Below are 72,089 nucleotides of genomic sequence, written 5' to 3' on the forward strand. Positions count from 1 at the left end.
TTCAGGAGCTAGACTGGAATTGAATGTAAAGCATAGGAAAAGAGGCAGAACGTCCACAATGATGCACTTGGCCAAAAAGGGCGTATGCGTTTTTTCCTGAATATATTCAGGAAAAAACGCATACGCCCTTTTTGGCCAACCAAGCAAGCCTGCAAAGGAAATCTGCAGTACAATGAAGTCTCACTGCCCCCCGGTCAAAAGGGCCATCTGAAAAAAGTGTAAAATACAGAAAGGCAGGACAGGCCATGGAGAACTGGGAGCCTTCCTATGCTGATGGGCGGGATGTAAATTGCCAACAGCCACTCTGGAGAAGTGTATGGTGTTTCCTGAAACATCCAAAAAACAAAGCAACAGAGCCTAGGGCATTTCCACTTATGGTCCTATAGCTTAGGGAAATTAAAATCAAAAAGACACAGCCACCCCAAAGTTTGGGACGGCTCTGTTTACAAGAACCTCATTTACGGTACAATTTCAATATCGCAGAAAGCGAAAAATGGATAAAGAAGTTGTGGTACTTACGTACAATGTAATATCACTCAACAATATAATCTATGTCATCAGGCCCGAAGCAGTATAATGAGTGGATTCAGGTACGATGATTTTAAGTGAAATAAGTCACACAGAAAAAGAAACATCATAAGTTATCACTAATACATGGAATGTAAACTTGGCTACACAGGAATTGAATTACAAAACAGAACAGGTTCTCAAATGTAGAAAACCACCTTATGCTTGCTTAAGGGGAAAGGTGAGTTGGGGTGCTGCATAAAACCAGAGATTAAAATTAGCACAGATACTTTCCATAAGCCAAATATGTAAAAGACAAGAGCTACTCCTTGCTCAACGAAGTGGACTCAACACCCCATATTAAACGCCTAAGAATATACCTGACTAGTAAGAATCTTAAACCTATGGATTTATATGTCTCCGAAAGAGAATCAAGCGTGTGTACAGCGGCATAAACGCAGCAGTGATAGGATTGGTGAGGTTCGGTGAGCAAATGCAGACCCTTTGAAGTCATATTGCATGGTACCCATTCCATGGGTCTCAACTCTCCAGGTTTAAGGGATTCTTCCTTCAGCTAAAACATGCATGGTGAACCCAGGGTATGATCCACCGTGTGATCGGGAAACGTGTTCAAATGTGTCTCAGTTTTCGTCCCCTGGTACTCGGGTGCAACATTCCAGACACTTTACTAACACTCTCCCCACTTGGAGAGTCAGTGCCTTTAACCTCCTGTTTGGCCCAGTTTGCAATTTCTGTGGAAAATGAACAGGAATAGGGAGAAACAATGATAGACTAGCTGGAGGTGTCTGGATGGGCAAATTTAACGCTCATTTCCCACCAGGAAGAGGAATTAACCAAAGGCTCAGTGTGCCATGCCGGAACTACACTAGGGCCTAAAGCAATCCTGCGGTGTTGTGGCTAGCTCACAAGAAAACGAGTTGAAGAAAGGAGCTCAGGGGCCCTGTAATTCACAAACCTGCAGAGTTATAAATGACAGATAACGTCCAAAAATATATTGAAGTAAGGCTGCCAAGAGGACTTGAAAGCGGGGCAGAATTGCAGGAAACCGATTTCAGGAGGTAGACTGGAATTGCACGAAAAGCAAAGGAAAAGAGGCAGAACGTCCACAATGATGCACTTGGACAAAAGGGGCATATGCGTTTTTTCTTGAATATATTCAGGAAAAAACGCATACGCCCTTTTTGGCCAACTAAGCAAGCTTGCAAAGGAAATCTGCACTACAATGAAGTCTCACTTCCCCCCGGGCAAAAGGGCCATCTGAAAAAAGTGTAAAATCCAGAAAGGCAGGACAGGCCATGGAGAACTGGGAGCCTTGTTATGCTGATGGGCGGGATGTAAATTGCCAACAGCCACTCTGGAGAAGTGTATGGTGTTTCCTGAAACATGCAAAAAACAAAGCAACAGAGCCTAGGGCACTTCCACTTATGGTCCTATAGCTTAGGGAAATTAAAATCAAAAAGACACAGCCACCCCAAAGTTTGGGATGGCTCTGTTTACAAGAACCTCGTTTACGGTACAAGTTCAATATCACAGAAAGCGAAAAATGGATAAAGAAGTTGTGGTATTTATGTACACGGCAATATCACTCAGCAATGAAATCTATGTTTTCAGTCCCGTAGCAGCATAATGAGTGGATTCAGGTACGATGATTCTAAGTGAAATAAGTCACACAGAAAAAGAAACATCATAAGATATCACTATTACACGGAATGTAAACTTGGCTACACAGGAACTGAATTACAAAACAGAACAGGGTCTCAAATGTAGAAAACCAACTTATGCTTGCTTAAGGGGAAAGGTGAGTTGGGGTGCTGCATAAAACCAGAGATTGAAATTAGCACAGATACAGTTCCATAAGCCAAATATGTAATAGACAAGAGCTACTCCTTGCTCAACGAAGTGGACTCAACACCCCATATTAAACGCCTAAGAATATACCAGACTAGTAAGAATCTTAAAACCTATGGATTGATATGTCACCGAAAGAGAATCAAGTGTATGTACAGCGGCATAAACGCAGCAGTGATAGGATTGGTGAGGTTCGGTGAGCAAATGCAGACCCTTTGAAGTCATATTGCATGGCACCCATTCCATGGGTCTCAATTCTCCAGGTTTAAGGGATTCTTCCTTCAGCTAAAACATGCATGTGGAACCCAGAGTATGATCCACCGTGTGATCGGGAAATGTGTTCAAATGTGTCTCAGTTTTCGTCCCCTGGTACTCGGGTGCAACATTCCAGATGCTTTACTAAAACTCTCCCCACTTGGAGAGTCAGTGCCTTTAACCTCCTGTTTGGCCCAGTTTGCAAATTCTTCAGAAAATGAACAGGAATAGGGATAACCAATGAGAGACTAGCTGGAGGTGTCTGGACGGGCAAATTTAACTCTCATTTCCCACCAGGAAAAGGAATTAACCAAAGGCTCAGCGTGCCATGCTGGAACCACACTGGGGCCTGAAGCAATCCTGCCTTGTTGCGGCTTGTTCACAAGAAAGCGTGTTGAAGAAAGGAGCTCAGGGGCACTGTCATTCATAAACCTGCAGAGTTATAAATGACAGATATCTTCCAAAAATATATTGAAGTAAGGCTGCCAAGAGGACTTGAAAGCGGGGCAGAATTGCAGGAAACCGGTTTCAGGAGGTAGACTGGAATTGCATGTAAAGCATTGGAAAAGAGGCAGAACGTCCACAATGATGCACTTGGCCAAAAAGGGCGTATGCGTTTTTTCCTCAATAGGAAAAAACGCATACGACCTTTTTGGCCAACCAAGCAAGCTTGCAAAGGAAATGTGCACTACAATGAAGTCTCACTGCCCCCCGGTCAAAAGGGCCATCTGAAAATAGTGTAAAATCCAGAAAGGCAGGACAGGCCATGGAGAACTGGGAGCCTTGTTATGCTGATGGGCGGGATGTAAATTGTCAAAAGCCACTCTGTAGAAGTGTATGGTGTTTCCTGAAACATCTAAAAAACAAAGCAACAGAGCCTAGGGCACTTCCACTTATGGTCCTATAGCTTAGGGAAATTAAAATCAAAAAGACACAGCCACCCCAAAGTTTGGGACGGCTGTGTTTACAAGAACCTCGTTTACGGTACAAGTTCAATATCACAGAACGCGACAAATGGATAAAGAAGTTGTGGTACTTACGTACAATGCAATATCACTCAGCAATGAAATCTCTGTCATCAAGCCCATAGCACCATAAAGAGTGGATTCAGGTATGATGATTCTAAGTGAAATAAGTCACACAGAAAAAGATACATCATAAGATATCACTAATACACGGAATGTAAACTTGGCTACACAGAAACTGAATTACAAAACAGAACAGGGTCTCAAATGTAGAAAACCAACTTATGCTTGCTTAAGGGGAAAGATGAGTTGGGGTGCTGCATAAAACCTGAGATTGAAATGAGCACAGATACCGTTCCATAAGCCAAATATGTAATAGACAAGAGCTACTCCTTGCTCAACGAAGTGGACACAACACCCCATATTAAACGCCTAAGAATATACCTGACTAGTAAGAATCTTAAAACCTATGGATTTATATGTCTCTGAAAGGGAATCAAGCATGTGTACAGCGGCATAAACGCAGCAGTGATAGGATTGGTGAGGTTCGGTGAGCAAATGCAGACCCTTTGAAGTCATATTGCATGGCACCCATTCCATGGGTCTCAACTGTCCAGGTTTAAGGGATTCTTCCTTCAGCTAAAACATGCATGTGGAACCCAGAGTATGATCCACCGTGTGATCGGGAAACGTGTTCAAATGTATCTCAGTTTTCGCCCCCTGGTACTCGGGTGCAACATTCCAGATGATTTACTAACACTCTCCCCACTTGGAGAGTCAGTGTCTTTAAACTCCTGTTTGGCCCAGTTTGCAATTTCTGCAGAAAATGAACAGGAATAGGGATAACCAATGAGAGACTAGCTGGAGGTGTCTGGACGGGTAAATTTAACTCTCATTTCCCACCAGGAAGAGGAATTAACCAAAGGCTCAGCGTGCCATGCTGGAACCACACTGGGGCCTGAAGCAATCCTGCGGTGTTGCGGCCAGCTCACAAGAAAGCGAGTTGAAGAAAGGAGCTCAGGGGCACTGTCATTCACAAACCTGCAGAGTTATAAATGACAGCTATCGTCCAAAAATATATTGAAGTAAGGCTGCCAAGAGGACTTGAAAGCGGGGAAGAATTGCAGGAAACTGGTTTCAGGAGGTAGACGGGAATTGCATGTAAAGCATAGGAAAAGAGGCAGAACGTCCACAATGATGCACTTGGCCAAAAATTGCGTACGTGCTTTATCCTGAATATATTCAGGAAAAAATGCATACGCACTCTTTAGCCAACCAAGCAAGCTTGAAAAGGAAATCTGCATTACAATGAAGTGTCACTGCCCCGCGGTCAAAAGGGCCATCTGAAAAAAGTGTAAAATCCAGAAAGGCAGGACAGGCCATGGAGAACTGGGAGCCTTGTTATGCTGATGGGCGGGATGTAAATTGCCAACAGCCACTCTGGAGAAGTGTATGGTGTTTCCTGAATCATCTAAAAAACAAAGCAAGAGAGCCTAGGGCAATTCCACTTATGGTCCTATAGCTTAGGGAAATTAAAATCAAAAAGACACAGCCACCCCAAAGTTTGGGACGGCTCTGTTTACAAGAACCTCGTTTATGGTACAAGTTCAATATCACAGAAAGTGAAAAATGGATAAAGAAGTTGTGGTACTTACGTACAATGCAATATGACTCAGCAATGAAATCTATGTCATCAGGCCCGTAGTAGCATAATGAGTGGATTCAGGTACGATGATTCTAAGTGAAATAAGTCACACAGAAAAAGAAACATCATAAGATATCACTAATACACGGAATGTAAACTTGGCTACACAGGAACTGAATTACAAAACAGAACAGGGACTCAAATGTAGAAAACCAACTTATGCTTGCTTAAGGGGAAAGGTGAGTTGGGGTGCTGCATAAAACCAGAGATTGAAATTAGAACAGATACCGTTCCATAAGCCAAATATGTAATAGACAAGAGCTACTCCTTGCTCAACGAAGTGGACTCAACACCCCATATTAAACGCCTAAGAATATACCTGACTAGTAAGAATCTTAAAACCTATGGATTGATATGTCTCCGAAAGAGAAACAAGCGTGTGTACAGCGGCATAAATGCAGCAGTGATAGGATTGGTGAGGTTCGGTGAGCAAATGCAGACCCTTTGAATTCATATTAACTGGCATCCATTCCATGGGTCTCAACTCTCCAGGTTTAAGGGATTCTTCCTTCAGCTTAAACATACATGTGGAACCCAGAGTATGATCCACCATGTGATCGGGAAACGTGTTCAAATGTGTCTCAGTTTTCGTCCCCTGGTACTCGGGTGCAACATTCCAGATGCTTTACTAACACTCTCCCCACTTGGAGAGTCAGTGCCTTTAACCTCCTGTTTGACCCAGTTTGCAAATTCTGCGGAAAATGAACAGGAATAGGGAGAACCAATGAAAGACTAGCTGGAGGTGTCTGGACGGGGAAATTTAACTCTCATTTCCCACCAGGAAGAGGAATTAACCAAAGGCTCAGCGTGCCATGCCGGAACCACACTGGGGCCTGAAGCAATCCTGCGGTGTTGCGGCCAGCTCACAAGAAAGCGAGTTGAAGAAAGGAGCTCAGCGGCACTGTCATTCACAAACCTGCAGAGTTATAAATGACAGCTATCGTCCAAAAATATATTGAAGTAAGGCTGCCAAGAGGACTTGAAAGCAGGGAACAATTGCAGGAAACCGGTTTCAGGAGGTAGACTGGAATTGCATGTAAAGCATAGGAAAAGAGGCAGAACGTCCACAATGATGCACTTGGCCAAAAAGTGCGTACGTGCTTTATCCTGAATATATTCAGGAAAAAACGCATAGGCACTTTTTGGCCAACCAAGCAAGCTTGCAAAGGAAATCTGCATTACAATGAAGTGTCACTGCCCCCCTGTCAAAAGGGCCATCTGAAAAAAGTGTGAAATCCAGAAAGGCAGGACAGGCCATGGAGAACTGGGAGCCTTGTTATGCTGATGGGCGGGATGTAAATTGCCAAACAGGCACTCTGGAGAAGTGTATGGTGTTTCCTGAAACATCTAAAAAACAAAGCAAGAGAGCCTAGGGCAATTCCACTTATGCTCCTATAGCTTAGGAAAATTAAAATCAAAAAGACACATCCACCCCAAAGTTTGGGACGGCTCTGTTTACAGGAACCTCGTTTACGGTACAAGTTCAATATCACAGAAAGCGAAAAATGGATAAAGAAGTTGTGGTACTTACGTACAATGCAATATCACTCAGCAATGAAATCTATGTCATCAGGCCCGTAGCAGCATAATGAGTGGATTCAGGTACGATGATTCTAAGTGAAAAAAGTCACACAGAAAAAGAAACATCATAAGATATCACTAATACACGAAATGTAAACTTGGCTACACAGGAACTGAATTACAAAACACAACAGGGTCTCAAATGTAGAAAACCAACTTATGCTTGCTTAAGGGGAAAGATGAGTTGGGGTGCTCTATAAAACTAGAGATTGAAAGTAGCACAGATACCGTTCCATAAGCCAAATATGTAATAGACAAGAGCTACTCCTTGCTCAACGAAGTGGACTCAACACCCCATATTAAACGCCTAAGAATATACCTGAGTAGTAAGAATCTTAAAACCTATGGATTTATATGTCTCCAAAAGAGAATCAAACGTGTGTACAGCGGAATAACGCAGCAGTGATAGGATTGGTGAGGTTCGGTGAGCAAATGCAGACTCTTTGAAGTCATATTGCATGGTACCCATTCCATGGGTCTCAACTCTCCAGGTTTAAGGGATTTTTCCTTCGGCTAAAACATGCATGTGGAACCCAGAGTATGATCGACCGTGTGATCGGGAAATGTGTTCAAATGTGTCTCAGTTTTCGTCCTCTGGAACTCGGGTGCAATATTCCAAACGCTTTACTAACACTCTCCCCACTTGGAGAGTCAGTGCCTTTAACCGCCTGTTTGGCCCAGTTTGCAATTCCTGCGGAAAATGAACAGGAATATGGAGAACCAATGAGAGACTAGCTGTAGGTGTCTGGACGGGGAAATTTAACTCTCATTTCCCACCAGGAAGAGGAATTAAGCAAAGGCTCAGAGTGCCGTGCCGGCACCACACTAGGGCCTGAAGCAATCCTGCGGTGTTGCGGCCAGCTCACAAGAAAGCAAGTTGAAGAAAGGAGCTCAGGGGCACTGTCATTCACCAACCTGCAGAGTTATAAATGACAGCTATCGTCCAAAAATATATTGAAGTAAGGCTGCCAAGAGGACTTGAATGCGGGGCAGAATTGCAGGAAACCGATTTCAGGAGGTAGACTGGAATTGCATGAAAAGCGTAGGAAAAGAGGCAGAACGTCCACAATGATGCACTTCGCGAAAAAGGGTGTATGCGTTTTTTCCAGAATATATTCAGGAAAAAACGCATACGCGCTTTTTGGCCAACCAAGCAAGCTTGCAAAAGAAATCTGCACTACAAGGAAGTCTCACTTCCCCCCGGTCAAAAGGGCCATCTGAAAAAAGTGTAAAATCCAGAAAGGCAGGACAGGCCATGGAGAACTGGGAGCCTTGTTATGCTGATGGGCGGGATGTAAATTGCGAACAGCCACTCTGGAGAAGTGTATGGTGTTTCCTGAAACATCTAAAATCAAAGCAACAGAGCCTAGGGAACTTCTACTTATGGTCCTATAGCTTAGGGAAATTAAAATCAAAAAGACGCAGGCACCCCATAGTTTGGGACGGCTCTGTTTACAAGAACCTCGTTTACCCTACTGGTTCAATATCACAGAAAGCGAAAAATGGATAAAGAAGTTGTGGTACTTACGTACAATGCAATATCACTCAGCAATGAAATCTATGTCATCAGGCCCGTAGCAGCATAATGAGTGGATTCAGGTACGATGATTCTAAGTGAAATAAGTCACACAGAAAAAGAAACATCATAAGATATCACTATTACACGGAATGTAAACTTGGCTACACAGGAACTGAATTACAAAACAGAACAGGGTCTCAAATGTAGAAAACCAACTTATGCTTGCTTAAGGGGAAAGGTGAGTTGGGGTGCTGCATAAAACCAGAGATTGAAATTAGCACAGATACCGTTCCATAAGCCAAATATGTAATAGACAAGAGCTACTCCTTGCTCAACGAAGTGGACTCAACACCCCATATTAAACGCCTAAGAATATACCTGACTAGTAAGAATCTTAAAACCTATGGATTTATATGTCTCCGAAAGAGAATCAAGCGTGTGTACAGCGGCATAAGCGCAGCACTGATAGGATTGGTGAGGTTCGGTGAGCAAATGCAGACCCTTCGAAGTCATATTGCATGGTACCCATTCCATGGGTTTCAACTCCCCATGTTTCAGGGATTCTTCCTTCTGCTAAAACATGCATGTGAAACCCAGAGTATGATCCACCATGTGATCGGGAAACGTGTTCAAATGTGTGTCAGTTTTCGTCCCCTGGTACTCGGGTGCAACATTCCAGACGCTTTACTAACACTCTCCCCATTTGGAGAGTCAGTGCCTTTAAAATCCTGTTTGGCCCAGTTTGCAATTTCTGCGGAAAATGAACAGGAATAGGGAGAACAAATGAGAGACTAACAGGAGGTGTCTGCACGGGCAAATTTAACTCTCATTTCCCACCAGGAAGAGGAATTAACCAAAGGCTCAGCATGCCATGCCGTAACCACACTAGGGCCTGAAGCAATCCTGCGGTGTTGCAGCCAGTTCACAAGAAAGCGAGTTGAAGAAAGGAGCTCAGGGGCACTGTAATTCACAACCCTGCAGAGTTATAAATGACAGCTAACGTCCAAGAATATATTGAAATAAGGCTGCCAAGAGGACTTGAAAGCGGGGCAGAATTTCAAGAAACTGATTTCAGGAGGTGGACTGGAATTGCATGTAAAGCATAGGAAAACAGGCAGAACGTCCACAATGATGCACTGGGCCAAAAGGCGCATATGTGTTTTTTCCTGAATATATTCAGGAAAAAACGCATACGGACTTTTTGGCCAACCAAGCAACCTTGCAACGGAAATCTGCACTACAATGAAGTCTCACTACCCCCCAGTCAAAAGGGCCATCTGAAAAAAGTGTAAAATCCAGAAAGGCAAGACAGGCCATGGAGAACTGGGAGACTTGTTATGCTGATGGGCAGGATGTAAATTGCCAACAGCCACTCTGGAGAAGTGTATGGTGTTTCCTGAAACATCTAAAAAACAAAGCAAGAAAGCCTAGGGCAATTCCACTTATGGTCCTATAGCTTAGGGAAATTAAAATCAAAAAGACACAGCCACCCCAAAGTTTGGGACGGCTCGGTTTACAAGAACCTCGTTTACGGTACAAGTTCAATATCACAGAAAGCAAAAAATGGATAAAGAAGTTGTGGTACTTAGGTACAATGCAATATCACTCAGCAATGAAATCTATGTCATCAGGCCCGTAGCAGCATAATGAGTGCATTCAGGTTCGATGATTCTAAGTGAAATAAGTCACACAGAAAAAGAAACATCATAAGATATCACTAATACACGGAATGTAAACTTGGTTACACAGGAACTGAATTACAAAACAGAACAGGGTCTCAAATGTAGAAAACCAACTTATGCTTGCTTAATGGGAAAGGTGAGTTGGGGTGCTGCATAAAACCAGAGATTGAAATTAGCACAGATACCATTCCATAAGCCAAATATGTAATAGACAAGAGCTGCTCCTTGCTCAATGAAGTGGACTAAACACGCCATATTAAATGCCTAAGACTATACCTGACTAGTAAGAATCTTAAAACCTATGGAATGATATGTCTCCGAAAGAGAATCAAGCGTGTGTACAGCGGCATAAACAAAGCAGTGATAGGATTGGTGAGGTTCGGTGAGCAAATGCAGACCCTTTGAAGTCATATTGCATGGTACCCATTCCATGGGTCTCAACTCTCCAGGTTTAAGGGATTCTTCCTTCAGCTAAAACATGCATGTGGAACCCAGAGTATGATCCACCGTGTGATCGTGAAATGTGTTCAAATGTGTCTCAGTTTTCGTCCCCTCGTACTCGGATTCAACATTCCAGAGGCTTTACTAACACTCTCCCCACTTGGAGAGTCAGTGCCTTTAACCTCCTGTTTGGCCCAGTTTGCAATTTCTGTGGAAGATGAACAGGAATAGGGAGAACCAATGAGAGACTAGCTGGAGGTGTCTGGACGGGCAAATTTAACTCTCATTTCCCACCAGGAAGAGGAATTAACCAAAGGCTCAGTGTGCCATGCCAGAACCACACTAGGGCCTGAAGCAATCCTGCGGTGTTGCGGCCAGCTCAGAAGAAAGGGAGTTGAAGAAAGGAGCTGAGGGGCACTGTCATTCACAAACCTGCAGAGTTATAAATGACAGCTATCGTCCAAAAATATATTGAAGTAAGGCTGCCAAGAGGACTTGAAAGCGGGGCAGAATTGCAGGAAACTGATTTCAGGAGGTAGACTGGAATTGCATGTAAAGCATAGGAAAAGAGGCAGAACGTCCACAATGATGCACTTGGCCAAAAAGGGCGTATGCGTTTTTTCCTGAATATATTCAGGAAAAATCGCATACGCCCTTTTTGGGCAACCAAGCAAGCTTGCAAAGGAAATCTGCACTACAATGAAGTCTCACTGCCCCCCGGTCAAAAGGGCCATCTGAAAAATGTGTAAAATCCAGAAAGGCAGGACACGCCATGGAGAACAGGGAGCCTTGTTATGCTGATGGGCGGGATGTAAATTGCCAACAGCCACTCTGGACAAGTGTGTGCTGTTTCCTGAAACACCCAAAAAACAAAGCAACAGAGCCTAGGGCACTTCCACTTATGGCCTATAGATTAGGGAAATTAAAATCAAAAAGACACAGCCACCCAAAAGTTTGGGACGGCTCTGTTTACAAGAACCTCGTTTATGGAACAAGTTCAATATCGCAGAAAGCGAAAAATGGATAAAGAAGTTGTGGTACTTACGTGCAATGCAATATCACTCAGCAATGAAATCTATGTCATCAGGCCCGTAGCAGCAGAATGAGTGGATTCAGGTTCAATGATTCTAAGTGAAATAAGTCACACAGAAAAAGAAACATCATAAGATATCACTAATACACCGAATGTAAACTTGGCTACACAGGAACTGAATTACAAAACAGAACAGGGTCTCAAATGTAGAAAACCAACTTCTGCTTGCTTAAGGGGAAAGGTGAGTTGGGGTGCTGCATAAAACCAGAGATTGAAATTAGCACAGATACCGTTCCATAAGACAAATATGTAATAGACAAGAGCTACTCCTTGCTCAACGAAGTGGACTCAACACCCCATATTAAACGCCTAAGAATATACCTGACTGGTAAGAATCTTAAAACCTATGGATTTATATGTCTCCGAAAGAGAATAAAGCGTGTGTACAGTGGCATAAACGCAGCAGTGATAGGATTGGTGAGGTTCGGTGAGCAAATGCAGACCCTTTGAAGTCATATTGCGGGGTACCCATTCCATGGGTCTCCACTCTCCAAGTTTAAGGGACTCTTCCTTCAGCTAAAACATGCATGTGGAACCCAGAGTATGATCCACCGTGTGATCGGGAATGTGTTCAAATATGTCTCAGTTTTCGTACCCTGGTACTCGGGTGCAACATTCCAGATGCTTTACTAACACTCTTCCCACTTGGAGAGTCAGTGCCTTTAACATCCTGTTTGGCCCAGTTTGCAATTTCTGCATAAGATGAACAGGAATAGGGAGAACCAATGAGAGACTAGCAGGAGGTGTATGGACGGGCAAATTTAACTCTCATTTCCCACCAGGAAGAGGAATTAACCAAAGGCTCAGCGGGCCATGCCGGAACCACTCTAGGGCCTGAAGCAGTCCTGCGGTGTTGTGGCCAGCTCACAAGAAAGCGAGTTGAAAAAAGGAGCTCAGTGGCACTGTAATTCACAAACCTGCAGAGTTATAAATGACAGCTATCGTCCAAAAATATATTGAAGTAAGGCTGCCAAGAGGACTTGAAAGCCGGGCAGAATTGCAGGAAACCGATTTCAGGAGGTAGACAGGAATTGCATGTAAAGCATAGGAAAAGAGGCAGAACGTCCACAATGATGCACTTGGCCAAAAAGGGCGTTTGTGTTTTTTCCTGAATATATTCACGAAAAAACGTATAGGCACTTTTTGGCCAACAAAGCAAGCTTGCAAAGGAAATCTGCACTACAATGAAGTCTCACTGCCCCCCGGTCAAAAGGGCCATCTGAAAAAACTGTAAAATCCAGAAAGGCAGGACAGGCCATGGAGAAATAGGAACCTTTTTATGGTGATGGGCGGGATGTAAATTGCTAACAGCCACTCTGGAGAAGTGTATGGTGTTTCCTGAAACATCTAAAAAACAAAGGAACAGAGCCTAGGGCACTTCCACTTATGCTCCTATAGCTTAGGGAAATTAAAATCAAAATGACACAGCCACCCCAAAGTTTGGGATGGCTCTGTTTACAAGAACCTCGTTTAGGGTACAAGTTCAATATCACAGAAAGCGATAAACGGATAAAGACGATGTGGTACTTACGTACAATGCAATATCACTCAGCAATGAAATCTATGTCATCAGGCCTGTAGCAGCATAATGAGTGGATTCAGGTACGATGATTCTAAGTGAAATAAGTCACACAGAAAAAGAAACATCGTAAGATATCACTAATACACGGAATGTAAACTTGGCTACACAGGAACTGAATTACAAAACAGAACAGGGTCTCAAATGAAGAAAACCAACTTATGCTTGCTTAAGGGGAAAGGTGAGTTGGGGTGTTGCATAAAACCAGAGATTGAAATTAGCACAGATACCGTTCCATAAGCCATATATGTAATAGACAAGATCTACTCCTTGCTCAACGAAGTGGACTCAACACCCCATATTAAATGACTAAGAATATACCTGACTAGTAAGAATCTTAAAACCTATGGATTGATATGTGTCCGAAAGAGAATCAAGCGTGTGTACAGCAGCATAAACGCAGGAGTGATAGGATTGGTGAGGTTCGGTGAGCAAATGCAGACCCTTTGAAGTCATATTACATGGTACCCATTCCATGGGTCTCAACTCTCCAGGTTTAAGGGATTCTTCCTTCAGCTAAAACATGCATGTGGAACCCAGAGTATGATCCACCATGTGATCGGGAAACGTGTTCAAATGTGTCTCAGTTTTCGTCCTCTGGTACTCGGGTGCAACATTTCAGACGCTTTACTAACACTCTCCCCACTTGGAGAGTCAGTGCCTTTAACCTCCTGTTTGGCCCAGTTTGCAATTTCTGCGGAAAATGAACAGGAATAGGGAGAACCAATGAGAGACTAGCTGGAGGTGTCTGGACGGGCAAATTTAACTCTCATTTCCCACCAGGAAGAGGAATTAACTAAAGGTTCAGCATGCCGTGCGTGAACCACACTAAGGCGTGAAGCAATCCTGTGGTGTTGCGGCCAGCTCACAAGAAAGCCAGGTGAAGAAAGGAGCTCAGGGGCACTGTAATTCACAAACCTGCTGAGATATAAAGGACAGCTATCGTCCAAAAATATATTGAAGTAAGGCTGCCAAGAGGACTTGAAAGCGGGGCAGAATTGCAGGAAACCGATTTCAGGAGGTAGACAGGAATTGCATGTAAAGCATAGGAAAAGAGGCAGAACGTCCACAATGATGCACTTGGCCAAAAAGAGCGTATGCGTTTTTTCCTGAATATTCAGGAAAAAACGCATACGCACTTTTTGGCGAACCAAGCAAGCTTGCAAAGGAAATCTGCACTACAATGAAGTCTCACTGCCCCCCGGTCAAAAGGGCCATCTGAAAAATGTGTAAAATCCAGAAAGGCAGGACAGGCCATGGAGAACTGGGAGCCTTGTTATGCTGATGGGTGGGATGTAAATTGCCAACAGCCACTCTGGAGAAGTGTATGGTGTTTCCTGAAACATCTAAAAAACAAAGCAACAGAGCCTAGGGCACTTCCACTTATGGTCCTATAGCTTAGGGAAATTAAAATCAAAAAGACAAAGCCACCCCAAAGATTGGGACGGCTCTGATTACAAGAACCTCCTTTATGGTACAAGTTCAATATCACAGAAAGCGAAAAATGGATAAAGAAGTAGTGCTACTTACGTACAATGCAATATCACTCAGCAATGAAATCTATGTCATCAGGCCCGTAGCAGCATAACGAGTGTATTCCGGTACGATGATTCTAAGTGAAATAAGTCACACAGAAAAAGAAACATCATAAGATACCAATAATACACGGAATGTAAACTTGGCTACACAGGAACTGAATTACAAAACAGAACAGGGTCTCAAATGTAGAACACCAACTTATGCTTGCTTAAGGGAAAAGGTGAGTTGGGGTGCTGCATACAACCAGAGATTGATATTAGCACAGATACCGTTCCATAAGCCAAATATGTAATAGACAAGAGCTACTCCTTGCTCAACGAAGTGGACTCAACACCCCATATTAAACGCCTAAGAATATACCTGACTAGTAAGAATCTTAAAACCTATGGATTTATATGTCTCCGAAAGAGAATCAAGCGTGTGTACAGCAGCATAAACGCAGCAGTGATACGATTGGTGAGGTTCGGTGAGCAAATGCAGACCCTTTGAAGTCATATTGCATGGTACCCATTCCATGGGTCTCAACTCTCCAGGTTTAAGGGATTCTTCTTTCAGATAAAACATGCATGTGGAACCCAGAGTATGATCCACCGTGTGATCGGGAAACGTGTTCAAATGTGTCCCAGTTTTCGTCCCATGGTACTCGGGTGCAACATTCCAGACGCTTTACTAACACTCTCCCCACTTGGAGAGTCAGTGCCTTTAACCTCCTGTTTGGCCGAGTTTGCAATTTCTGCGGAAAATGAACAGGAATAGGGAGAACCCATGAGAGACTAGCTGGAGGTGTGTGGACGGGCAAATTTAACTCTACTTTCCCACTAGGAAGCGGAATTAACCAAAGGCTCAGCGTGCCGTGCCGGAACCACACTAGGGCCTGAAGCAATCCTGCAGTGTTGCGGCCAGCCCACAAGAAAGCGAGTTGAAGAAAGGAGTTCAGGGGTACTGTAATTCACAAACCTGCAGAGTTATAAATGACAGCTATCGTCCAAAAATACATTGAAGTAAGGCTGCCAAGAGGACTTGAAAGCGGGGCAGAATTGCAGGAAACCGATTTCAGGAGGTAGACTGGAATTGCATGTAAAGCATAGGAAAAGAGGCAGAACGTCCACAATGATGCACTTGGCCAAAAAGGGCGTATGCATTTTTTCCTGAATATATTCAGGAAAAAACGGAAACGACCTTTTTGGCCAACCAAGCAAGCTTGCAAAGGAAATCTGCACTACAATGAAGTCTCTCTGCCCACCATTCAAAAGGGCCATGTGAAAAAAGTGTAAAATCCAGAAAGGCAGGAGAGGCCATGAAGAACTGGGAGCCTTGTTATGCTGATGGGCGGGATGTAAAATGCCAACAGCCACTCTGGACAAGTGTGTGGTGTTTCCTGAAACATCCAAAAAACAAAGCAACAGAGCCTAGGGCACTTCCACTTATGGCCTATAGCTTAGGGAAATTAAAATCAAAAAGACACAGCCACCCAAAAGTTTGGGACGGCTCTGTTTACAAGAACCTCGTTTATGGAACAAGTTCAATATCGCAGAAAGCGAAAAATGGATAAAGAAGTTGTGGTACTTACGTGCAATGCAATATCACTCAGCAATGAAATCGATGTCATCAGGCCCGTAGCAGCATAATGAGTGGATTCAGGTTCGATGATTCTAAGTGAAATAAGTCACACAGAAAAAGAAACATCATAAGATATCACTAATACACGGAATGTAAACTTGGCTGCACAGGAACTGAATTACAAAACAGAACAGGGTCTCAAATGTAGAAAACCAACTTATGCTTGCTTAAGGGGAAAGGTGAGTTGGGGTGCTGCATAAAACCAGAGATTGAAATTAGCACAGATACCTTTCCATAAGCCAAATATGTAATAAACAAGAGCTACTCCTTGTTCAACGAAGTGGACTCAACACCCCATATTAAACGCCTAAGAATATACCTGACTAGTAAGAATCTTAAAACCTATGGATTTATATGTCTCCGAAAGAGAATCAAGCATGTGTACAGCGCCATAAACGCAGCAGTGATAGGATTGGTGAGGTTCGGTGAGCAAATGCAGACACTTTGAAGTCATATTGCATGGTACCCATTCCATTGGTCTCAACTCTCCAGGTTTAAGGGATTCTTCCTTCAGCTAATACATGCATGTGGAACCCAGAGTATGATCCACCGTGTGATCGGGAAACGTGTTCAAATGTGTCTCAGTTTTCGTCCCCTGGTACTCAGGTGTAACATTGCAGACGCTTTACTAACACTCTCCCCACTTGGAGAATCAGTGCCTTTAACCTCCTGTTTGGCCCAGTTTGCAATTTTTGCGGAAAATGAACAGGAATAGGGAGAACCAACGAGAGACTAGCTAGAGGTGTCTGGACGGGCAAATTTAACTCTCATTTCCCACCAGGAAGAGGAATTAACCAAAGGCTCAGCGTGCCGTGCCGGAACCACACTAGGGCCTCAAGCAATCCTGCAGTGTTGTGGCCAGCTCACAAGAAAACGAGTTGAAGAATGGAGCTCAGGGGCACTGTAATTCACAAACCTACAGAGTTATAAATGAGAGCTATCGTCCAAAAATATATTGAAGTAAGGCTGCCAAGAGGACTTGAATGTGGGGCAGAATTGCAGGAAACCGATTTCAGGAGGTAGACTGGAATTGCATGTAAAGCATAGGAAAAGAGGCAGAACGTCCACAATGATGCACTTGGCAAAAAACGGCGTATGCGTTTTTTCCTGAATATATTCTGGAAAATACGTATACGCCCTTTTTGGCCAGCCAAACAAGCTTGCAAAGGAAATCTGCAATACAATGAAGTCTCACTGCCATCTAGTCAAAAGGGACATATGAAAAAAGTGTAAAATCCAGAAAGGCAGGACAGGCAATGGAGAACTGGGAGCCTTGTTATGATGATGGGCGGGATGTAAATTGCCAAGAGCCACTCTGGAGAAGTGTATGGTGTTTCCTGAAACATCTAAAAAACAAAGCAATAGAGCCTAGGGCACTTCCACTTATGGTCCTACAGCTTAGGGAAATTAAAACCAAAAAGACACAGCCACGCCAAAGTTTGGGACGGCTCTGTTTACAAGAACCTCGTTTACGGTACAAGTTCAATATCACAGAAAGCGAAAAATGGATAAAGAAGTTGTGGTACTTACGTACAATGCAATATCACTCAGCAATGAAATCTATGTCATCAGGCCCGTAGCAGCATAATGAGTGGATTCAGGTACGATGATTCTAAGTGAAATAAATCACACAGAAAAAGAAACATCATAAGATATCACTAATACACGGAATGTAAACTTGGCTACACAGGAACTGAATTACAAAACAGAACAGGGTCTCAAATGTAGAAAACAAACTTATGCTTGCTTAAGGGGAAAGGCGAGTTGAGGTGCTGCATAAAACCAGAGATTGAAATTAGCACAGATACCGTTCCATAAGCCAACTATGTAATAGACAAGAGCTACTCCTTGCTCAACGAAATGGACACAACACCTCATATTAAACGCCTAAGAATGTACCTGACTAGTAAGAATCTTAAAACCTATGGATTTATATATCTCCGAAAGAGAATCAAGCGTGTGTACAGGAGCATAAAAGCAGCTGTGAAAGGATTGTTGAGGTTCGGAGAACAAATGCAGACCTTCTGAAGTCATACTGCATGGTACCCATTCCATGGGTCTCAACTCTCCAGGTTTAAGGGATTCTTCCTTCAGCTAAAACATGCATGTGGACCCCAGAGTATGATCCTACGTGTGATCGGGAAACGTGTTCAAATGTGTCTCAGTTTTCGTCCCCTGGTACTCGGGTGCAACATTCCAGACGTTTTACTAACACTCTCCCCACTTAGAGAGTCAGTGCGTTTAACCTCCTATTTGGCCCAGTTTGCAATTTCTGCAGAAGATGAACAGCAATAGGGAGAACCAATGAGAGACTAGCTGGAGGTGTCTGGACGGGCAAATTTAACTCTCATTTCCCACCAGGAAGAGGAATTAAACAAAGGCTCAGCGTGCCGTGCCGGAACCACACTAGGGCCTGAAGCAATCTTGCGGTGTTGCGGCCAGCTCACAAGAAAGCGAGTTGAAGAAAGGAGCTCAGGGGCACTGTCATTCACAAACCTGCAGAGTTATAAATGACAGCTATCCTCCAAAAATATATTGAAGTAGTCTGCCAAGAGGAATTGAAAGCGGGGCAGAATTGCAGGAAACCGATTTCAGGACGTAGACTGGAACTGAATGTAAAGCATAGGAAAAGAGGCAGAACGTCCACAATGATGCACTTGGCCAAAAAGGGCGTATGCGTTTTTTCCTGAATATATTCAGGAAAAAATGCATACGCGCTTTTTGTCCAACCAAGCAAGCTTGCAAAGGAAATCTGCACTACAATGAAGTCTCACTGCCACCCGCTCAAAAGGGCCATCTGAAAAAAGTGTAAAATCCAGAAAGGCAGGACAGGCCATGGAGAACTGGGAGCCTTGTTATGCTGATGGGCGGGATGTAAATTGCCAACAGCCACTCTGGAGAAGTGTATGCTGTTTCCTGAAACATCCAAAAAACAAAGCAACAGAGCCTAGGGCACTTCCACTTATGGTCCTATAGCTTAGGGAAATTAAAATCAAAAAGACACAGCCACCTAAAAGTTCGGGATGGCTCTGTTTACAAGAACCTCATTTACGGTACAAGATCAATATCACAGCAAGCGAAAAATGGATAAAGAAGCTGTGGTACTTACGTACAATGCAATATCACTCAGCAATGAAATCTATGTCATCAGGCCCGTAGAGGCATAATGAGTGGTTTCAGGTACGATGATTCTAAGTGAAATAAGTCACACAGAAAAAGAAACATCATAAGATATCACTAATACACGGAATGTAAACTTGGCTACACAGGAACTGAATTACAAAACAGAACAGGGTCTCAAAGGCAGAAAATCAACTTATGCTTGCTTAAGGGGAAAGGTGAGTTGGGGTGCTGCATAAAACCAGAGATTGAAATTAGCACAGATACCGTTGCATAAGCCAAATATGTAATAGACAAGAGCTACTCCTTGCTCAACGAAGTGGACTCAAAACCCCATATTAAACACCTAAGAATGTACCTGACTAGTAAGAATCTTGAAACCTTTGGATTTATATGTCTCCGAAAGAGAATCAAGCGTGTATACAGCGGCATAAAGGCAGCAGTGATAGGATTGGTGAGGTTTGGTGGGCAAATGCAGACCCTTTGAAGTCATATTCCTTGGTACCCATTCCATGGGTCTCAACTCTCCAAGTTTAAGGTATTCTTCCTTCAGCTAAAACATGCATGTGGAACCCAGAGTATGTTCCACCGTGTGATTGGGAAACGTGTTCAAATGTGTCTCAGTTTTCGTCCCCTGGTACTCGGGTGCAACATTTCAGACGCTTTACTAACACTCTCCCCACTTGGAGAGACAGTGCCTTTAACCTCCTGTTTGGCCCAATTTGCAGTTTCTGCAGAAAATGAACAGGAATAGGGAGAAGCAATGAGAGAGTAGCTGGAGGTGTCTGGACAGGCAAATTTAACTCTCATTTCCCACCAGCAAGAGGAATTAACCAAAGGCTCAGCGTGCCGTGCCGGAACCACACTAGGGCCTGAAGCAATCCTGCGGTGTTCTGGCCAGCTCACAAAAAGCGAGTTGAAGAAAGGAGCTCAAGGGCACTGTAATTCACAAACCTGCAGAGTTATAAATGACAGCTATCGTCCAAAAATATATCGAAGTAAGGCTGCCAAGAGGACTTGAAAGTCGGGCAGAATTTCAGGAAATCGATTTCAGGAGGTAGACTGGAAATGCATTTAAAGCATAGGAAAAGAGGCAGAACGTCCACAATGATGCACTTGGCCAAAAAGGGCTTATGCGTTTATTTCTCAATATATTCAGAAAAAAATGCATACGCACTTTTTGGCCAACCAAGCAAGCTTGCAAAGGAAATCTGCACTACAATGAAGTCTCACTGCCCCCCGGTCAAAAGGGCCATCTGAAAAAAGTGTAAAATCCAGAAAGGCAGGACAGGCTATGGAGAACTGGGAGCCTTGTTATGCTGATGGGCGGGATGTAAATTGCCAACAGCCACTCTGGAGAAGTGTATGGTGTTTCCTGAAACATCTAAAAAACAAAGCAACAGACCCTAGGGCACTTCCACTTATGGTCCTATAGGTTAGGGAAATTAAAATAAAAAAGACACAGCCACCCCAAAGTTTGGGACGTCTCTATTTACAAGAACCTCATTTACGGTACAAGTTCAATATCACAGAAAGCAAAAAATGGATAAAGAAGTTGTGGTACTTACGTACAATGCAATATCACTCAGCAATGAAATCTATGTCATCAGGCCCGTAGCAGCATAATGAGTGGATTCAGGTACGATTATTCTAAGTGAAATAAGTCCCACAGAAAAAGAAACATCATAAGATATCACTAGTACACGGAATGTAAACTTGGCTACACAGGAACTGAATTACAAAACAGAAGAGTGTCTCAAATGTAGAAAACCAACTTATGCTTGCTTAAGGGGAAACGTGAGTTGGGGTGCTGCATAAAACCAGAGATTGAAATTAGCACAGATACCTTTCCATAAGCCAAATATGTAATAAACAAGAGCTACTCCTTGTTCAACGAAGTGGACTCAACACCCCATATTAAACGCCTAAGAATATACCTGACTAGTAAGAATCTTAAAACCTATGGATTTATATGTCTCCGAAAGAGAATCAAGCATGTGTACAGCGCCATAAACGCAGCAGTGATAGGATTGGTGAGGTTCGGTGAGCAAATGCAGACACTTTGAAGTCATATTGCATGGTACCCATTCCATTGGTCTCAACTCTCCAGGTTTAAGGGATTCTTCCTTCAGCTAATACATGCATGTGGAACCCAGAGTATGATCCACCGTGTGATCGGGAAACGTGTTCAAATGTGTCTCAGTTTTCGTCCCCTGGTACTCAGGTGTAACATTGCAGACGCTTTACTAACACTCTCCCCACTTGGAGAATCAGTGCCTTTAACCTCCTGTTTGGCCCAGTTTGCAATTTTTGCGGAAAATGAACAGGAATAGGGAGAACCAACGAGAGACTAGCTAGAGGTGTCTGGACGGGCAAATTTAACTCTCATTTCCCACCAGGAAGAGGAATTAACCAAAGGCTCAGCGTGCCGTGCCGGAACCACACTAGGGCCTCAAGCAATCCTGCAGTGTTGTGGCCAGCTCACAAGAAAACGAGTTGAAGAATGGAGCTCAGGGGCACTGTAATTCACAAACCTGCAGAGTTATAAATGAGAGCTATCGTCCAAAAATATATTGAAGTAAGGCTGCCAAGAGGACTTGAATGTGGGGCAGAATTGCAGGAAACCGATTTCAGGAGGTAGACTGGAATTGCATGTAAAGCATAGGAAAAGAGGCAGAACGTCCACAATGATGCACTTGGCAAAAAACGGCGTATGCGTTTTTTCCTGAATATATTCTGGAAAATACGTATACGCCCTTTTTGGCCAGCCAAACAAGCTTGCAAAGGAAATCTGCAATACAATGAAGTCTCACTGCCATCTAGTCAAAAGGGACATATGAAAAAAGTGTAAAATCCAGAAAGGCAGGACAGGCAATGGAGAACTGGGAGCCTTGTTATGATGATGGGCGGGATGTAAATTGCCAAGAGCCACTCTGGAGAAGTGTATGGTGTTTCCTGAAACATCTAAAAAACAAAGCAATAGAGCCTAGGGCACTTCCACTTATGGTCCTACAGCTTAGGGAAATTAAAACCAAAAAGACACAGCCACGCCAAAGTTTGGGACGGCTCTGTTTACAAGAACCTCGTTTACGGTACAAGTTCAATATCACAGAAAGCGAAAAATGGATAAAGAAGTTGTGGTACTTACGTACAATGCAATATCACTCAGCAATGAAATCTATGTCATCAGGCCTGTAGCAGCATAATGAGTGGATTCAGGTACGATGATTCTAAGTGAAATAAGTCACACAGAAAAAGAAACATCATAAGATATCACTAGTACACGGAATGTAAACTTGGCTACACAGGAACTGAATTACAAAACAGAACAGGGTCTCAAATGTAGAAAACCAACTTATGCTTGCTTAAGGGGAAAGGTGAGTTGGGGTGCTGCATAAAACCAGAGATTGAAATTAGCACAGATACCATTCCATAAGCCAAATATGTAATAGACAAGAGCTACTCCTTGCTCAACGAAGTGGACTCAACACCCCATATTAAACGCCTAAGAATATACCTGACAAGTAAGAATCTTAAAACCTATGGATTTATATGTCTCTGAAAGAGAATCAAGCGTGTGTACAGCGGCATAAACGCAGCAGTGATAGGATTGGTGAGGTTCGGTGAGCAAATGCAGACCCTTTGAAGTCATATTACATGGTACCCATTCCATGGGTCTCAACTCTCCAGGTTTAAGGGATTCTTCCTTCAGCTAAAACATGCATGTGGAACCCAGAGTATGATCCACCGTGTGATCAGGAAACGTGTTCAAATGTGTCTCAGGTTTCGTCGCCTGGTACTCGGGTGCAACATTCCAGACGCTTTACTAACACTCTCCCCACTTGGAGAGTCAGTGCCTTTAAACTCCTGTTTGGCCCAGTTTGCAATTTCTGCGTAGGATGAACAGGAATAGGGAGAACCAATGAGAGACTAGCTGGAGGTGTCTGGTCGGACAAATTTAACTCTCATTTCCCACCAGGAAGAGGAATTAAGCAAAGGCTCAGCGTGCCGTGCCGGAACCACACTAGGGCCTGAAGCAATCATGCGGTGTTGCGGCCAGCTCACAAGAAAGCGAGTTGAAGAAAGGAGCTCAGGGGCACTGTAATTCACAAACCTGCAGAGTTATAAATGACAGCTATCGTCCAAAAATATATTGAAGTAAGGCTGCAAAGAGGACTTGAAAGTGGGGCAGAATTGCAGGAAAACGATTTCAGGAGGTAGACTGGAATTGCATGTAAAGCATAGGAAAAGAGGCAGAAGGTCCACAATGATGCACTTGGCTAAAAAGGGCGTATGTGTTTTTCCCTGAATATATTCAGGAAAAAACGCATACGCACTTTTTGGCCAACCAAGCAAGCTTGCAAAGGAAATCTGCACTGCAATTAAGTCTCACTTCCCCCCCAGTCAAAAGGGCCATCTGAAAAAAGTGTAAAATCCAGAAAGGCAGGACAGGCCATGGAGAACTGGGAGCCTTGTTATGCTGATGGGCGGGATGTAAATTGCCAACAGCCACTCTGGAGAAGTGTATGGTGTTTCCTGAAACATCTAAAAAACAAAGCAACAGAGCCTAGGGCACTTCCACTTATGGTGCTATAGCTTAGGGAAATTAAAATCAAAAAGACACAGCCACCCCAAAGTTTGGGAGGGCTCTGTTTACAAGAACCTCGTTTATGGTACAAGTTCAATATCACAGAAAGCGAAAAATGGATAAAGAAGTTGTGGTACTTACGTACAATGCAATATCACTCAGCAATGAAATCTATGTCATCAGGCCTGTAGCAGCATAATGAGTGGATTCAGGTACGATTATTCTAAGTGAAATAAGTCACACAGAAAAAGAAACATCATAAGATATCACTACTACACGGAATGTAAACTTGGCTACACAGGAACTGAATTACAAAACAGAACAGGGTCTCAAACGTAGAAAACCGACTTATGCTTGCTTAAGGGGAAAGGTGAGTTGGGGTGCTGCATAAAACCAGAGAGTGAAATTAGCACAGATACCATTCCATCAGCCAAATATGTAATAGACAAGAGCTACTCCTTGCTCAACGAAGTGGACTCAACACCCCATATTAAACGCCTAAGAATATACCTGCCTAGTAAGAATCTTAAAACCTATGGATTTATATGTCTCCAAAAGAGAATCAAGCGAGTTTACAGCGGCATAAGCGCAGCAGAGATAGGATTGGTGAGTTTCGGTGAGCAAATGCAGACCCTTTGAAGTCATATTGCATGGTACCCATTCCATGGGTCTCAACTCTCCAGGTTTAAGGGACTCTTCCTGCAGCTAAAACATGCATGTGGAACCCAGAGTATGATCCACCGTGTGATCGGGAAACGTGTTCAAATGTGTCTCAGTTTTCGCCCCCTGGTACTCAGGTGCAACATTCCAGACGCTTTACTAACAATCTCCCCACTTGGAGAGTCAGTGCCTTTAACCTCCTGTTTGGCCCAGTTTGCAATTTCTGCGGAAAATGAACAGGAATAGGGAGACCCAATGAGAGACTAGCTGGAGGTGTCTGGACGGGCAAATTTAACTCTCATGTCCCACCAGGAAGAGGAATTAACCAAAGGCTCCGTGTGCCATGCCAGAACCACACTAGGGCCTGATGCAATCCTACGGTGTTGCGGCCAGCTAACAAGGACGCGAGTTGAAGAAAGGAGCTCAAGGGCACTGTAATTCACAACCTGAAGAGTTATAAATGACAGCTATCGTCCAAAACTATATTGAAGTAAGTCTGCCAAGAGGACTTGAAAGCGGGGCAGAATTGCAGGAAACCGATTTCAGGAGGTAGACTGGAATTGCATGCAAAGCATAGGAAAAGAGGCAGAACGTCCACAATGATGCACTTGGCCAAAAAGGGCGTTCGTGTTTTTTCCTGAATATATTCAGGAAAAAACGCATACGCCCTTTTTGGCCAACCAAGCAAGCTTGCAAAGGAAATCTGCATTACAATAAAGTGTCACTGCCCCCCGGTCAAAAGGGCCATGTGAAAAAAGTGTAAAATCCAGAAAGGCAGGACAGCCCATGGAGAACTGGGAGCCTTGTTATGCTGATGGGCGGGATGTAAATTGCCAACAGCCACTCTGGAGAAGTTTATGGTGTTTCCTGAAACATCTAAAAAACAAAGCAACAGAGCCTAGGGCACTTCCACTTATGGTCCTATAGCTTAGGGAAATTAAAATCAAAAAGACACAGCCACCCCAAAATTTGGGACGGCTCTGTTTACAAGAACCTTGTTTACGGTACAAGTTCAATGTCACAGAAAGCGAAAAATGGATAAAGAAGTTGTGGTACTTACGTACAATGCAATATCACTCAGCAATGAAATCTATGTCATCAGGCCCATAGCAGCATAAAGAGTGGATTCAGGTACGATGATTCTAAGTGAAATAAGTCACACAGAAAAAGAAACATCATAAGATATCACTACTACATGGAATGGAAACTTGGCTACACAGGAACTGAATTACAAAACAGAACAGGGTCTCAAATGTAGACCACCAACTTATGCTTGCTTAAGGGGAAAGGTGATTTGGGGTGCTGCGTAAAACCAGAGATTGAAATTAGCACAGATACCGTTGCATAAGCCAAATATGTAATAGACAAGAGCTACTCCTTGCTCAACGAAGTGGACTCAACACCCCATATTAAACGCCTAAGAATATACCTGACTATTAAGAACCTTAAAACCTATGGATTTCTATGTCTCCGAAAGAGAATCAAGCGTGTGTACAGCGGCATAAACGCAGCAGTGATAGGATTGGTGAGGTTCGGTGAGCAAATGCAGACACTTTGAAGTCATATTGCATGGTACCCATTCCATGGGTCTCAACTCTCCAGGTTTAAGGGATTCTTCCTTCAGCTAAAACATGCATGTGGAACCCAGAGTATGATCCACCGTGTGATCGGGAAACGTGTTCAAATGTGTCTCAGTTTTCGTCCCCTGGTACTCAGGTGCAACATTCCAGACGCTTTACTAACACTCTCCCCACTTGGAGAGTCAGTGCCTTTAACATCCTTTGGCCCAGTTTGCAATTCCTGCGTAAGATGAACAGGAATAGGGAGAACCAATGAGAGACTAGCTGGAGGTGTCTGGATGGGCAAATTTAACTCTACTTTCCCACCAGGAAGAGGAATTAACCAAAGGCTCAGCGTGCCATGCCGGAACCACACTAGGGCCTGAAGCAATCCTGCGGTGTTGCAACCATCGCACAAGAAAGCGAGTTGAAGAAAGGAGCTCAGGGGCACTGTCATTCACAAACCTGCAGAGTTATAAATGACAGCTATCGTCCAAAAATATATTGAAGTAAGGCTGCCAAGAGGACTTGAAAGCGGGGCAGAATTGCAGGAAACTGATTTCAGGAGGTAGACTGGAATTGAATGTAAAGCACAGGAAAGGAGGCAGAACGTCCACAATGATGCACTTGGCCAAAAAGGGCGTATGCGTTTTTTCTGAATATATTCAGGAAAAAACGCATACGCCCTTTTTGGCCAACCAAGCAAGCTTGCAAAGGAAATCTGCACTACAATTAAGTCTCACTGCCCCCCGATCAAAAGGGCCATCTGAAAAAAGTGTAAAATCCAGAAAGTCAGGACAGGCCATGGAGAACTGGGAGCCTTGTTATGCTGATGGGCGGGATGTAAATTGCCAACAGCCACTATGGAGAACTGTATGGTGTTTCCTGAAACATCCAAAAAAAAAGGAACAGAGCCTAGGGCACTTCCAATTATGGTCCTATAGCTTAGAGAAATTAAAATCAAAAAGACACAGCCACCCCAAAATGTGGGACGGCTCTGTTTACAAGAACCTCTTTTAGGGTACAAGTTCAATATCACAGAAAGCGAAAAATGGATAAAGACGTTGTGGTACTTACGTACAATGCAATATCACTCGCAAATGAAATCTATGTCATCAGGCCCGTAGCATCATAATGAGTGGATTCAGGTACGATGATTCTAAGTGAATTAAGCCACACAGAAAAAGAAACATCATAAGATATCACTAATACATGGAATGTAAACCTGGCTACACAGGAACTGAATTACAAAACAGAACATGGTCTCAAATGTAGAAAACCAACTTATGCTTGCTGAAGGGGAAAGGTGAGTTGGGGTGCTGCATAAAACCAGAGATTGAAATTAGCACAGATACAGTTCCATAAGCCAAATATGTAATAGACAAGAGCTACTCCTTGCTGAACGAAGAGGACACAACACCCCATATTAAAAGCCTAAGAATATACCTGACTACTAAGAATCTTAAAACCTATGGATTTATATGTCTCCGAAAGAGAATCAAACATGTGTACAGCGGCATAAGTGCAACAGTGATAGGATTGGTGAGGTTCGGTGAGCAAATGCAGACCCTTTTAAGTCATACTGCATGGTACCCATTCCATGGGTCTCAACTCTCCAGGTTTAAGGGATTCTTCCTTCAGCTAAAACATGCATGTGGAACCCAGAGTATGATCCACCGTGTGATCGGGAAACGTGTTCAAATGTGTCTCAGTTTTCGTCCCCTGGTACTCGGGTGCAACATTCCAGACGCTTTACTAACACTCTCCCCACTTCGAGAGTCAGTGCCTTTAACCTCCCGTTTGGCCCAGTTTGCAATTTCTGCGGAAAATGAACAGGAATAGGGAGAACCAATGAGAGACTAGCTGGAGGTGTCTGGACGGGCACATTTAACTCTCATTTCCCAACCGGAAGAGTAATTAACCAAAGGCTCAAAGTGCCGTGCCGGAACCACACTAGGGCCTGAAGCAATCCTGCGGTTTTTTGGCCAGCTCACAAGAAAGCGAGTTGAAGAAAGGAGCTCAGGGGCATTGTAATTCACAAACCTGCAGAGTTATAAATGACAGCTATCGTCCAAAAATATATTGAAGTAAGGCTGCCAAGAGGACTTGAAAGCCGGGCAGAATTGCAGGAAACCGATTTCAGGAGATAGACTGGAATTGCATGTAAAACATAGGAAAAGAGGCAGAACGTCCACAATGATGCACTTGGCCAAAAAGCGCGTATGCGTTTTTTCCTGAATATATTCAGGAAAAAACGCATACGCCCTTTTTGGCCAACCAAGCAAGCTTGCAAAGGAAATCTGCACTACAATGAAGTCTCACTGCCCCCCGGTCAAAAGGGCCATCTGAAAAAAGTGTAAAATCCAGAAAGGCAGGACAGGCCATGGAGAACTGGGAGCCTTCTTATGCTGATGGTCGGGATGTAAATTGCCAACAGCCACTCTGGTGAAGTGTATGGTGTTTCCTGATACATCTAAAAAACAAAGCAACAGAGCCTAGGGCACTTCCACTTATGGTCCTATAGATTAGGGAAATTAAAATAAAAAAGACACAGCCACCCCAAAGTTTGGGACGGCTCTGTTTACAAGAACCTCGTTTACGGTACAAGTTCAATATCACAGAAAGCGAAAAATGGATAAAGAAGTTGTGGTACTTACGTACAATGCAATATCACTCAGCAATGAAATCTATGTCATCAGGCCCGTAGCAGCATTATGAGTGGACTCAGGTACGATGATTCTAAGTGAAATAAGTCACACAGAAAAAGAAACATCATAAGTTATCACTAATACACAGAATGGAAACTTGGCTACACAGGAACAGAATTACAAAACAGAAGAGGGTCTCAAATGTAGAAAACCAACTTATGCTTGCTTAAGGGGAAAGGTGAGTTGGGGTGCTGCATAAAACCAGAGATTGAAATTAGCACAGATACCGTTCCATAAGCCAAATATGTAATAGACAAGAGCTACTCCTTGCTCAACGAAGTGGACTCAACACCACATATTATACGCCTAAGAATATACCTGACTAGTAACAATCTTAAAACCTATGGATTTCTATGTCTCCGAAAGAGAATCAAGCGTGTGTACAGCCGCATAAATGCAGCAGTGATAGGATTGGTGAGGTTCGGTGAGCAAATGCAGACCCTTTGAAGTCATATTGCATGGTACCCATTCCATGGGTCTCAACTCTGCAGGTTTAAGGGATTCTTCCTTCAGCTAAAACATGCATGTGGAACCCAGAGTATAATCCACCGTGTGATCGGGAAACGTGTTCAAATGTGTCTCAGTTTTCGTCCCCTGGTACTCGGGTGCAACATTCCAGACACTTTACTAACACTCTCCCCACTTGGAGAGTCAGTGCCTTCAACCTCCTGTTTGGCCCAATTTGCAATTTCTGCGGAAAATGTACAGGAATAGGGAGAACCAATGAGAGACTAGCTGGAGGTGTCTGGACGGGCAAATTTAACTCTCATTTCCCACCAGGAAGAGGAATTAACCAAAGGCTCAGCGTGCCGTGCCGGAACCACACTAGGGCCTGAAGAAATCCTGCGGTGTTGCGGCCAGCTCACAAGAAAGCGAGTTGAAGAAAGGAGGTCAGGGGCACTGTAATTCACAAAGCTGCAGAGTTATAAATGACAGCTATCGTCCAAAAATATATTGAAGTAAGGCTGCCAAGATGACTTGAATGTGGGGCAGAATTGCAGAAAACCGATTTCAGGAGGTAGACTGGAATTGCATGTAAAGCATAGGAAAAGAGGCAGAACGTCCACAATGATGCACTTGGCCAAAAAGGGCGTATGCGTTTTTTCCTGAATATATTCAGGAAAAAACGCATACGCACTTTTTGGCCAACCAAGCAAGCTTGCAAAGCAAATCTGCACTACAATGAAGTCTCACTGCCCCCCGGTCAAAATGGCCATCTGTAAAAAGTGTAAAATCTAGAAAGGCAGGACAGGCCATGGAGAACTGGGAGCCTTGTTATGCTGATGGGCGGGATGTAAAGTGCCAACAGCCACTCTGGAGAAGTGTATGGTGTTTCCAGAAACATCTAAAAAACAAAGCAACAGAGCCTAGGGCACTTCCACTTATGGTCCTATAGCTTAGGGAAATTAAAATCGAAAAGACACAGCCACCCCAAAGTTTGGGACGGCTCTGTTTACAAGAACCTCGTTTACGGTACAAGTTCAATATCACAGAAAGCGAAAAATGGATAAAGAATTTGTGGTACTTACGTACAATGCAATATCACTCAACAATGAAATCTATGTCATCAGGCCCGTAGCAGCATTATGAGTGGACTCAGGTACGATGATTCTAAGTGAAATAAGTCACACAGAAAAAGAAACATCATAAGATATCACTACTACATGGAATGGAAACTTGGCTACACAGGAACTGAATTACAAAACAGAACAGGGTCTCAAATGTAGACCACCAACTTATGCTTGCTTAAGGGGAAAGGTGATTTGGGGTGCTGCGTAAAACCAGAGATTGAAATTAGCACAGATACCGTTGCATAAGCCAAATATGTAATAGACAAGAGCTACTCCTTGCTCAACGAAGTGGACTCAACACCCCATATTAAACGCCTAAGAATATACCTGACTATTAAGAACCTTAAAACCTATGGATTTCTATGTCTCCGAAAGAGAATCAAGCGTGTGTACAGCGGCATAAACGCAGCAGTGATAGGATTGGTGAGGTTCGGTGAGCAAATGCAGACACTTTGAAGTCATATTGCATGGTACCCATTCCATGGGTCTCAACTCTCCAGGTTTAAGGGATTCTTCCTTCAGCTAAAACATGCATGTGGAACCCAGAGTATGATCCACCGTGTGATTGGGAAACGTGTTCAAATGTGTATAAGTTTTCGTCCCCTGGTACTCGGGTGCAACATTCCAGACGCTTTACTAACACTCTCCCCTCTTGGAGAGTCAGTGCCTTTAACCTCCTGTTTGGCCCAGTTTGCAATTTCTGCGGAAGATGAACAGGAATAGGGAGAACCAATGAGAGACTAGCTGGAGGTGTCTGGACGGGCAAATTTAACTCTCATTTCCCAACAGGAAGAGGAATTAACCAAAGGGTCAGCATGCCATGACGGAACCACACTAGGGCCTGAAGCAATCCTGCGGTGTTGCGGCCAGCTCACAAGAAAGCGAGTTGAAGAAAGGAGCTCAGGGGCACTGTCATTAACAAACCTGCAGAGTTATAAATGACAGCTATCGTCCAAAAATATATTGAAGTAAGGCTGCCAAGAGGACTTGAAAGCGGGGCAGAATTGCAGGAAACCGATTTCAGGAGGTAGACAGGAATTGCATGTAAAGCATAGGAAAAGAGGCAGAACGTCCACAATGATGCACTTGGCCAAAAAGGGCGTATGCGTTTTTTCCTGAATATATTCAGGAAAAAACGCATACGCCCTTTTTGGCCAACCAAGCAAGCTTGCAAAGGAAATCTGCACTACAATGAAGTCTCACTGCCCCCCGGTCAAAAGGGCCATCTGAAAAAAGTGTAAAATCCAGAAAGGCAGGACAGGCCATGGAGAACTGGGAGCCTTGTTATGCTGATGGGCGGGATGTAAATTGCCAACAGCCACTCTGGAGAAGTGTATGGTGTTTCCTGAAACATCTAAAAAACAAAGCAACAGAGCCTAGGGCACTTCCACTTATGGTCCTATAGCTTAGGGAAATTAAAATCAAAAAGCACAGCCACCCCAATGTTTGGGATGGCTCTGTAAACAAGAACCTCGTTTACGGTACAAGTTCAATATCGCAGAAAGCGAAAAATGGATAAAGAAGTTGTGGTACTTACGTACAATGCAATATCACTCAACAATGAAATCTATGTCATCAGGCCCGTAGCAGCATAATGAGTGGATTCAGGTACGATGATTCTAAGTGAAATAAGTCACACAGAAAAAGAAACATCATAAGATATCACTACTACACGGAATGTAAACTTGGCTACACATGAACTGAATTACAAAACAGAACAGGGTCGCAAATGTAGAAAACCAACTTATGCTTGCTTAAGGGGAAAGGTGAGTTGGGGTGCTGCATAAAACCAGAGATTGAAATTAGCACAGATACCGTTCCATAAGCCAAATATGTAATAGACAAGAGCTACACCTTGCTCAACGAAGTGGACTCAACACCCCATATTAAATGCCTAAGAATATTCCTGACTGGTAAGAATCTTAAAACCTATGGATTTATATGTCTCCCAAAGAGAATCAAGCGTGTGTACAGCGGCATAAATGCAGCAGTGATAGGATTGGTGAGGTTCAGTGAGCAAATGCAGACGCTTTGAAGTCATATTGTATGGTACCCATTCCATGGTTCTCAACTCTCCAGGTTTAAGGGATTATTCCTTCAGCTAAAACATGCATGTGGAACCCAGAGTATGATCCACCATGTGATCGGGAAACGTGTTCAAATGTGTCTCAGTTTTCGTCCCCTGGTACTCGGGTACAACATTCCAGATGCTTTACTAACACTCTCCCAACTTGGAGAGTCAGTGCCTTTAAACTCCTGTTTGGCCGAGTTTGCAATTTCTGCGTAAGATGAACAGGAATAGGGAGAACCAATGAGAGACTAGCTGGAGGTGTCTGGACGGGCAAATTTAACTCTCATTTCCCACCAGGAAGAGGAATTAACCAAAGGCTCAGCGTGCCGTGCCTGAACCACACTAGGGCCTGAAGCAATCCAGCGGTGTTGCGGCCAGCTCACAAGAAAGCGAGTTGAAGAAAGGAGCTCAGGGGCACTGTCATTCACAAACCTGCAGAGTTATAAATGACAGCTATCGTCCAAAAATATATTGAAGTAAGGCTGCCAAGAGGACTTGAAAGCGGGGCAGAATTGCAGGAAACCGATTTCAGGAGGTAGACTGGAATTGCATGTAAAGCATAGGAAAAGAGGCAGAACGTCCACAATGATGCACTTGGCCAAAAAGGGCATATGCGTTTTTTCCTGAATATATTCAGGAAGAAACGCATGCGCCCTTTTTGGCGAATCAAGCCAGCTTGCAAAGGAAATCTGCACTACAATGAAGTCTCACTGCCCCCCGGTCAAAAGGGCCATCTGAAAAAAGTGTAAAATCCAGAAAGGCAGGACAGGCCATGGAGAACTGGGAGCCTTGTTATGCTGATGGGCGGGATGTAAATTGCCAACAGCCACTCTGTAGAAGTGTATGGTGTTTCCTGAAACATCCAAAAAACAAAGCAACAGAGCCTAGGGCACTTCCACGTATGGTCCTATAGATTAGGGAAATAAAAATCAAAAAGACACAGCCACCCCAAAGTTTGGGACGGCTCTGTTTACAAGAACTTCCTTTATGGTACAAGTTCAATACCACAGAAAGCGAAAAATGGTTAAAGAAGTTGTGGTACTTACGTACAATGCAATATCACTCAGCAATGAAATCTACGTCATCAGGCCCATCACAGCATAATGAGTGGATTCAGGTACGATGATTCTAAGTGAAATAAGTCATACAGAAAAAGAAACATCATAAGATATCTCTACTACACGGAATGTAAACTTGGCTACACAGGAACTGAATTACAAAACAGAACAGGGTCTCAAATGTAGAACACCAACTTATGCTTGCTTCAGGGGAAAGGTGAGTTGGGGTGCTGCATAAAACCAGAGATTGAAATTAGCACAGATACCGTTCCGTAAGCCAAATATGTAATAGACAAGAGCTACTCCTTGCTCAACGAAGTGGACTCAACACCCCATATTAAACGCCTAAGAGTATACCTGAGTAGTAAGAATCTTAAAACTTATGGATTTATATGTCTCCGAAACATAATCAAGCATGTGTACAGCGGCATAAACGCAGCAGTGATAGGATTGGTGAGGTTCAGTGAGCAAATGCAGACCCTTTGAAGTCATATTACATGGTACCCATTCCATGGGTCTCAACTCTCCAGGTTTAAGGGATTCTTCTTTCAGCTAAAACATGCATGTGGAACCCAGAGTATGATCCACCGTGTGATCGGGAAACGTGTTCAAATGTGTCTCAGTTTTCGTCCCCTGGTACTCAGGTGCAACATTCCAGACGCTTTACTAACACTCTCCCCACTTGGAGAGTCAGTGCCTTTAACCTCCTGTTTGGCCCAGTTTGCAATTTCTGCGGAAAATGAACATGAATAGGGAGAACCCATGAGAGACTAGCTGGAGGTGTCTGGACGGGCAAATTTAACTCTCCTTTCCCACCAGGAAGACGAATGAACCAATGGGTCCGCGTGCCATGCTGGAACTCGATTAGGGCCTGAAGAGATTCTGCGGTTTTGCGGCCAGCTCACAAGAAAGCGAGTTGAAGAAAGGAGCTGAGGTGCACTGTAGTTCACAAACCTGTGGAGTTATAAATGACAGCTATCATCCAAAATTATACTGAAGTAAGGCTGCGAAGACGACTTGAATGCGGGGCAGAATTGCTGGAAACCGATTTCAGAAGGTACACGGGAGTCGCTCTTAAAGCATAGGAAAAGAGACAGAACTTGGAAAATAATGCACTTGGGAAAAAAGGGCATATGTGTTTTATCCAGAGCTCTCATAACTGAAGGGAGGAGATTCCCAGCAGGCTCCAACTGCCACCTGAGGGCTCACATTGCCAAGGCAACGTGAGCAAGCCAGGCAGGAGTTACCTCACAGCAGATGTCCCACCTCACAGAAGGGTGAGAAACCCAGCCAACATCAGACTCTCACCAGAGGGCCCACATCACCAAGCGGATGGGAACCAGGCAGGAGTGTCTTCACACCAGTGGGGCCACATCATCAAAAGGTGAGGTACTCAGCACATGTGTCCTCAAACCAGAGGACCCACATCACCAAGGGCCTCAGAGTGAGGCAGGCAGGAGTAGCCTCACAACACTGGGCCCATAGAATAAAAAAGTGAGGAATCCAGCAGTTGGAACCTCCCAGCAGGCGGCCCAGAGCACCGAGGCTATGGGATCCAGGCCACAGTGAACTCACAGAAGAGGGCCCATGTCATGAAACTGAGCAACCCAGCCATTGGGACCTCAGAGCAGGAGGCCCACATCCCCATGGGGATGGAAATCTGGTAGGAGTGTCCTCGCACCACTGAGAACGTATCAGAAAATTTTGGGCGACCAGCAGTTAGGGCCTGACGCCAGAGGACCCTCATCACCAAGGGAAGGAGGCTCCCAGCAGGCTCCAACTGCCACCAGAGGGCTGACGTCACCAAGGCGATGTGTGCCAACCAGGCACGAATGACCTCACAGCAGAGGGCCCACCTCAGAGAAGTGTGACGAACCCAGTCAGGATCAGACTCGCACCAGAGGGCCCACATCACCAAATGGATTGGAACCAGGCAGGAGTGTCCTCACATGAGTAGGGCCACATCATCTAAAGGTGAGGAACCCAGAACATGTGGCTTCAAACCATAGGACACCCATCAGAAAGGGGCTGGGAGTGAGGCAGGTAGGAGTAGCCTAAAAACAGAGGGCCCAAAGTATAAAAAAGGTGAGGAATCCAGCAGTTGGAACCTCCCAGCAGGCGGCCGAGAGCACAGAAGCTATGGGATGCAGGCAGGAGTGAACTAACACCAGAGAGCCCACATCATGAAACTGTGAGCAACCCAGGCGTTGGGACCTCAGAGCAGAAAGCCCACATCCCCATGGGGATGGGAACCTGACAGGAGTGTCCTGGCATCACTGGGCTCACATCAGAAAACGTGGGGAGCCCAGCAGTTAGGGCCTGATGCTAGAGGGCCGTCATCACCGAGGGCAGGAGGCTCCCAGCAGGTTCCATGTGCCAACAGAGGGCCCATGTCACCAAGGTGATGTGTGCAAGTCAGGCAGGATTGACCTCAGAGCAGAGGGCCTACCTCACAGAAGAGTGAGGAACCCAGCCAGGATAAGACTGTCACCAGAAGGCCCACATCACCAAGGGGATGGGAACCAGGCAGGAGTGTCCTCACACCAGTGGGGCCACATCATTGAAAGTTGCGGAACCCAGCACATGTGGCCTCAAACCAGAAGACCCCCATCACGAAGGGGTTGCGAGTGAGGCAGGCAGGAGGAGCATCACAACACAGGACCCATAGAATACAAAAGTTGAGGAATCGAGCAGTTGGAACCTCCCAGCAGGCGGCCAAGAGCACAGAGGCTATGGGATCCAGGCCACAGTGAACTAACACCAGAGAGCCCACATCATGATATTGTGATCAACCCAGCCGTTGGGACCTCAGAGCAGAAGGCCCACATCCCCATGGAGATGGGAACCTAAGAGGAGTGCCCGAGCATCACTGGGCTCACTAAGAAGAGTTGGGGAGCCCAGCAGTTAGGGCCTGACATCAGAGGGCCCTCACCACAGAGGTGAGGAGGCTCCCAGCAGGGTCCAAGTGCCAGCAGAGGGCTCATGTCAACAAGGCGAGGTGAGCAAGCCAGGCAAGAGTTACCTGATAGTAGAGGGCCCACCTCACAGATGGGTGAGGAACCCAGCCAGGATCAGACTCTCACCAGAGGGACCACATCACAAAGGGGATGGGAACCAGTCAGGATTATCCTCACACCAGTGAGGCCTCATCATCTTAAGGTGAGGAACCCAGCACATGTGTCCTCAAACCAGAGGACCCACATCACCAAGGGCCTTGGAGTGAGGCAGGCAGGAGTAGCCTCACAACACAGGGCACATAATATAAAAAACGTGAGGATTCCAGCATTTAGACCTTCCAGCAGGCGGCCCAGAACACCGAGGCTATGGGATCCAGGCCACAGTGAACTCACAGCAGAGGGCCCACATCATAAAACTGTGAGCAAACCTGGCGTTGGGACCTCAGCACAGAAGGCCCACATCCCCATGGGAATGGGAACCTGGCTGGAGTGTCCTCGCACCACTGGGCGCACATCAGAAAATGTGGGGAGCCCACCATTTAGAGCATGACGCCAGAGGGCCGTCATCACCGAGAGGAGGAGGCACCCTGCACGCTCCAACTGCCACCAGAGGGCTCATGTCTCCAAGGTGACGTGTGCCAGCCAGGCAGGAGTGACCTCACAGCAGAGGGCCTACCTCACAGAACGTTGAGGAACCCAGCCAGGATTAGACTCTCACCAGAGGGCCCACCTCACCAAGGGGATGGGAACCAGGCAGGAGTGTCCTCACACGAGTGGGGCCACATCACTGAAAGGTGAGGAACGCAGCACATGTGGCCTCAAGCCATAGGACAGTCATCACCAAGGGGCTGGCAGTGAGGCAGGCAGGAGGAGCCTCACAACAGAGGGCACATAGAATAAAAAAGTTGAGGAATCCAGCAGTTGGAACCTCCCAGCAGGCGGCTCAGAGCACCGATGATAAGGGATCCTTGCCGGAGTGAACTCACAGCAGAGGGCCCACATCATGGTACTGTGAGCAAGCCAGCCGTTTTGACTTCAGAGCAGAAGGCCCATATCCACATGGGGATGGGAACCTGGCAAGAGTGTCCTCACTCACTTGGCGCACATCAGAAAATGTGGGGAGCCCAGAAGTTATGGCCTAAGGCAAGAGGGCCCTCATCACCGAGGGGAGGAGGATCCCAGCACACTCCAACTGCCACCAGAGGGCCCACGTCGCCAAGGTGACATGTGCCAGACAGGCATGATTGACCTCGCAGCAGAGGGCCCACCTCACAGAAGGGTGAGGAACCCAGCCAGGATCAGACTCTCACCTGAGGGCCCACATCAGCAAGGGGATGGGAACCAGTCAGGACTGTCTTCCCTCCAGTGGAGCCACATCATCGAAAGGTGCGGAACCCAGCACATGTGGCCTCAAATCAGAGGACACATATCACAAAGGGAATGGGAGTGAGGCAGGCAGGAGTAGCCTAAAAGCAGAGGGCCCAAAGAATAAGAAAGGTGAGGAATCCAGCAGTTGGAACCTCCCAGCAGGCGGCCGAGAGCACAGAAGCTATGGGATGCAGGCAGGAGTGAACTAACAGCAGAGAGCCCACATCATGAAACTGTGAGCAACCCAGGTGTTGGGACCTCAGAGCAGAAGGCCCACATCCCAATGGGGATGTGAACCTGGCTGGAGTGTCCTCGCACCACTGGGCGCACATCACAAAATGTGGGGAGCCCAGCAGTTAGGGCCTGACGCCAGAGGGCCCATCATAACCGAGGGGAGGAGGCTCCCAGCAGGCTCCAAGTGCCACCAGAGGGCTCATGTCCACAAGGCGAGGTGAGCAAGCCAGGCAGGAGTGACCTCACAACAGACGGCCCACCTCACAGATGGGTGAGGAACCCAGCCAGGATCAGACTCTCAACAGAGGGCCCACATCACCAAGGGGATGTGAACCAGGCAGGAGTCTCCTAAGACCATTGGTCCCACATCATCGAAAGGTGAGGAACCCAGCACATGTGGCCTCAAACCAGATGACACACATCACGAAGGGGCTGGGAGTAAGGCAGGCAGGAGGATCCTCACAACAGAGGGCCCAAAAAATTAAAAAAGTGAGGAATCCAGCAGTTCGAACCTCTCAGCAGGCAGCCAAGAGCACAGAGGCTATGGGATCCAGGCCTCTGTGAACTAACTCCAGAGAGCCCACATCATGAAAATGTGAACAACCCAGCCGTTGGGACCTCAGAGCAGAAGGCGCACATCCCCATGGAGATGGGATCCTAAGAGGAGTGCCAAAGCATCACTGGGCTCATTAAGAAAAGTTGGTGAGCCCAGCAGTTAGGGCCTGATGCAAGAGGGCCATCATCACCGGTGGGAGGAGATTCCCAGCACGCTCCAACTGCCACCACACGGCTGACTTCACCAAGGCAATGTGTGCCAGCCATGCAGGAGTGACCTATCAGCAGAGGGTCTCCCTCACAGAAGGGTGAGGAACACAGCCAGGAACAGACTCTCACCAGGGGGTCCACATAACCACGTGGATGAGAACCAGGCAGGAGTGTCCTCACGCTAGTGGGGCCACATCATCGAAAGGTGAGGAACCCAGCAAAGGTGGCCACAAACCAGAGGACCCACATCACCAAGGGGTTGAGAGTGAGGTAGGTGTCTGGACGGGCATATTTAACACTCATTTCCCACCAGGAAGAGGAATTAACCAAAGGCTCAGCGTGCCCTGCCAGAAGCAGATTAGGGCCTGAAGCAGTCTTGCGGGTTTGCGGCCAGCTCACAAGAAAGCGAGTTGAAGAAAGGAGCTCAGGGGCCCTGTAATTCACAAACCTGCAGAGTTATAAATGACAGATAACCTCCAAAAATATATTGAAGTAAGGCTGCGAAGAGGACTTGAAAGCAGGGCAGAATTTCAGGAAACCGATTTCAGGAGGTAGACTGGATTTGCATGTAAAGCATAGGAAAAGAGGCAGAACATGGACAATGATGCACTTGGCAAAAAAGGGCATATGAGTTTGTTCCTGAATATATTCAGGAAAAAACACATACGCCCTTTTTGGCAAACCAAGCAAGCTTGCAATGGAAATCCGAACTACTATGAAGTGTCACTTCCCCCCGGTCTAAAGGGCCATCTGAGAAAAGTGTAAAATCCAGAAAGGCAAGACAGGCCATGGGGAAAAAGGAGCCTTGTTATGCTGATGGGTGGGATGTAAATTGCCAACAGCCACTCTGGAGAAGTGTATGGTGTTTCCTGATACATCTGAAAAACAAAGCAACAGAGTCTAGGGCATTTCCACTTATGGTCCTATAGCTTAGGGAAATTAAAATCAAAAAGACACAGCCACCCCAAAATTTGGGATGGCTCTGTTTACAGGAACGTCTTCTACAGTACAAGTTAAATATCCCAGAGAACAAATAATTGATAAAGAAGTTGCAGTACTTATGTACAACAGAATACCACTCAGCAATGAAATCTGTGTCACCAGGCCTGTAGCAGCATAATGAGTGGATTGAGGCACGATGATTCTAAGTGAAATAAGTCACACAGAAAAAGAAACATCATAAGATATCACTAATGCACGAAATGTAAACTTGGCTACACATGAACTGAATTACAAAACAGAACAGGGTCTCAAGTTTAGAAAACCAACTTATGCTTGCTTAAGGGGAAAGGTGAGTTGGGGTGCTGCATAAAACCAGAGTTTGAAATTAGCACAGATACCGTTCCATAAGCCAAATATGTAATAGACAAGACCTATCCCTTGCTCAACGAAATGGACTCAACAATGAGGTATCACCTCACACCTGTTAGAATGGGCATCATCTGAAAATCTACAAACAACAAATGCTGGAAAGGGTGTGGAGAAAAGGAAGCCTCTTCCACTATTGTTGGGAATATAAATTGATACAGTCACTATGGAGAACAATATGGAGTTTCTTAAGAAACTAATAATAGAATTACCATATGATACAGCAATCCCAGTACTGGACATATACCCAGACAAAACCATAAATCAAAAAGAGACATTCACCGCAATGTTCATTGCATCACTATTTACAATATCGAGGTAATGGAAGCAACCTAAATGCCCACAGACAGACGAATGCATAAAGATGTGGTACATATATAAAATGGAATATTACTAAGCCATGAAAGGAATGAAATTGAGTCATTTGTAGAGACGTCGATGGATCTAGAGACTGTCATACACAGTGAAGTAAGTCAGAAAGAGAAAAACAAATCTTGTATATTCATGCATATATGTGGAACCTAGAAAAACTGTACAGATTAACCATTTTGCAAGGCATAAATAGAGCAACAGATGTAGACAACAATCGTATGGACAACAAGGGGGGAAAGCTCTTGGGGGGGTGGTGGTGGGAGGAGTTGAGAGATTGGGATTGGCATGTAAACATTTATATGTATAAAATAGATAACCAATAAGAACCTGCTGTATAAAAATATAAAATAAAATTCAAAATTAAAAAGAAATAAAATTTAAAAAATAAAACAGAAAAAACAATTATTCCTTTCACATACATGTATTTATATGAATAAATTATTTCCATGCTTATATCTGTAAATACAAAAAAGAGGAATAAAATCTACCTTGAACCAAAAACGAAAAAGAGAAAAAAAAAACAGAACCCACCAGTTACTCAGAGGAAAACCGTATCAGGGCACTTGCTCCAGTTGTAAACAATTCTGAAGTTGGTCAGTGGTGGGGAATCGTCTCCCATTCAGCCAGCAGCCCCCACACAACAAGCGTCCTCATTGTAAAGCTGGGGCACCGTGCCGAGGCATCTGTGAGTAAACGTGAGCTGAGCCCCAGGCCAGTTGCTGCTGAACTGTTCCCACCCTTCCCAGGTAAAACACCTGAATATATACAAGGACTTGAAAGCCTAGAGGAAGGGCCATGGAGCCACACGAGTGACAGCATGCCAGCTGACTTGGTGCCTGCAGGCCAGCCAGGATGGTCCTGGCCCTGGGTGCTCTTCTGGAAGATTTCCATTTCCCTGCCTGAGATACCCGTCCTGTCCCTGCCCCCACTGCTTTTTTCCTTCCTCACCTCTGCCCAGGGAGAAATTCCAGCAGCAGGTATGGGTGACACATCCTCTTCTTTAGCAGGTGGCAGCCTGGCAACTGCTGCAGAAAGTCCAGCAGAGCCCCACTCACACTGGGCCACCCACAAAGCCGTGGCCTCTCACTCCCTCCCACCAGCCCAGCCCCGAGACTGCTGACAGGGCAGAGAAAATGGCGTCAGGCACAGCTGCAGGGGCTCTTGCTGCCTGGAGTGGTATTTATATTGATCTCAACCCAGGCACACCTGGGGAGGGCTGGCCGGCACGGTAAGGCTGCCCAGGTCAGCCAATCATCACCCCTCAGGGGCTCACAGTTGCAGAAAATGGAACTTGCTGAACCGGCCAGGTCCAAGGAACAGGTGTGGGCTCCTGAGAGTCAGGATAGACAAGGGGCTGCAGCTTTGGCTTGTTTTCTAATCATTTTATCTGGCCCATGAGTGGGAGACAACTTCAAGAAAACCCTCTCCTAATGAGAGGAACCCAGGAGTCAGGGAGAGGAGGGGGTGGGTGGTGGTTGGAGACAGAGGCCTGGTGCCCTGGGTGCAGTGGAAGTCTCTGGAAGACCAGGTGGAGGGAGGCCACACACAGTGATGCCCAGGGTCACAGACCTGTCGGAGCTGCTGTTTGTTAGTTCAAGTCCTGCTCTGAGGTGCTCTGTGTCAGCTCTGAGCGACAGGTGAGCTGGGGGTGCTCTTCAATGAGGGCTATGTGCACGGTTCCTGTGTGCCCAGCCCTGCCACGGTACCTGGAAGGGTAGCTCTGTATCCTGGGAGGGGCCTGACCATGAGAGCCCCGTGGGCTGGGTTGGGGGTGGGGTACCTGCCCAGGAGAGCTCCATATCCTGGGATTGGCCTGACCACGAGAGCCCCATGGGCTGCTGGGGACCTGGTAAAGGGTGTCAGGACAGTCAGTGAAGCCACCGAGGATATACCTCCAGTTGCTCCTGATTCCTACACCCTGCTGGTCATTCTACCAACCACCAGGACATGGTATTCTGTATTAGTCTTCAATGATGCCTTCTTTTGTATTCCATTAGTCCCAGAGTCACAAGAAATTTTGGCTTGTGAGTGGCAGGACTCAACATACAACTAAAACAATACTTCCGGGCCGTCTTGCCCCAAGGGTTCAAAAATTCCCACACCATCTTTGGGGAAAGCTTAGCTAAAGACCGAAAAGTTCTACCTCTGGAAAAGGAAACCCTCCTTCAATATGCAGATGACATTCTGATCGCCAGCCCTACTAAGGAGGCCTCTGAACTACCAAGCCAATAAAGGATAGAAGTTGTCCAAGAAAAAGCTCAAATATCACAGACTGCGGTGACCTGCCTGGGCTTCATTCTCACACAAGGTCAGAGAAGCCCATCCCAGGAAAGGGAAGAAACCATTTGCAGCCTTACCCCTTTCTAAAACTAGAAGACTGCTTAGGGGCTCCTGGGGAGGCCAGGGTTTGCTGCTTCTGGATCCCTAACTACAGTCTAGTAGCTGGGCCTCTATATGAAACACTGAAAGGAAAAGATGATGATCCTTTTGAACAGAATCCAGAAGTGGCCTTTCAAGAATGGAAAGAGCAGTCAATTCAGACCCTTGCCCTGGAACTCCCTAATTGAGCGAAACCCTTTGACCTTTACATTCCCAGTGAAAGGTGAATCGCCATTGGAGAATTAGTGCAAAAACTGGGACCACTTGAAATGGAACAACGCAAGAATGCCATCCAGGTAGGATAAACTACAGTCACCAAGGGGCTTGGCCCACTGCCACATCTGGCCAAGATACTGGCGGTATCTAAAAACCTGGAAATCAGCAGCCCAAAAGGCCACCTCCCTCCTAAGGGAAAAGGACCCCACGTGGTGATCCTAATCACCAGCCATGCCCTGAAGTTGCAGGGTTCGCTCCGTGGGCACACCGACCTCGAGTGAGGAGGCCCTCCAACTCCAACATCCAGAGAGATAACCGGGGGCAACAGGGCACCATGACGACTCGTGTGAACATCACTTGACCTGGAGTTTCTCTCATAAAACAACAATAGTGTGTCCCGAAGGAGTAGACTACTGCTTGCAGGACTTACTGCACCCGGAGGGGAGCTAATAATCTTGGCGGGGGAACCGTATATCACACTGTCACCATAGAAAAGCCTACAGACACTGTGATGATGGTGGCCAATAAGACCGGCTGGACTCCTGTTCACTTCAAAAGGCTGTTGACTCAGTGGCCATCATGGTCCTTGATCACCACTGACCCTGGACTGTCTGGGAGTTGAGCGGGCAGGGCTCTGACACCTGGTGCTGTTTTTACGTTAATTCAGGGGCCTAATTGAAGAAAGAGCAGACTACTGGTCAGAGCATCTAGGCTGGCAGAAACGGTCAGCCTAAGGTGGCTGAACAAATGTGGGGCGGGGTGAAATCGGCCCCCACAGCGTCTCTGCACATCTCTTTCCTGTACCCTTAAAGGTCATTAGAATCTATAACACTTCCAATGCTGGTGCTCAGGCGGACGAGCAGGGAGGCAGGGGTCCTGGGGCCAATCAACGTCACCTGGAGGCTGCTGGGGAGAAGTTCTGACCCTCGTCCCCTGGTATGAGGGCTCCCAACTCAGCACTCAGCAGTTACAGAAGAAGGGTCTGCACCCTCAGCACTCCAAGAATGAGGAACGGGACAAAAGGCAGAGGAAGGGTTTGTCCCCAGCAAAGCCCATTAAAAATCCCTGGGAGATAAAAATAGAATCTGGGCAATAAAGTCAAGTCTGACCTTTTTTATCCTTTGTGCTTTGTCTAATTTCACGTGCTCCTAGGGTCCCGCATGCAGAGGTTCCACACCCGGCACTTCAGACCAGATTTCCTAGTGCAGAATGGCTGGGTCGACAACTCAGCTCCTGGGGCCCAGTGCAGACTCCGAGATATAGAGCCTGAGCTGCAGCCAACCCGGCCCTCGAGAGCTCCGCCCCCTCCCTCCCACTGACTCTCACAGGATCTCTACACAGCAGCAGAGCCCACAGCCCACGGGGTAGTGCATGCTCTCACCTCTCCATTCTCTGATCAAAATATAAAGTTTCCTTTGCTTGTGAACCAAACTCAGTCTCGATCTGTTGGCCCCAATGACACTGGGCAGGGGGACACTTGTTGGGGTCCACTCTGGAGGATCAGTAACAGAAATTGAGACTATTGTAACTTCAATGAACAGATGTGTGAGCCAAACTGTAGTTAACATAGAACAGTTTATAAGGCTCGGGTAAAATAAGATGTTTCTAACACTTCCATTTGATATTTCCATCACTTTATTATAAGCAAGTTCAGTGAAAAGGTTTGTCTTATTTGTCAGGTCAATATTAGAGAAATGAAGTGATTTCTTTCCAAGGATGTACATCTAATAATCTTGGTTAAAGCTTCAATCTTGTTTTAAATGCTTTTCCATTGAAAATGATACCTCTCTTTCAGCTCCCCCATTTCTGAGAAGTATAAAATCTTATAATTTATTATTACCAAAGGGGAAAGGTGGGAGGAGGGATAAATTAACAGTTTGGAATTAACACATACACACTGCTATGTATAAAATAGATCATGAACAAGGAACTACTGTATAGCACAGGGAACTACACTCAATATTTTGCAATAACCTATAAGGGGAAATAATCGGAAAAAGAATAGATATTTTTATTGACATCATCTATCAATGACAGTTAAAGTGTAACCTAAGGGAAGCCGGTGGTGAGTGCCTCTGACCCTGAAGACTTCAATCATCTAAAGTTTGGACTCTGCCTACTTCCCAAGGCCCTTAATGAACATACGTGTAGCCGTAGCTTAAAAAACTCCCCAGTTTGGGTTTCAGGGAGACACTGATTTTGAAAAAGCCCTGGTGTTCTCCTTACATGAATGGGACTCTTCCTACTGCTAAAGCATGTCTGTCACACCCAGAGGATGGTATACCGTCTGATCGGGAAGAGTTTGGAAAAGGCATCTCATCTCCTCATCTCCTGGTGCTCGGGTTCACCCGTCCAGCGTCTTTACTAACAGTCTCCCCACTTGGAGATGTCAGCACTGTCAACATCCTGTTGCGTACAGTTTGGAATTTGTCCAGAGGATGAAGCGGAAGGATGAGGAACAATGAGAGACAAGTCCTAGGTGTTCAGACAGGCACATGTCACTCTAATTTCCAATCAGGAAGATGAATTGACCAAAGGCTAGGGTTGCCCATGGAAACAGTATAGGGCTTGAGGAAATCCCACTGCTTTGTGGCCAGTTCCCATAAACACAAGTTGAACAATGGAACTCAGGGGCAGTAAAATTCATGAAACTGCAGAGTTGAAAATATCTATCACTGAAAAATGTCTTGAGGAAAGTCAGAGAAAAGGATTGGTAAGCAAGGGAGAATGACAGGAAAGGGATTTGAGGAGGTAGAAAGGACTCGCCATTAAGCACAAGAAAAGGGGCTGAACATTGCCAACATTGCAGTTGGCCGAAAAGGCTGTATGCGTTTTTTTCTGTATATATTCAAGAAAAGGGCATACACTTTTTTAGCCAACCAAACAGGTGGGCACTGGAAATCAATACTACAAAAGATATCACTTCGCATCAGTCAGAAGAGCCATCCTCATAAAGTGTAAACACCAGAAATGCAGGACAGGGCAAGGAGAAGAGGGAGCCCTGTGAGGCTTATAGTGGAAATGTATATTGCCAACGGCCATTCTGGAGAAGTGTATTGTGTTTACTAAAGCATCTAAAAAATGAGCTACAGAGCATAGGGCACTTGCACTCATGGGCGTATATCTTGGGAAAAACAAAAATCGAGAGGACACAGGCACCCCAATGTTTACTGCCTCTCTGTTTAAAAGATCCTCGACTAGGATATAACTTAAATGTCTCTGGAGGGAAAAAATGGATAGAGATGTGGTACTTATGTAGAGTGGAATATTACTCAGCCTGGAAATCAATGAAATATGGCCAGTTGTAACAACTCCGGAGGAGTTACGTATGATCATTCTAAGTGACATAATTCAAAAAGAAAAAGACACGTATCATAAGATATCACTTAAAGGTGGAATCCAAAATGGCTACACATGAAATAAATTACAAAACAAAAACATAGTCAAATATGTAGAAAACACGCGTAAGGCTGCTAAACGGGAAAGGTGGGGAGGGGTGAGGCATCATCCAGGAGGTTGAAATTAGCAAAGATACCATTCCAAATACCAAACTGATAATCAACAAGGCCTACACGGTAGCTAAAAGAACTGCACTCAGCACACTCAAGTCACCGGAAAAGAATATATACGACTGGTAAGAATCTGAAAAAGAATTTATTGATGTCTCTCTGTACGTGAATCAAGTGGATGTACAGCAGCAAGAAACAGAGCTTTGAAAATCAGCTGTAACCAATATAGTAATAAATTGAAAAAAATAAACGACAGAGAGACAGAGAAAACCTCTTACAACTTTTCCTCAGGGACGGTGATGCAACATGGATTGAACACATCTAGACCCACAGCAGGATGAGACATAAGGCTGGAAACTGTTCGCGCTAAGAGAAATGTGAGGTTGGGTGAGGAAATGCACACCCTTTAAAGTAATACTGCCTGGTACCCATTCAATGGGTCCCAAATCTGCAGGTTCAAGGAATCTTCCTACAGCTAAAACATGCATGGAAAACCCAGAGGACTGTACACCATGTGATCGGGAGATGTGTCTAAAATGCACCTCATTTATCCTCTCCTGGTGCTCCTGTTCATCATTCCAGCCACGTTACTTAGAATCTCCCCACTTAGAGAATCAGCACATTTAAACTTCTGTTTCACACATTTTGCAAATTGTGAGGAGGATGAACGGGAAGAGGGGGAACCAATGAGAGAATAGTTGTAGGGGTTTGGACGGGCACATGTCACTCTAATTTTCCATTAAGAATAAGAATTAAAAAAAGGCTCAGCCCGCCTCGCCGGAGCCAAAATAGGGCCTGAAGCAATCCTGTGGCTTTGAGGCCAGCTCACAAAAGAGCAACTTAAAAAATGGAGCTTATGGTCACTGCAATTCACAAACCTGCAGAGTTATAAATGAAAACTAACGTCCAAAAATATGTTGAGGTAAGGCAAAGAAGAGGATCTGAATGCAAGACAGAATTGCAAGAAACAGATTTCAAGAGATAGATTGGACTCATCTTTAAAGCACATGAAAAGCGGCAGAATTTCGACAATGATGCAGTTGGCCCAAAAGGGAGTATGCGTTTTTTCCTGAATATATCCAGGAAAAAACGCATACGCACTTTATGGGCAACCAAGCAAGCAAGCAATGCAAATGTGCACAACAAACAAGTCTCATTTCCCACCGGTCAAAAGGGCCATCCGAAAAAATTGTAAAAACCAGAAATGCAGGACAGGCCATGGAGAACAGGGAGCCTTTATACGCTGATGGACAGTGTGTGAACTGCCGAGAGCCACTCCGGAGAAGTGTATGGTGGTTCCTAAATCATCTAAAAAACAGAGCTACAGAGCATAGGGCACTTCCAATCACGGGAGTATATCTAGGGAAGTCTAAAAATCAACAAGACACAAGCACACCACAGTTTAGGGCTACTCTGTTTACAAGAACCTCAACTTCAGTACACCTTAAATATCCCAGGAAAGAGAACAATGGATAAAGAAAATGTGGTACTTATGTACAATGGAATATCTCTTCACCATGAAATCAATGTAATAAGGCTAGTAGAAGGATAAAGAGTGGATTTAGGTCCGATAATACTACTTGAAATAAGTCAAACAGAAAAAGAAACATATCATAAGATATCACTTATAGAGGGAGGATAAATATGGCTGCACAAAAAATGAATTACAAAACAGAACAGTGTCTCACATTTAGAAAACACACTTATGTCAGCTTAAGGGGAAAGGAGAGGTGGGGTGATGCATAAAACCAGAGTTTGAAATTAGCACAGATACCGTTCAATAAACCAAATAGGTATTAGACAAGATCTACACCTTGCTCAATGAACTGGCCTCAACACACCCTATACACCGCAGAGAAATATATCTGAGTAATAAGAATCTTAAAACCCATGTATTGATATATCTCCATAAGGGAATCAAGTGTGTGCAGAGCGGCACAAACACAGCAGTGAAAATGAGCTAAACCCCATTATAGAAATAAATTTTAAAACCAAAACGCAGAAACAATGAAAGAGAGAAAAATTCTTACAAAATTCGCTCAGGGGCTGTGATGCAACCTGGAATGACCACATATAAACCCACAGCTGGATAAGACATAAGGCTGGACACTTGGGGCTGAGAGGATTGGTGAGCTTTGGTGAGCAACTGCCGAAAGTTTAATGCAATACTTCATGCTACTCATTCCAAGGGTCCCAACACTCCAGGTTGAAGGGAATCTTCCTACAGCTAAACCATGCATGGGAAATCCAGCAGATGGTATACCATATGATCGGGAAGGGTTTCTAAACGCACCTCATTTTCCTCTCCTGGGGCTCCGGATCAACATTCCAGCCACTTTACTAACAACATCCCCACATGGAGAGTCAACGCCTTTAAGTTCCGGTATCGCACAGTCTGCAGTTAGTGCGGAGGATGAATGGGAATAGGGGGAACCAGTGAGAAAATAGCTGTAGCGGTTTCAATGGCCACATGTCACTCTAATTTCACATAGGAAGAAGAATTAACCAAAGGCACAGCAAGGCGCCCCAGAAGAAGAATAGGGCCTGAAGAAATCCTGTGGATATGAGGCAAGATCACAAAAATAAGAGCTGAAAAATGGAATTAAGGGAAACTGCAATTCAAAAACCTGCAGAGTTATACAGGCCAACTATTTTCCAAAAGTATATTGAGGTAAGGCTATGAAGAGGCACTGAGAGCAAGGCAGAATTGCAGGAAACCGATTTCAGGAGGTAGACTGGAATTGCATCGAAACCATATGAAAAGACTCAGAACATCGACAATCATGCACTTGGCCAAAAAGGGGGTATTCGTTTCTTCCTGAATATATTCAGGAAGAAACGCATACGCCCTTTCTGGCCAACCAAGCAAGCTTGCAAAGGAAATCTGCACTACAATGAAGTCTCACTGCCACCCAGTCAAAAGGGACATCTGAAAAAACTGTAAAATCCAGAAAGGCAGGACAGGCCATGGAGAACTGGGAGCCTTGTTATGCTGATGGGCGGGATGTAAATTGCCAACAGCCACGCTGGAGAAGTGTATGGTGTTTCCTGAAACATCTAAAAAACAAAGCAACAGAGCCTAGGGCACTTCCACTTATGGTCCTATAGCTTAGGGAACTTAAAATCAAAAAGACACAGCCACCCCAAAGTTTGGGACGGCTCTGTTTACAAGAACCTCGTTTACGGTACAAGTTCAATATCACAGAAAGCGAAAAATGGATAAAGAAGTTGTGGTACTTACGTACAATGCAATATCACTCAGCAAAGAAATCTATGTCATCAGGCCCATAGCAGCATAATGAGTGGATTCAGGTACGATGATTCTAAGTGAAATAAGTCACACAGAAAAAGAAACATCATAAGATATCACTAATACATGGAATGTAAACTTGGCTACACAGGAACTGAATTACAAAACAGAACAGGGTCTCAAATGTAGAAAACCAACTTATGCTTGCTTAAGGGGAAAGGTGAGTTGGGGTGCTGCATAAAACCAGAGATTGAAATTAGCACAGATACCGTTCCATAAGCCAAATATGTAATAGACAAGAGCTACTCCTTGCTCAACGAAGTGGACTCAACACCCCATATTAAATGCCTAAGAATATACCTGACTAATAAGAATCTTAAAACCTATGGATTTATATGTCTCCGAAAGACAATCAAGCGTACGTACAGAGGCATAAACGCAGCAGTGATAGGATGGATGAGGTTCGGTGAGCAAATACAGACTCTTTGAAGTCATATTGCATGGTACCCATTCCATGGGTCTCAACTCTGCAGGTTTAAGGGATTCTTCCTTCAGCTAAAACATGCATGTGGAACCCAGAGTATGATCCACCATGTGATCGGGAAACGTGTTCAAATGTGTCTCAGTTTTCGTTCCCTGGTACTCGGGTGCAACATTCCAGACGCTTTACTAACACTCTCCCCACTTGGAGAGTCAGTGCCTTTAACCTCCTTTGGCCTAGTTTGCAATTCCTGCGTAAGATGAACAGGAATAGGGAGAACCAATGAGAGACTAGCTGGAGGTGTCTGGACGGGCAAATTTAACTCTACTTTCCCACCAGGAAGAGGAATTAACCAAAGGCTCAGCGTGCCATGCCGGAACCACACTAGGGCCTGAAGCAATCCTGCCGTGTTGCGGCCAGCTCACAAGAAAGCGAGTTGAAGAAAGGAGCTCAGGGGCACTGTCATTCACAAACCTGCAGAGTTATAAATGACAGCTATCGTCCAAAAATATATTGAAGTAAGGCTGCCAAGAGGACTTGAAGGTGGGGCAGAATTGCAGGAAGCCAATTTCAGGAGGCAGACTAAAATTGCATGTAAAGTAGAGGAAAAGAGGCAGAATGTCCACAATGATGCACTTGGCAAAAAAGGGCGTATGCGTTTTTTCCTGAATATATTCAGGAAAAAACGCATACGCCCTTTTTGGCCAACCAAGCAAGCTTGCAAAGGAAATCTGCACTACAACGAAGTCTCACTGCCCCCCGGTCTAAAGGGCCATCTGAAAACAGTGTAAAATCCAGAAAGGCAGGACAGGCCATGGAGAACTGGGAGCCTTGTTATGCTTATGGGCAGGATGTAAATTGCCAACAGCCACTCTGGAGAAGTGTATGGTGTTTCCTGAAACATCTAAAAAACAAAGCAACAGAGCCTAGGGCACTTCCACTTATGGTCCTATAGCTTAGGGAACTTAAAATCAAAAAGACACAGCCACCTCAAAGTTTGGGATGGCTCTGTTTACAAGAACCTCGTTTACGGTACAAGTTCAATATCACAGAAAGCGAAAAATGGATAAAGAAGTTTTGGTACTTACGTACAATGCAATATCACTCAACAAAGAAATCTATGTCATCAGGCCCGTAGCAGAATAATGAGTGGACTCAGGTATGATGATTCTAAGTGAAATAAGTCACACAGAAAAAGAAACATCATAAGATATCACTACTACATGGAATGTAAACTTGGCTACACAGGAACTGAATTACAAAACAGAACCGGGTCTCAAATGTAGAAAACCAACTTATGCTTGCTGAAGGGGAAAGGTGACTTGGGGTGCTGCATAAAACCAGAGATTGAAATTAGCACAGATACCGTTCCATAAGCCAAATATGTAATAGACAAGAGCTACTCCTTGCTCAACGAAGTGGACTCAACACCCCATGTTAAACGCATAAGAGTATACCTGACTAGTAAGAATCTTAAAACCTATGGATTTATATGTCTTCGAAAGAGAATCAAGAGTGTGTACAGCGACATAAATGCAGCAGTGATAGGATTGGTGAGGTTCGGTGAACAAATGCAGACCCTTTGAAGTCATATTGCATGGTACCCATTCCATTGTCTCAACTCTCCAGGTTTAAGGGATTCTTCCTTCAGCTAAAACATGCATGTGGAACCCAGACTATGATCCACCATGTGATTGGGAAATGTGTGCAAATGTGTCTCAGTTTTCGTCCCCTGGTACTCGGGTGCAACATTCCAGATGCTTTACTAACACTCTCCCCACTTGGAGAGTCAGTGCGTTTAACCTCCTGTTTGGCCCAGTTTGCAATTTCTGCGGAAAATGAACAGGAATAGGGAGAACCCATGAGAGACTAGCTGGAGGTGTCTGTACGGGCAAATTTAACTCTCATTTCCCGCCAGGAAGAGGAATTAACCAAATGCTCAGCGTGCCGTGCCGGAACCACACTAGGGCCTGAAGCAATCCAGCGGTGTTGCGGCCAGCTCACAAGAAAGCGAGTTGAAGAAAGGAGCTCAGGGGCACTGTCATTCACAAACCTGCAGAGTTATAAATGACAGCTATCGTACAAAAATATATTGAAGTAAGGCTGCCAAGAGGACTTGAAAGCGGGGCAGAATTGCAGGAAACCGATTTCAGGAGGTAGACTGGAATTGCATGTAAAGTATAGGAAAAGAGGCAGAACGTCCACAATGATGCACTTGGCCAAAAAGGGCATATGCGTTTTTTCCTGAATATATTCAGGAAGAAACGCATGCGCCCTTTTTGGCCAATCAAGCCAGCTTGCAAAGGAAATCTGCACTACAATGAAGTCTCACTGCCCCCCGGTCAAAAGGGCCATCTGAAAAAAGTGTAAAATCCAGAAAGGCAGGACAGGCCATGGAGAACTGGGAGCCTTGTTATGCTGATGGGCGGGATGTAAATTGCCAACAGCCACTCTGGAGAAGTGTATGGTGTTTCCTGAAACATCCAAAAAACAAAGCAACAGAGCCTAGGGCACTTCCACGTATGGTCCTATAGATTAGGGAAATTAAAATCAAAAAGACACAGCCACCCCAAAGTTTGGGACGGCTCTGTTTACAAGAACTTCCTTTATGGTACAAGTTCAATACCACAGAAAGCGAAAAATGGTTAAAGAAGTTGTGGTACTTACGTACAATGCAATATCACTGAGCAATGAAATCTACGTCATCAAGCCCATCACAGCATAATGAGTGGATTCAGGTACGATGATTCTAAGTGAAATAAGTCATACAGAAAAAGAAACATCATAAGATATCTCTACTACACGGAATGTAAACTTGGCTACACAGGAACTGAATTACAAAACAGAACAGGGTCTCAAATGTAGAACACCAACTTATGCTTGCTTCAGGGGAAAGGTGAGTTGGGGTGCTGCATAAAACCAGAGATTGAAATTAGCACAGATACCGTTCCGTAAGCCAAATATGTAATAGACAAGAGCTACTCCTTGCTCAACGAAGTGGACTCAACACCCCATATTAAACGCCTAAGAGTATACCTGACTAGTAAGAATCTTAAAACTTATGGATTTATATTTCTCCGAAACATAATCAAGCATGTGTACAGCGGCATAAACGCAGCAGTGATAGGATTGGTGAGGTTCAGTGAGCAAATGCAGACCCTTTGAAGTCATATTACATGGTACCCATTCCATGGGTCTCAACTCTCCAGGTTTAAGGGATTCTTCCTTCAGCTAAAACATGCATGTGGAACCCAGAGTATGATCCACCGTGTGATCGGGAAACGTGTTCAAATGTGTCTCAGTTTTCGTCCCCTGGTACTCAGGTGCAACATTCCAGACGCTTTACTAACACTCTCCCCACTTGGAGAGTCAGTGCCTTTAACCTCCTGTTTGGCCCAGTTTGCAATTTCTGCGGAAAATGAACAGGAATAGGGAGAACCCATGAGAGACTAGCTGGAGGTGTCTGGACGGGCAAATTTAACTCTCCTTTCCCACCAGGAAGACGAATGAACCAATGGGTCCACGTGCCATGCTGGAACTCGATTAGGGCCTGAAGAGATCCTGCGGTTTTGCGGCCAGCTCACAAGAAAGCGAGTTGAAGAAAGGAGCTGAGGTGCACTGTAGTTCACAAACCTGTGGAGTTATAAATGACAGCTATCATCCAAAATTATACTGAAGTAAGGCTGCGAAGACGACTTGAATGCGGGGCAGAATTGCTGGAAACCGATTTCAGAAGGTACACGGGAGTCGCTCTTAAAGCATAGGAAAAGAGACAGAACTTGGAAAATAATGCACTTGGGAAAAAAGGGCATATGTGTTTTATCCAGAGCTCTCATAACTGAAGGGAGGAGATTCCCAGCAGGCTCCAACTGCCACCTGAGGGCTCACATTGCCAAGGCAACGTGAGCAAGCCAGGCAGCAGTTACCTCACAGCAGATGTCCCACCTCACAGAAGGGTGAGAAACCCAGCCAACATCAGACTCTCACCAGAGGGCCCACATCACCAAGGGGATGGGAACCAGGCAGGAGTGTCTTCACACCAGTGGGGCCACATCATCAAAAGGTGAGGTACTCAGCACATGTGTCCTCAAACCAGAGGACCCACATCACCAAGGGCCTCAGAGTGAGGCAGGCAGGAGTAGCCTCACAACACTGGGCCCATAGAATAAAAAAGTGAGGAATCCAGCAGTTGGAACCTCCCAGCAGGCGGCCCAGAGCACCGAGGCTATGGGATCCAGGCCACAGTGAACTCACAGAAGAGGGCCCATGTCATGAAACTGAGCAACCCAACCATTGGGACCTCAGAGCAGGAGGCCCACATCCCCATGGGGATGGAAATCTGGTAGGAGTGTCCTCGCACCACTGAGAACGTATCAGAAAATTTTGGGCGACCAGCAGTTAGGGCCTGACGCCAGAGGACCCTCATCACCAAGGGAAGGAGGCTCCCAGCAGGCTCCAACTGCCACCAGAGGGCTGACGTCACCAAGGCGATGTGTGCCAACCAGGCACGAATGACCTCACAGCAGAGGGCCCACCTCAGAGAAGTGTGACGAACCCAGTCAGGATCAGACTCGCACCAGAGGGCCCACATCACCAAATGGATTGGAACCAGGCAGGAGTGTCCTCACATGAGTAGGGCCACATCATCTAAAGGTGAGGAACCCAGAACATGTGGCTTCAAACCATAGGACACCCATCAGCAAGGGGCTGGGAGTGAGGCAGGTAGGAGTAGCCTAAAAACAGAGGGCCCAAAATATAAAAAAGGTGAGGAATCCAGCAGTTGGAACCTCCCAGCAGGCAGCCGAGAGCACAGAAGCTATGGGATGCAGGCAGGAGTGAACTAACACCAGAGAGCCCACATCATGAAACTGTGAGCAACCCAGGCGTTGGGACCTCAGAGCAGAAAGCCCACATCCCATGGGGATGGGAATCTGACAGGAGTGTCCTGGCATCACTGGGCTCACATCAGAAAACGTGGGGAGCCCAGCAGTTAGGGCCTGATGCTAGAGGGCCGTCATCACCGAGGGCAGGAGGCTCCCAGCAGGTTCCATGTGCCAACAGAGGGCCCACGTCACCAAGGTGATGTGTGCAAGTCAGGCAGGATTGACCTCAGAGCAGAGGGCCTACCTCACAGAAGAGTGAGGAACCCAGCCAGGATAAGACTGTCACCAGAAGGCCCACATCACCAAGGGGATGGGAACCAGGCAGGAGTGTCCTCACACCAGTGGGGCCACATCATTGAAAGTTGCGGAACCCAGCACATGTGGCCTCAAACCAGAAGACCCCCATCACGAAGGGGTTGCGAGTGAGGCAGGCAGGAGGAGCATCACAACAGAGGACCCATAGAATACAAAAGTTGAGGAATCGAGCAGTTGGAACCTCCCAGCAGGTGGCCAAGAGCACAGAGGCTATGGGATCCAGGCCACAGTGAACTAACACCAGAGAGCCCACATCATGAAATTGTGATCAACCCAGCCGTTGGGACCTCAGAGCAGAAGGCCCACATCCCCATGGAGATGGGAACCTAAGAGGAGTGCCCGAGCATCACTGGGCTCACTAAGAAGAGTTGGGGAGCCCAGCAGTTAGGGCCTGACGTCAGAGGGCCCTCACCACAGAGGTGAGGAGGCTCCCAGCAGGGTCCAAGTGCCAGCAGAGGGCTCATGTCAACAAGGCGAGGTGAGCAAGCCAGGCAAGAGTTACCTGATAGTAGAGGGCCCACCTCACAGATGGGTGAGGAACCCAGCCAGGATCAGACTCTCACCAGAGGGCCCACATCACAAAGGGGATGGGAACCAGTCAGGATTATCCTCACACCAGTGAGGCCTCATCATCTTAAGGTGAGGAACCCAGCACATGTGTCCTCAAACCAGAGGACCCACATCACCAAGGGCCTTGGAGTGAGGCAGGCAGGAGTAGCCTCACAACACAGGGCACATAATATAAAAAACGTGAGGATTCCAGCATTTAGACCTTCCAGCAGGCGGCCCAGAACACCGAGGCTATGGGATCCAGGCCACAGTGAACTCACAGCAGAGGGCCCACATCATAAAACTGTGAGCAAACCTGGCGTTGGGACCTCAGCACAGAAGGCCCACATCCCCATGGGAATGGGAACCTGGCTGGAGTGTCCTCGCACCACTGGGCGCACATCAGAAAATGTGGGGAGCCCACCATTTAGAGCATGACGCCAGAGGGCCGTCATCACCGAGAGGAGGAGGCACCCTGCACGCTCCAACTGCCACCAGAGGGCTCATGTCTCCAAGGTGACGTGTGCCAGCCAGGCAGGAGTGACCTCACAGCAGAGGGCCTACCTCACAGAACGTTGAGGAACCCAGCCAGGATTAGACTCTCGCCAGAGGGCCCACCTCACCAAGGGGATGGGAACCAGGCAGGAGTGTCCTCACACGAGTGGGGCCACATCACTGAAAGGTGAGGAACGCAGCACATGTGGCCTCAAGCCATAGGACAGTCATCACCAAGGGGCTGGCAGTGAGGCAAGCAGGAGGAGCCTCACAACAGAGGGCACATAGAATAAAAAAGTTGAGGAATCCAGCAGTTGGAACCTCCCAGCAGGCGGCTCAGAGCACCGATGATAAGGGATCCTTGCCGGAGTGAACTCACAGCAGAGGGCCCACATCATGGTACTGTGAGCAAGCCAGCCGTTTTGACTTCAGAGCAGAAGGCCCATATCCGCATGGGGATGGGAACCTGGCAAGAGTGTCCTCACTCACTTGGCGCACATCAGAAAATGTGGGGAGCCCAGAAGTTATGGCCTAAGGCAAGAGGGCCCTCATCACCGAGGGGAGGAGGATCCCAGCACACTCCAACTGCCACCAGAGGGCCCACGTCGCCAAGGTGACATGTGCCAGACAGGCATGATTGACCTCGCAGCAGAGGGCCCACCTCACAGAAGGGTGAGGAACCCAGCCAGGATCAGACTCTCACCTGAGGGCCCACATCAGCAAGGGGATGGGAACCAGTCAGGACTGTCTTCCCTCCAGTGGAGCCACATCATCGAAAGGTGCGGAACCCAGCACATGTGGCCTCAAATCAGAGGACACATATCACAAAGGGAATGGGAGTGAGGCAGGCAGGAGTAGCCTAAAAGCAGAGGGCCCAAAGAATAAGAAAGGTGAGGAATCCAGCAGTTGGAACCTCCCAGCAGGCGGCCGAGAGCACAGAAGCTATGGGATGCAGGCAGGAGTGAACTAACAGCAGAGAGCCCACATCATGAAACTGTGAGCAACCCAGGTGTTGGGACCTCAGAGCAGAAGGCCCACATCCCAATGGGGATGTGAACCTGGCTGGAGTGTCCTCGCACCACTGGGCGCACATCACAAAATATGGGGAGCCCAGCAGTTAGGGCCTGACGCCAGAGGGCCCATCATAACCGAGGGGAGGAGGCTCCCAGCAGGCTCCAAGTGCCACCAGAGGGCTCATGTCCACAAGGCGAGGTGAGCAAGCCAGGCAGGAGTGACCTCACAACAGACGGCCCACCTCACAGATGGGTGAGGAACCCAGCCAGGATCAGACTCTCAACAGAGGGCCCACATCACCAAGGGGATGTGAACCAGGCAGGAGTCTCCTAAGACCATTGGTCCCACATCATCGAAAGGTGAGGAACCCAGCACATGTGGCCTCAAACCAGATGACACACATCACGAAGGGGCTGGGAGTAAGGCAGGCAGGAGGATCCTCACAACAGAGGGCCCAAAAAATTAAAAAAGTGAGGAATCCAGCAGTTCGAACCTCTCAGCAGGCGGCCAAGAGCACAGAGGCTATGGGATCCAGGCCTCTGTGAACTAACTCCAGAGAGCCCACATCATGAAAATGTGAACAACCCAGCCGTTGGGACCTCAGAGCAGAAGGCGCACATCCCCATGGAGATGGGATCCTAAGAGGAGTGCCAAAGCATCACTGGGCTCATTAAGAAAAGTTGGTGAGCCCAGCAGTTAGGGCCTGATGCAAGAGGGCCATCATCACCGGTGGGAGGAGATTCCCAGCACGCTCCAACTGCCACCACACGGCTGACTTCACCAAGGCAATGTGTGCCAGCCATGCAGGAGTGACCTATCAGCAGAGGGTCTCCCTCACAGAAGGGTGAGGAACACAGCCAGGAACAGACTCTCACCAGGGGGTCCACATAACCACGTGGATGAGAACCAGGCAGGAGTGTCCTCACACTAGTGGGGCCACATCATCGAAAGGTGAGGAACCCAGCAAAGGTGGCCACAAACCAGAGGACCCACATCACCAAGGGGTTGAGAGTGAGGTAGGTGTCTGGACGGGCATATTTAACACTCATTTCCCACCAGGAAGAGGAATTAACCAAAGGCTCAGCGTGCCCTGCCAGAAGCAGATTAGGGCCTGAAGCAGCCTTGCGGGTTTGCGGCCAGCTCACAAGAAAGCGAGTTGAAGAAAGGAGCTCAGGGGCCCTGTAATTCACAAACCTGCAGAGTTATAAATGACAGATAACCTCCAAAAATATATTGAAGTAAGGCTTCGAAGAGGACTTGAAAGCGGGGCAGAATTTCAGGAAACCGATTTCAGGAGGTAGACTGGATTTGCATGTAAAGCATAGGAAAAGAGGCAGAACATGGACAATGATGCACTTGGCAAAAAAGGGCATATGAGTTTGTTCCTGAATATATTCAGGAAAAAACACATACGCCCTTTTTGGCAAACCAAGCAAGCTTGCAATGGAAATCCGAACTACTATGAAGTGTCACTTCCCCCCGGTCTAAAGGGCCATCTGAGAAAAGTGTAAAATCCAGAAAGGCAAGACAGGCCATGGGGAAAAAGGAGCCTTGTTATGCTGATGGGCGGGATGTAAATTGCCAACAGCCACTCTGGAGAAGTGTATGGTGTTTCCTGATACATCTGAAAAACAAAGCAACAGAGTCTAGGGCATTTCCACTTATGGTCCTATAGCTTAGGGAAATTAAAATCAAAAAGACACAGCCACCCCAAAATTTGGGACGGCTCTGTTTACAGGAACGTCTTCTACAGTACAAGTTAAATATCCCAGAGAACAAATAATTGATAAAGAAGTTGCAGTACTTATGTACAACAGAATACCACTCAGCAATGAAATCTGTGTCACCAGGCCTGTAGCAGCATAATGAGTGGATTGAGGCACGATGATTCTAAGTGAAATAAGTCACACAGAAAAAGAAACATCATAAGATATCACTAATGCACGAAATGTAAACTTGGCTACACATGAACTGAATTACAAAACAGAACAGGGTCTCAAGTTTAGAAAACCAACTTATGCTTGCTTAAGGGGAAAGGTGAGTTGGGGTGCTGCATAAAACCAGAGTTTGAAATTAGCACAGATACCGTTCCATAAGCCAAATATGTAATAGACAAGACCTACCCCTTGCTCAACGAAATGGACTCAACAATGAGGTATCACCTCACACCTGTTAGAATGGGCATCATCTGAAAATCTACAAACAACAAATGCTGGAAAGGGTGTGGAGAAAAGGAAGCCTCTTCCACTATTGTTGGGAATATAAATTGATACAGTCACTATGGAGAACAATATGGAGTTTCTTAAGAAACTAATAATAGAATTACCATATGATACAGCAATCCCAGTACTGGACATATACCCAGACAAAACCATAAATCAAAAAGAGACATTCACCGCAATGTTCATTGCATCACTATTTACAATATCGAGGTAATGGAAGCAACCTAAATGCCCACAGACAGACGAATGCATAAAGATGTGGTACATATATAAAATGGAATATTACTAAGCCATGAAAGGAATGAAATTGAGTCATTTGTAGAGACGTCGATGGATCTAGAGACTGTCATACAGAGTGAAGTAAGTCAGAAAGAGAAAAACAAATCTTGTATATTCATGCATATATGTGGAACCTAGAAAAACTGTACAGATTAACCATTTTGCAAGGCATAAATAGAGCAACAGATGTAGACAACAATCGTATGGACAACAAGGGGGGAAAGCTCTTGGGGGGGTGGTGGTGGGAGGAGTTGAGAGATTGGGATTGGCATGTAAACATTTATATGTATAAAATAGATAACCAATAAGAACCTGCTGTATAAAAATATAAAATAAAATTCAAAATTAAAAAGAAATAAAATTTAAAAAATAAAACAGAAAAAACAATTATTCCTTTCACATACATGTATTTATATGAATAAATTATTTCCATGCTTATATCTGTAAATACAAAAAAGAGGAATAAAATCTACCTTGAACCAAAAACGAAAAAGAGAAAAAAAAAACAGAACCCACCAGTTACTCAGAGGAAAACCGTATCAGGGCACTTGCTCCAGTTGTAAACAATTCTGAAGTTGGTCAGTGGTGGGGAATCGTCTCCCATTCAGCCAGCAGCCCCCACACAACAAGCGTCCTCATTGTAAAGCTGGGGCACCGTGCCGAGGCATCTGTGAGTAAACGTGAGCTGAGCCCCAGGCCAGTTGCTGCTGAACTGTTCCCACCCTTCCCAGGTAAAACACCTGAATATATACAAGGACTTGAAAGCCTAGAGGAAGGGCCATGGAGCCACACGAGTGACAGCATGCCAGCTGACTTGGTGCCTGCAGGCCAGCCAGGATGGTCCTGGCCCTGGGTGCTCTTCTGGAAGATTTCCATTTCCCTGCCTGAGATACCCGTCCTGTCCCTGCCCCCACTGCTTTTTTCCTTCCTCACCTCTGCCCAGGGAGAAATTCCAGCAGCAGGTATGGGTGACACATCCTCTTCTTTAGCAGGTGGCAGCCTGGCAACTGCTGCAGAAAGTCCAGCAGAGCCCCACTCACACTGGGCCACCCACAAAGCCGTGGCCTCTCACTCCCTCCCACCAGCCCAGCCCCGAGACTGCTGACAGGGCAGAGAAAATGGCGTCAGGCACAGCTGCAGGGGCTCTTGCTGCCTGGAGTGGTATTTATATTGATCTCAACCCAGGCACACCTGGGGAGGGCTGGCCGGCACGGTAAGGCTGCCCAGGTCAGCCAATCATCACCCCTCAGGGGCTCACAGTTGCAGAAAATGGAACTTGCTGAACCGGCCAGGTCCAAGGAACAGGTGTGGGCTCCTGAGAGTCAGGATAGACAAGGGGCTGCAGCTTTGGCTTGTTTTCTAATCATTTTATCTGGCCCATGAGTGGGAGACAACTTCAAGAAAACCCTCTCCTAATGAGAGGAACCCAGGAGTCAGGGAGAGGAGGGGGTGGGTGGTGGTTGGAGACAGAGGCCTGGTGCCCTGGGTGCAGTGGAAGTCTCTGGAAGACCAGGTGGAGGGAGGCCACACACAGTGATGCCCAGGGTCACAGACCTGTCGGAGCTGCTGTTTGTTAGTTCAAGTCCTGCTCTGAGGTGCTCTGTGTCAGCTCTGAGCGACAGGTGAGCTGGGGGTGCTCTTCAATGAGGGCTATGTGCACGGTTCCTGTGTGCCCAGCCCTGCCACGGTACCTGGAAGGGTAGCTCTGTATCCTGGGAGGGGCCTGACCATGAGAGCCCTGTGGGCTGGGTTGGGGGTGGGGTACCTGCCCAGGAGAGCTCCATATCCTGGGATTGGCCTGACCACGAGAGCCCCATGGGCTGCTGGGGACCTGGTAAAGGATGTCAGGACAGTCAGTGAAGCCACCGAGGATATACCTCCAGTTGCTCCTGATTCCTACACCCTGCTGGTCATTCTACCAACCACCAGGACATGGTATTCTGTATTAGTCTTCAATGATGCCTTCTTTTGTATTCCATTAGTCCCAGAGTCACAAGAAATTTTGGCTTGTGAGTGGCAGGACTCAACATACAACTAAAACAATACTTCCGGGCCGTCTTGCCCCAAGGGTTCAAAAATTCCCACACCATCTTTGGGGAAAGCTTAGCTAAAGACCGAAAAGTTCTACCTCTGGAAAAGGAAACCCTCCTTCAATATGCAGATGACATTCTGATCGCCAGCCCTACTAAGGAGGCCTCTGAACTACCAAGCCAATAAAGGATAGAAGTTGTCCAAGAAAAAGCTCAAATATCACAGACTGCGGTGACCTGCCTGGGCTTCATTCTCACACAAGGTCAGAGAAGCCCATCCCAGGAAAGGGAAGAAACCATTTGCAGCCTTACCCCTTTCTAAAACTAGAAGACAGCTTAGGGGTTCCTGGGGAGGCCAGAGTTTGCTGCTTCTGGATCCCTAACTACAGTCTACTAGCTGGGCCTCTATATGAAACACTGAAAGGAAAAGATGATGATCCTTTTGAACAGAATCCAGAAGTGGCCTTTCAAGAATTGAAAGAGCAGTCAATTCAGACCCTTGCCCTGGAACTCCCTAATTGAGCGAAACCCTTTGACCTTTACATTCCCAGTGAAAGGTGAATCGCCATTGGAGAATTAGTGCAAAAACTGGGACCACTTGAAATGGAACAACGCAAGAATGCCATCCAGGTAGGATAAACTACAGTCACCAAGGGGCTTGGCCCACTGCCACATCTGGCCAAGATACTGGCGGTATCTAAAAACCTGGAAATCAGCAGCCCAAAAGGCCACCTCCCTCCTAAGGGAAAAGGACCCCACGTGGTGATCCTAATCACCAGCCATGCCCTGAAGTTGCAGGGTTCGCTCCGTGGGCACACCGACCTCGAGTGAGGAGGCCCTCCAACTCCAACATCCAGAGAGATAACCGGGGGCAACAGGGCACCATGACGACTCGTGTGAACATCACTTGACCTGGAGTTTCTCTCATAAAACAACAATAGTGTGTCCCGAAGGAGTAGACTACTGCTTGCAGGACTTACTGCACCCGGAGGGGAGCTAATAATCTTGGCGGGGGAACCGTATATCACACTGTCACCGTAGAAAAGCCTACAGACACTGTGATGATGGTGGCCAATAAGACCGGCTGGACTCCTGTTTACTTCAAAAGGCTGTTGACTCAGTGGCCATCATGGTCCTTGATCACCACTGACCCTGGACTGTCTGGGAGTTGAGCGGGCAGGCCTCTGACACCTGGTGCTGTTTTTACGTTAATTCAGGGGCCTAATTGAAGAAAGAGCAGACTACTGGTCAGAGCATCTAGGCTGGCAGAAACGGTCAGCCTAAGGTGGCCGAACAAATGTGGGGCGGGGTGAAACCGGCCCCCACAGCATCTCTGCACATCTCTTTCCTGGACCCTTAAAGGTCATTAGAATCTATAACACTTCCAATGCTGGTGCTCAGGCGGACGAGCAGGGAGGCAGGGGTCCTGGGGCCAATCAACGTCACCTGGAGGCTGCTGGGGAGAAGTTCTGACCCTCGTCCCCTGGTATGAGGGCTCCCAACTCAGCACTCAGCAGTTACAGAAGAAGGGTCTGCACCCTCAGCACTCCAAGAATGAGGAACGGGACAAAAGGCAGAGGAAGGGTTTGTCCCCAGCAAAGCCCATTAAAAATCCCTGGGAGATAAAAATAGAATCTGGGCAATAAAGTCAAGTCTGACCTTTTTTATCCTTTGTGCTTTGTCTAATTTCACGTGCTCCTAGGGTCCCGCATGCAGAGGTTCCACACCCGGCACTTCAGACCAGATTTCCTAGTGCAGAATGGCTGGGTCGACACCTCAGCTCCTGGGGCCCAGTGCAGACTCCGAGATATAGAGCCTGAGCTGCAGCCAACCCGGCCCTCGAGAGCTCCGCCCCCTCCCTCCCACTGACTCTCACAGGATCTCTACACAGCAGCAGAGCCCACAGCCCACGGGGTAGTGCATGCTCTCACCTCTCCATTCTCTGATCAAAATATAAAGTTTCCTTTGCTTGTGAACCAAACTCAGTCTCGATCTGTTGGCCCCAATGACACTGGGCAGGGGGACACTTGTTGGGGTCCACTCTGGAGGATCAGTAACAGAAATTGAGACTATTGTAACTTCAATGAACAGATGTGTGAGCCAAACTGTAGTTAACATAGAACAGTTTATAAGGCTCGGGTAAAATAAGATGTTTCTAACACTTCCATTTGATATTTCCATCACTTTATTATAAGCAAGTTCAGTGAAAAGGTTTGTCTTATTTGTCAGGTCAATATTAGAGAAATGAAGTGATTTCTTTCCAAGGATGTACATCTAATAATCTTGGTTAAAGCTTCAATCTTGTTTTAAATGCTTTTCCATTGAAAATGATACCTCTCTTTCAGCTCCCCCATTTCTGAGAAGTATAAAATCTTATAATGTATTATTACCAAAGGGGAAAGGTGGGAGGAGGGATAAATTAACAGTTTGGAATTAACACATACACACTGCTATGTATAAAATAGATCATCAACAAGGAACTACTGTATAGCACAGGGAACTACACTCAATATTTTGCAATAACCTATAAGGGGAAATAATCGGGAAAAGAATAGATATTTTTATTGACATCATCTATCAATGACAGTTAAAGTGTAACCTAAGGGAAGCCGGTGGTGAGTGCTTCTGACCCTGAAGACTTCAATCATCTAAAGTTTGGACTCTGCCTACTTCCCAAGGCCCTTAATGAACATATGTGTAGCCGTAGCTTAAAAAACTCCCCAGTTTGGGTTTCGGGGAGACACTGATTTTGAAAAAGCCCTGGTGTTCTCCTTACATGAATGGGACTCTTCCTACTGCTAAAGCATGTCTGTCACACCCAGAGGATGGTATACCGTCTGATCGGGAAGAGTTTGGAAAAGGCATCTCATCTCCTCATCTCCTGGTGCTCGGGTTCACCCCTCCAGCGTCTTTACTAACAGTCTCCCCACTTGGAGATGTCAGCACTGTCAACATCCTGTTGCGTACAGTTTGGAATTTGTCCAGAGGATGAAGCGGAAGGATGAGGAACAATGAGAGACAAGTCCTAGGTGTTCAGACAGGCACATGTCACTCTAATTTCCAATCAGGAAGATGAATTGACCAAAGGCTAGGGTTGCCCATGGAAACAGTATAGGGCTTGAGGAAATCCCACTGCTTTGTGGCCAGTTCCCATAAACACAAGTTAAACAATGGAACTCAGGGGCAGTAAAATTCACGAAACTGCAGAGTTGAAAATATCTATCACTGAAAAATGTCTTGAGGAAAGTCAGAGAAAAGGATTGGTAAGCAAGGGAGAATGGCAGGAAAGGGATTTGAGGAGGTAGAAAGGACTCGCCATTAAGCACAAGAAAAGGGGCTGAACATTGCCAACATTGCAGTTGGCCAAAAAGGCTGTATGCGTTTTTTTCTGTATATATTCAAGAAAAGGGCATACACTTTTTTAGCCAACCAAACAGGTGGGCACTGGAAATCAATACTACAAAAGATATCACTTCGCATCAGTCAGAAGAGCCATCCTCATAAAGTGTAAACACCAGAAATGCAGGACAGGGCAAGGAGAAGAGGGAGCCCTGTGAGGCTTATAGTGGAAATGTATATTGCCAATGGCCATTCTGGAGAAGTGTATTGTGTTTACTAAAGCATCTAAAAAATGAGCTACAGAGCATAGGGCACTTGCACTCATGGGCGTATATCTTGGGAAAAACAAAAATCGAGAGGACACAGGCACCCCAATGTTTACTGCCTCTCTGTTTAAAAGATCCTCGACTAGGATATAACTTAAATGTCTCTGGAGGGAAAAAATGGATAGAGATGTGGTACTTATGTAGAGTGGAATATTACTCAGCCTGGAAATCAATGAAATATGGCCAGTTGTAACAACTCCGGAGGAGTTACGTATGATCATTCTAAGTGACATAATTCAAAAAGAAAAAGACACATATCATAAGATATCACTTAAAGGTGGAATCCAAAATGGCTACACATGAAATAAATTACAAAACAAAAACATAGTCAAATATGTAGAAAACACGCGTAAGGCTGCTAAACGGGAAAGGTGGGGAGGGGTGAGGCATCATCCAGGAGGTTGAAATTAGCAAAGATACCATTCCAAATACCAAACTGATAATCAACAAGGCCTACACGGTAGCTAAAAGAACTGCACTCAGCACACTCAAGTCACCGGAAAAGAATATATACGACTGGTAAGAATCTGAAAAAGAATTTATTGATGTCTCTCTGTACGTGAATCAAGTGGATGTACAGCAGCAAGAAACAGAGCTTTGAAAATCAGCTGTAACCAATATAGTAATAAATTGAAAAAAATAAACGACAGAGAGACAGAGAAAACCTCTTACAACTTTTCCTCAGGGACGGTGATGCAACATGGATTGAACACATCTAGACCCACAGCAGGATGAGACATAAGGCTGGAAACTGTTCGTGCTAAGAGAAATGTGAGGTTGGGTGAGGAAATGCACACCCTTTAAAGTAATACTACCTGGTACCCATTCAATGGGTCCCAAATCTGCAGGTTCAAGGAATCTTCCTACAGCTAAAACATGCATGGAAAACCCAGAGGACTGTACACCATGTGATCGGGAGATGTGTCTAAAATGCACCTCATTTATCCTCTCCTGGTGCTCCTGTTCATCATTCCAGCCACGTTACTTAGAATCTCCCCACTTAGAGAATCAGCACATTTAAACTTCTGTTTCACACATTTTGCAAATTGTGAGGAGGATGAACGGGAAGAGGGGGAACCAATGAGAGAATAGTTGTAGGGGTTTGGACGGGCACATGTCACTCTAATTTCCCATTAAGAATAAGAATTAAAAAAAGGCTCAGCCCGCCTCGCCAGAGCCAAAATAGGGCCTGAAGCAATCCTGCGGCTTTGAGGCCAGCTCACAAAAGAGCAACTTAAAAAATGGAGCTCAGGGTCACTGCAATTCACAAACCTGCAGAGTTATAAATAAAAACTAACATCCAAAAATATGTTGAGGTAAGGCAAAGAAGAGGATCTGAATGCAAGACAGAATTGCAAGAAACAGATTTCAAGAGATAGATTGGACTCGTCTTTAAAGCACATGAAAAGCGGCAGAATTTCGACAATGATGCAGTTGGCCCAAAAGGGAGTATGCGTTTTTTCCTGAATATATCCAGGAAAAAACGCATACGCACTTTATAGGCAACCAAGCAAGCAAGCAATGCAAATGTGCACAACAAAGAAGTCTCATTTCCCACCGGTCAAAAGGGCCATCCGAAAAAATTGTAAAAACCAGAAATGCAGGACAGGCCATGGAGAACAGGGAGCCTTTATACGCTGATGGACAGTGTGTGAACTGCCGAGAGCCACTCCGGAGAAGTGTATGGTGGTTCCTAAATCATCTAAAAAACAGAGCTACAGAGCATAGGGCACTTCCAATCACGGGAGTATATCTAGGGAAGTCTAAAAATCAACAAGACACAAGCACACCACAGTTTAGGGCTACTCTGTTTACAAGAACCTCAACTTCAGTACACCTTAAATATCCCAGGAAAGAGAACAATGGATAAAGAAAATGTGGTACTTATGTACAATGGAATATCTCTTCACCATGAAATCAATGTAATAAGGCTAGTAGAAGGATAAAGAGTGGATTTAGGTCCGATAATACTACTTGAAATAAGTCAAACAGAAAAAGAAACATATCATAAGATATCACTTATAGAGGGAGGATAAATATGGCTGCACAAAAAATGAATTACAAAACAGAACAGTGTCTCACATTTAGAAAACACACTTATGTCAGCTTAAGGGGAAAGGAGAGGTGGGGTGATGCATAAAACCAGAGTTTGAAATTAGTACAGATACCGTTCAATAAACCAAATAGGTATTAGACAAGATCTACACCTTGCTCAATGAACTGGCCTCAACACACCCTATACACCGCAGAGAAATATATCTGAGTAATAAGAATCTTAAAACCCATGTATTGATATATCTCCATAAGGGAATCAAGTGTGTGCAGAGCGGCACAAACACAGCAGTGAAAATGAGCTAAACCCCATTATAGAAATAAATTTTAAAACCAAAACGCAGAAACAATGAAAGAGAGAAAAATTCTTACAAAATTCGCTCAGGGGCTGTGATGCAACCTGGAATGACCACATATAAACCCACAGCTGGATAAGACATAAGGCTGGACACTTGGGGCTGAGAGGATTGGTGAGCTTTGGTGAGCAACTGCCGAAAGTTTAATGCAATACTTCATGCTACTCATTCCAAGGGTCCCAACACTCCAGGTTGAAGGGAATCTTCCTACAGCTAAACCATGCATGGGAAATCCAGCAGATGGTATACCATATGATCGGGAAGGGTTTCTAAAACGCACCTCATTTTCCTCTCCTGGGGCTCCGGATCAACATTCCAGCCACTTTACTAACAACATCCCCACATGGAGAGTCAATGCCTTTAAGTTCCGGTATCGCACAGTCTGCAGTTAGTGCGGAGGATAAATGGGAATAGGGGGAACGAGTGAGAAAATAGCTGTAGCGGTTTCAATGGCCACATGTCACTCTAATTTCACATAGGAAGAAGAATTAACCAAAGGCACAGCAAGGAGCCCCAGAAGAAGAATAGGGCCTGAAGAAATCCTGCGGATATGAGGCAAGATCACAAAAGTAAGAGCTGAAAAATGGAACTAAGGGCCACTGCAATTCAAAAACCTGCAGAGTTATAAAGGCCAATTATTTTTCAAAAGTATATTGAGGTAAGGCTATGAAGAGGCACTGACAGCAAGGCAGAATTGCAGGAAACTGATTTCAGGAGGTAGACTGGAATTGCATTGAAAACATATGAAAAGACTCAGAACATCGACAATCATGCACTTGGCCAAAAAGGGCGTATGCGTTTTTTCCTGAATATATTCAGGAAGAAACGCATACGCCCGTTCTGGCCAACCAAGCAAGCTTGCAAAGGAAATCTGCATTACAATGAAGTCTCACTTCCGCCCAGTCAAAAGGGCCATCTGAAAAAAGTGTAAAATCCAGAAAGGCAGGACAAGCCATGGAGAACTGGGAGCCTTGTTATGCTGATGGGCGGGATGTAAATTGCCAACAGCCACTCTGGAGAAGTGTATGGTGTTTCCTGAAACATCTAAAAAACAGGCAACAGAGCCTAGGGCACTTCCACTTATGGTCCTATAGCTTAGGGAAATTAAAATCAAAAAGACACAGCCACCCCAAAATTTGGGATGGCTCTGTTTACAAGAACCTCGTTTACAGTACAAGTTCAATATCGCAGAAAGCGAAAAATGGATAAAGAAGTTGTGGTACTTACGTACAATGCAATATCACTCAGCAATGAAATCTATGTCATCAGGCCCGTAGCAGCATAATGAGTGGATTCAGGTACGATGATTCTAAGTGAAATAAGGCACACAGAAAAAGAAACATCATAAGATATCACTAATACACGGAATGTAAACTTGGCTACACAGGAACTGAATTACAAAACAGAACAGGGTCACAAATGTAGAAAACCAACTTATGCTTGCTTAAGGGGAAAGGTGAGTTGGGGTGCTGCATAAAACCAGAGATTGAAAATAGCACAGGTACCGTTCCATAAGCCAAATATGTAATAGACAAGAGCTACTCCTTGCTCAACGAAGTGGACTCAACACCCCATATTAAACGCCTAAGAATATACGTGACTAGTAAGAATCTTAAAACCTATGGATTTATATGTCTCCGAAAGAGAATCAAGCATGTGTACAGCGGCATAAACGCAACAGTGATAGGATTGGTGAGGTTCTGTGAGCAAAGGCAGACCCTTTGAAGTCATATTGCATGGTACCCATTCCATGGGTCTCAACTCTCCAGGTTTAAGGGATTCTTCCTTCAGCTAAAACATGCATGTGGAACCCACAGTATGATCCACCGTGTGATCGGAAAACGTGTTCAAATGTGTCTCAGTTTTCGTCCCCTGGTACTCGGGTGCAACATTCCAGACGCTTTACTAGCACTCTCCCCACTTGGACAGTCTGTGCCTTTAACCTCCTGTTTGGCCCAGTTTGCAATATCTGCGGAAAATGAACAGGAATAGGGAGAACCAATGAGAGACTAGCTGGAGGTGTCTGGACGGGCACATTTAACTCTCATTTCCCACCAGGAAGAGGAATTAACCAAAGGCTCAGCGTGCCATGCCGGAACCACACTAGGGCCTGAAGCAATCCTGTGGTGTTGTGGCCAGCTCACAAGAAAGCGAGATGAAGAAAGGAGCTCAGGGGCACTTTAATTCACAAACCTGCAGAGTTATAAATGACAGCTATCGTCAAAAATATATTGAAGTAAGGCTGCCAAGAGGCCTTGAAAGCGGGGCAGAATTGCAGGAAACCGATTTCAGGAGGTAGACTGGAATTGCATGTAAAGCATAGGAAAAGAGGCAGAACGTCCACAATGATGCACTTGGACAAGAAGGGCGTATGCGTTTTTTCCTGAATATATTCAGGAGAAAACGCATACGCCCTTTTTGGCCAACCAAGCAAGCTTGCAAAGGAAATCTGCACTACAATGAAGTCTCACTTCCCCCCGGTCAAAAGGGCCATCTGAAAAAAGTGTAAAATCCAGAAAGGCAGGACAGGCCATGGAGAACTGGGAGCCTTCTTATGCTGATGGGCGGGAGGTAAATTGCCAACAGCCACTCTGGAGAAGTGTACGGTGTTTCCTAAAACATCTAAAAAACAAAGCAACAGAGCCTAGGGCAATTCCACTTATGGTCCTATAGCTTAGGGAAATTAAAATCAAAAAGACACTGCCACCTGAATGTTTAGGACGGCTCTGTTTACAAGAACCTCGTTTACGGTACAAGTTCAATATCGCAGAAAGCGAAAAATTGATAAAGACGTTGTGGTACTTACGTACAATGCAATATCATTCAGCAATGAAATCTATGTCATCAGACCCATAGCAGCATAAAGAGTGGATTCAGGTACGATGATTCTAAGTGAGATAAGTCACACAGAAAAAGAAACATCATAAGTTATCTCTAATACACGGAATGTAAACTTGGCTACACAGGAACTGAATTACAAAACAGAACAGGGTCTCAAATGTAGAAAACCAACTTATGCTTGCTTAAGGGGAAAGGTGAGTTGCGGTGCTGCATAAAACAAGAGATTGAAATTAGCACAGATACCGTTAGATAAGCCAAATATGTAATAACAAGAGCTACTCCTTGCTCAACGAAGTGGACTAAACACCCCATATTAAACGCCTAAGAATATACCTGACTAGTAAGAATCTTAAAACCTATGGATTGATATGTCTCCGAAAGAGAATCAAGCGTGTGTACAGCGGTATAAACGCAGCAATGATAGGATTGGTGAGGTTCGGTGAGCAAATGCAGACCCTTTGAAGTCATATTGCATGGTACCAATTCCATGCGCCTCAACTCTCCAGGTTTAAGGGATTCTTCCTTCAGCTAAAACATGCATGTGGAACCCAGAGTATGATCCACCGTGTTATTGGGAAACATGTTCAAATGTGTCTCACTTTTCGTCCCCTGGTACTCGGGTGCAAATTCCAGACGCTTTACTAACACTCTCCCCACTTGGACAGTCTGTGCCTTTAACCTCCTGTTTGGCCCAGTTTGCAATTTCTGCGGAAAATGAACAGGAATACGGAGAACCAATGAGAGACTAGCTGGAGGTGTCTGGACAGGAAAATTTAACTCTCATTTCCCATCAGGAAGA

The sequence above is a fragment of the Orcinus orca genome, chromosome 4 (genome assembly GCF_937001465.1).
Source record: "Orcinus orca chromosome 4, mOrcOrc1.1, whole genome shotgun sequence".
NCBI classification, from domain to species: Eukaryota; Metazoa; Chordata; class Mammalia; order Artiodactyla; family Delphinidae; genus Orcinus; species Orcinus orca.